Genomic DNA, 72,089 nt, shown 5'->3' on the forward strand with positions numbered 1-72,089 from the left:
CTGGGAGTGCAGACTGAGAGCCCAAGGCTCCTACCTGACCCAGGTGTTTTGAGATGGCTACACATCCCCAAAAAAGTGAACACGCCTTTCTGCAGAATGAATTTAGAGGGAACCAGACTCATTTTTCTGTCAAATATACTCATGTTTCAGTCATTCAAGAAATGCCATTCTACTCCATGATGGCGCATTGTTGATTAATTTTACTTCACAATTTTGAGTGTGCAAGAAATATCATATTTGTATACTCCAAGTAGGATTGAATCTTTATTAGGATTTCCCCTCCCTACCTTGGGCTTCCCAGGTGGCACTAGTGGTAAAGCACCCGCCTGCCAAAGCCGGTGACATCAAACCCAGGTTCGATCCCTGGGTCAGGAAGATCCCTTGGAGGAGGGCATGGAAACCCACTCCAGTATTCTTGCCTGCAGAATCTCAAGGACAGGGAAGCTTGGTGAGCTATAGTCCAAAGGGTCGTGAAGAACTGGACACGACTGAAGCCACTTAGAACGCATGCACTCCCTGCCTTAGACTCTACAGAAGTACTTTAGATGTTAGCAGAGTCAAATCTGGGGGCAAGTTACCAAGGCTTTCAAAAAGAAGCACCTCGCAACACTGCCCAGAGGTGAGGGAACCCAGAACCTCAGGAAGGCCACTGCCCATGGGTCATAGTTCCTTTCAGCTGAGGGAACTGAGGAACCAAAGCTAAATTCGCACTTTAACAGGTGGTCTTGCCATACGTACTTACAGCCCACGCTACTTCCCATTCAACCCAATAATCCCCTGTCCATAGCTTTTATTGTCCCTCACTATGGAAGATGAACTGGATGGCCTTGAGTAAAACTGTAACATTTGCCTTGGGAACCTTGACATCCTCTTTGCGGCTCTCCCTCACTCCCTCAGGGATGTCCCTTCACCATAAAGATGAGAATGAGTTTGCCTGGGGGGCAGCAGCAAAAGTGTTTAAAGTCCTTGGTGCCCCATTACAGGATGTGGAGAGGGCAGGCAGGGGACTTTCAGGAAAGTGATGGTGACGCCAGGAAGGGCAGCGCCCGTGTTTGGATTATCTTCTTTCCTTTTCTCCTTGCCTCCCCAAGTTGGAGATTATAAGAGGGTGTCCATATGAGGCCAGGGTTGAAAATGGAGTTATCCAGGATAGCCAGCTGCATCTTCTGAGCTTGGGAGATTCCATGTGGCCTTGAGGCACCTCTAATCAGCCTGCTATGTGGGGGCATTAAGTTCATTTGGGGAAGGGGAGATAGTATTGAACACCCTCAGCTATTCAGTGCTCACCCGATTTCCTCTTCAATTCATTCTTCGATCCTCCAAGTGAGGGTGCCCCCTCATCAGATTCTGATACAAACAAAGCAGGTGAAGAAGCTACAGGCCAGCTGTCAACCCACTCCTGGCCCTCACCGTTCTGGCATCTCTCTGTGAGAGGCAAATGAGGTCTGTCTACGGCCTCTTTCAGCAACTCTACAGTCAAAAGAAAGCCCCTCCACTCTTAGTGGCCAGGTACTTGATTTGTGGTTCCAACCTCAGGGGACAGGCATGTGGAAAATATTCTGGGAGAATGCAGGATAACTGGAAGGGTGAGTGAGTTTGGAATATCATACTCCTGGTGGTAATAACAATAGTAATAAGTTACCTTTACTCCCTATTGCTTCTATTCCTTATTTTTCATATCCCTCTTTTTTGGTATTGGGGTATGTCCATGCACCCTTTAGCCACAGAGAGAACCTGCTTTAAAATCAGGATCTCCTGGAAAGTGTGATACAGGGATCAAAACTTTCCCTGGTGTAGCTCAGCCTGCCTTGCTTGTTTCTTCATCCACTTTCCCGCCAGAGCTGAGAACCTAGAGTCTACTTTGACTGTATCTTCTGTCTACTGCTTACTGCCCCCTAGTTCCCTTCCTGCCTTCATGTCTCAGGACGCAGGACACAGCCACTCTGAGGGAGAGCTGGGACTATCACACCGCTCTTGGGAAGAAGAAGTGATTGGAGGCTTGGGAAAAAGAGGGCAAGGGGAAGACTGGAGACTTGGGAAGAATAGGGAGGCTCGTTGTGGGGCAAAATAACAAGAGAAACCAAAGACTGGAATATTGCAGTTAAGGAAGCTGGCTCCAGAGACTGACTGCCAAGGTTTCAACTCCTTAGCTCCGTGCTTTCAGTTGAGACCCGTAAAATCCTTGGTTCCTCAGTTTCTTCATCTGTATTGCAGGGATCATAAGAGTGCCTATTTCATAGGCTATTGTAAGAATTAAATAAATATGTAGATGAATATGTAAAACACTTAGAACAGGGCCTGGCACATGGTGAAGGTTCAATATATGTTACAGATTATAACTGGAGAGTCCAGGACATATATAGTAAATGAAATAGGGACTGTACCACCATTGGAGATATTTTTAGATATTTGTGAACTAATGAGAAAGGACAAAGACAAACTTAATTTAGTTATGAAAAATTGTAATAGTAAATGTAGTTATCTCGGGCTGTTATGACTAACTTCTATTTTCAAAATAATTATTAGGTACTTTATTATTGTGTCAGATGAAGATCTGCCTACAGTACACATTTTTAAGTGACAAATCATGTGTTCACAACTTATTGAAAATTAACATACATATAGATTAACAATATTAATATTAACCCAGCTTCACATCTTTCTCTAAAATCTAAACAAACACTGTGACCGATTACTTTCCACATTTACTGAGCAACAACAACCACATTTACAAAAGTAAAGTTTGATAAAAAGTTAAAATAATGCTAACATCTGGAAAATATAGGACAGTGGGAGGGTGGATGGTATATATTCTCTGTTAAAAGTTGAGCATATTTAGGAGTCAAATTAGCTAACTGGGTTATTCATTTACTTTTTAAGTCAGTTGTATTTGTTGGAATTTTTCTCCTCTTTTCCTGTTTGGTTTAGGTCTTTATGTACACAGAAAGAACCAGGGCGCTAACAAGTAATGAGAGAAATAAACCTGTTATGTCCCCCTCAACCCCCTCACGACTACTTCATGTCTGCTGAGAGTACATTGTTAGGTGTCCTGTTTTTAAAAGCTGTAACTGTAGAATATTAGCTTCACTTGATCTCTACAGGATATGGAAATTAAAAGGTTCCCATTTACTATCTCTACCATTTGAATTAGATGGGATGCAGAGATAGGGAATGGTGATTGTATTGTATATAATCCCCCCAAAGAAATGCCAATATAAAGAGCAGGAATCAGTGATATTATATATACATATATGATAACTATATACATAGTTATATTTGACACAGAATTCTTTAAACTGTGTTCATTTCACTATAAAAGTAATAGAGGGTCATTGCAAAAACTGCAAAATGCTGAAAATAATCATGAAGCTTATAAAAATAACCCCTAAATCCTGCCCTCTAGAAATCTATTGTTGACATTTTGATACATTAAAAATGTTTTTTTCTTTTTGCAATTCACATTTAAATTTTTCAAACCAAATTTGGTTCAATTAAATACAAATATGTATAGTTTTCATCTTTATTTTCTCACTGAACAAATCACGAACACTTTCCAGATGGAATATCTGTTTCTCATTTTTTTTATATTTAAGAAACAAGGAATTATTTCAGACATGTAAGTGGGAGATACTATTTCTAGTAATTTAGTCAAAACTAAGCATAGAATCTGAGGATTAACATTCATTTTGTGATTAACGTTACCTCTGTGAGACAGTGTACCTTAAAATGAGTTGAGTTGGAAGGTGAGAAAGAGAAAAAAAGTGAGTGAAGACCCATTATTGACTGGTATGCAGTAAGAAAATCAAGAGTAATAGCCCATAGATGACAAAACTATTCTTAGTTCACTTCAGTTGATGAAATTCTGATTACTACCACAATTTCAGGAAAGGGACTGCTAATAAGCCACGTTTTAAAACTTTCTAAAGACATGGATTTTATGTTAATGGAATTAGAGCCGTGCATTTGTGTCATATTAATTAAATTCATCTAAAATAAAAAGACACATTAAAAAGGAGACCTCCTTTTGACATCATTGTAATTTTTAGCACTGTGGAATTGCCGGGAATTCCTCTTTACTGGGTTTGGACATATCTGCATTACTCACAGGAAGCGAGCTATCCTATAAAGGATGGTTCCAGCAGGAGCAAGGCTCCACTGCTCTTGGCTGACCTCACATCAAATCTGCAGGAGTGGCACAAAACAGAAGCAGCAGCAACACGGGAGGAATCTGATACTGAACAGTAAGTGCAAGAAATCTTTACAAGAGCAGTCTTGACCATGAAGCACAGATCATGAATATGAACAGATATGCAAAAATCCTTCCATAGAAGATCTGTGCAAGCTCTTATTGTATTCAGACTAGTTAAAACCTGACTTTTATTTTTGACTGAAATGATGAAAATCTTAACTTCTGTATTTATTCCCTTGGGCAAACTTCTTTGAAATAAACCTTGTGGCAAAAGATTATAATCTTTTAATCTAAACATCTTATGATGCCACTCTACACATCATTGCAGAATAATCTGGGTATCTGGTAGCCTGGGAGTTCATTCTATAATTAATTTTGTACTTCCCTCACCAGAAAAGCATTTTCAAGTCTAATCTTTGGATCAAAAGAACTCTTGAAGTCATGGTTGCTTCACAGTATCTCTCTGCTCTCACTTTCGGTAAGTCAGTGTCAGCTGATAGACTAAAATTTCTTATCCTTAGCACTATTGGTATTTTGGACCAGATAAGTCTTCCTTGTGGGGGGCTGCCAAGTGTAATGTAGGTTGTTCAGCAGCATCCTGGGCTCCTCCTCATAATGTGTTGTGCCCTGGACTAGGAGCCATTTACTTCTTTGTGTCTCAGCTCTCTTACGTATAAAGAGTGATCATAAATAATCTATTTCCCAGAGGCCTTTTGAGGATTCAATATCATGGCTCATGTAAAGTGCCTCAGACAGTGCTTGGTGGTGTATATTTAGTATTCAAAAAAGCTTAGTTATTCTGATTATTATTCTACTATTAGGTAGGTGTATTGATAGGTTATAGTGGGTGAAGCACCAAGTGGAAGGTCAATTACAAAAGAGAAACACAGTAAATGGTAGTTTCTCCATTCATACCCATTTTACTTTGGAAAAAAATTTTCCAAGAAATTCTTACTTTGGAAAAAAAAATTGAATCATCCCAAAGGCCACTAAGGGGCTTCCCTGGTGGCTCAGCAGTAAAGAATCCACCTGCAATGCAGGAGACGTGGGTTCGATCCCTGGGTCAGGAAGATCCCCTGGAGAAGCGCATGGCAACCCACTCCAGTATTCTTGCCTGGAGAATCTCATGGACAGAGGAGACTGGCAGGCTATGGTCCATGGGGCCGCAAAGAGTCAGACATGGCTGAAGCGACTGAGCAGGGATGCACACAAAGGCCACTAGTTGCCAAAAATACGACAACAAAAGATTCAGCTAACAGAGTCAAACCACAGCAGGGCTAAACTTTCCCATTCCTTTCATGTTTTCCTCCTTAGTGCTTCTCTTGTTTAAAGAAAGTAGAACCTGGTCTTACCATGCATCCACGGAAATCATGACTTTTGAGGCGGCCAGAGATTATTGCCAGAAAACTTACACAGCTCTAGTTGCAATTCAAAACCAGGAAGAGATTGAATACCTGAACTCCACATTCAGCCATTCACCGAGTTACTACTGGATTGGAATCAGAAAGATCAACGGTACATGGACCTGGATAGGGACCAATAAGTCTTTGACCGAAGAAGCCACAAACTGGGCTCCAGGTGAACCAAACAATAAGCAAGCTGATGAGGACTGTGTAGAGATCTACATTAAGAGAGAAAAGGACTCAGGCAAGTGGAATGATGAGAAATGCACCAAAGAGAAGTTCGCCTTGTGTTACAAAGGTAGGGAGTCTGCGGCAGCAGTGGGAGGGAGATTTTGTGTGTGAGCATCTTGACAGATTGCTGACTGTATACAAAGGCTGGTCTCTATTGTGTGGATTTTATGTTCTAAAAGGATACAGGTTGTAAACATTCTATTTGAAATGTTTAAACGCCTGAAATTTGCCTCTTTTTGCTTCTTTGTGTGAATGTAGTTAAGAATGTATGTATTTATGTGTGGTGGTGATTTAGTTGCTAAGTCGTGTCTGACTCTTATGACCCCATGGACTGTAGCCCACAAGGCTTCTCTGTTCATGGGATTTCCCAGGCAAGAATACTGGAGTGGGTTGCCACTTCCTTCTCTGGGGGTCTTCCCCATCCAGGGACTGAACCTGAGTCTCTTGCATTGAAGGCAGATTCTTTACCTACTGAGCCACCAGGGAAGCCGTATATAAGTATAGACCTAAATCTATGCACATATGGTTTCCCCAGTGACTCAGTTGGTAAAGAAACCACCTGCAATGCAGGAGACTCAGGTTCAATCCCTGAGTGCGGAAGATCCCCTGGAGAAGGAAGTGGCAACCCACTCGAGTATTCTTGCCGAGAGGAATCCCATGGACAGAGGAGCCTGGCAGGCTACAGTCCATGCAGTCTCAAAGAGTCAGACATGACTTAGCAACTAAACCACCACATACTTATATACAGTGTGTATGCACATGTATAACACACTTTTTAGTTCCTTGTTATTTATTTGCAGTAGGAGAATTCTCTTTAGAATTTGTGATAAAGTGACTTTTCTATTTTGGGTGCCAGTTACAGCTCTACCTCTGATATGAACATCAGGGTTTGAAATTTTTGAGCTTAAAACTCAGCTTGGGCATTTCATCAAGCACCTCTATTAAAATCTCTGACACTCTGTATCATTGGTGACATCCCTGTTACACATCGTTGATCCTAAATTCAAAGAAACTCAGTTGACGCACAACAACAGTGGCCATCACAGATTGTCTTTTCCACAGCTGCCTGTACCCCCACATCCTGCAGCAGCCATGGCGAATGTGTAGAGACCATCAACAACTACACTTGCCAGTGCCACCCTGGCTTCAAGGGGCTCAGATGTGAGCAAGGTAAGGCTTGCTCTCACCTTTTCCTTCACTTGAGATTGTAGGAGCGCTTCGTGTCCCAGTTGGTTTTGGCGTCAGGTCTGCATGCTTTCCTTTCGCTGGAGCATATGGAGTCAGAAGGAGGCTAAGAGCTGAAGCTGTGAAATCAGATCCTCCTGTGTTTGAATCCCAGATCCACCACTCAGTAGTTATGGCACCTTGACAACAGGGAGGTAAACTCTCAAGTCCCAGGTTTCTCATTGTAAAACGAGGACAAGAGAGTACCAACTTCATAGGCTTATGGTTTGGATGATGTGAACAGATGCAGACACGACATTTTCATAGTGACTGTTCTTCGCTGAGTCCCTTTAGTCATGTACGACTCTCTGCGACTCCATGGAGTGTAGCCCACCAGGTTCCTCTGTCCATGTGATTCTCCAGGCAAGAACACTGGAATGCGTTGCTGTGCCTTCCTCCAGGGGACCTTCCCAACCCAGGGATCAAACCCAGGTCTCTTTTGTCTCCTGCATTGGCAGGCAGGTTCTTTACCACTAGTGCCACCTGGGAAGCCTGGTGCCTGACGTTTGATAAATAGTAGTTCTGGTTTCCAGGGTTCTTCCCACATGCTACAGGGTGAGAGAGGAGCAGAACTGATTTGTTTTCCTTTTTCAGTTGTGACCTGTCAGGCACAGAAACATCCTGAGCATGGACATCTGGTTTGCAACCCTTTGGGGAAATTCATCTACAACTCTTCCTGCTCCATCAGCTGTGCAGAGGGCTACCTCCCAAGCAGCACAGAGGCCGCTCGGTGCATGTCCTCCGGAGAATGGAGCACTCCTCTCCCAAAATGCAACGGTAAGTCTCTCTCAGAAAGCATAGAGCATTCTCCAATTCATCTCTCATCCCCTTGGTTCCCTGGTGGCTCAGATGTAAAGCATCTGCCTGCAATGCAGGAGACCCGGGTTTGATCCCTGGGTGGGGAAGATCCCCGGGAGAAGGAAATGGCCACCCCCTTCAGTACTCTTGCTTGGAAAATTCCATGGACAGAGGAGCTTTGTAGGCTACAGTCCATGGGGTCGCAAAGAATCAGACACGACTGAGCAACTTCATTTCACTTCACTTCACTTCACTATGCCATTTTCAGCACTTCAGGGAAAGTTCCTTCTAAACTTATTCTAATTAAGTTCCAATTCAACTTGTTCTCTCAGCCAGTGTATATAGGGCCAATATGGTACCTATAGGGCCAATATGGTACCTATAGGGCCAATATGGTATCAGCTGGCTTTGAGAAAAGTTTTGATCCTGTATTTGGCATGAGTGTTTCTGAGGCTCTCGTGATGTGTAAGGGAACACAGAACTGTGGAACTGCCCTCTCAAAATCTGAATGACTTCCTCTCTCCTTTCTCTGTTGAATTTCATCCATGCAATTGGACCATTGAAGATCATGATAACCAAGCAGCCTCAATATATCCTTTTCTCTCTGTTTTGTCTTCCTAGGAAAAGACAGAAAAACTCTTTCCTCCAGGTCTTATTGTTTAGTCACCAAGTCATGTCTGACTCTTTTGTGACTCCATGGACTGTAGCTCCTCTGTCTGTGGGATTTCCCAGGCAAGAATGCTGGAGTGGGTTGCCATTTCCTTCTCCATCCTCCAGGTCTTGCTGGGCTAAAATAAATGAATGTTCTGTGTATGCTGGGATTTGTTTTTTTAATCACAACTAGTCATAAATCCTGATCTAGAATCTGCTATTTTTCTTTGTTTTTGCCTTTTGTAACATAAGCCAGGTAAAACAATCAAGAACCACTTAGCATAGTCAAAGTCAATCAGAGAGGATGAAAATATCAAGAAAAAAACATAACAACTTTATTGTGGGTGTGCATGTCCCCAGAAGTTAACCTCAGGCTTTGAGTTCTACCCTCTGAAGGTAGTTTCCTTACTGTGTTATTATAAACTCCAGTTCAAGAAGAAGTGAATATCTCACTCTTCTTTAAAATTTCATGGTGTTCTTTCAAATCCCTAGTGGTTAAGTGTGATGCTTTGTCAAATCCAGACAACGGAGTTGTAAACTGTTCCCAAAACCATGGAAGCCTCCCATGGAACACTACCTGTACGTTTGAGTGTCAGGAAGGATTTAAACTCACTGGACCCCAGTACTTACAGTGTACCTCCTCTGGGATTTGGGACAACAAGCAGCCCACATGTAAAGGTAAGGTGGTTCCACATCAAGATTTACTGTGACGTCTCAACCTATTCTCCAAATGGGCAAGTCTGACCTGCTAATGTAACTTGGGACACGTGTTGCAGCTGTAACCTGTGCAGCCATCAGCCATCCTCAGAACGGCACTGTGAAATGTAGCCACTCCTTGGTTGGAGAGTTTGCCTTCAAGTCATCCTGCCACTTCACCTGTGCAGAGGGCTTCGCGTTGCAGGGGCCAGCCCAGGTTGAATGCACTGCCCAGGGACAATGGACACAGCAGGTCCCAGTTTGTGAAGGTAAGCCTAAGAGTCTCCTTTCTCAAAGAACAGCAGTCTGCAAATGTGGGCACTTAAAATGAAACCAGCTGCCTACATTAACTATAATAATCAGATCTGATGGGCAACAATCATCTTATGTTTTTGAGATGCATATTAAAGAACTGATGCTTGTCCAGGGAAAGGACTGTGTGGAATAAGAGTGGATGCTTTGCTGGTTTCTTAATTGTCCTGGGCTAATATAACTTTGCAACTCCATGGACTATAGCCTGCCAGGCTCTTCTGCCCATGGGATTTTCCAGGCAAGAATACTGAGGTGGGTTGCCATGCCCTCCTCCTGGGGATCTTCCCAACCCAGGGATTGAACCCACATCTCCTGGGCTCTGGCACTGGCAGGTGGATTCTTTATTGCCGAGTCACCAGGGGCTACAGTCCATAGGATTGCAAAGAGCCTGATACAACTGAGCACACAAGCAAATATATAAATATATATAACTTTATAACATTAGCATCGAGTAAGCAGAAATCTTACTCTAAAGGGAAATCGCATTAGAAAATTTACAATATAGAATTATGAGAGCTTGTTGTTGCTGTTGTTGTTCAGTTGCTAAGTCATGTCTGACTCTTTGAGACCCCGTGGACTGCAGCACTCTAGGCTTCCCTGTCCTTCACTATCTCCTGGAGTTTGCTCAAATTCATGTCCATTGAGTTGCTATCTAACCAACTCATCCTCTGCTACCTCCTTCTCCTTATGATTTGACTCTAAAACTCTTGTCATGCCCTTCTTCTGAAACTGCTCATAACTAGCAGTGAGGAAAATGTTTCAAGAATGGTCTCAGTTAAAGAGACACCCTTAAAACATACATAAGCACTAAAATTTAGTTTAATAAAGCAAGAGTGAGGATACTGAAAACAAGCAGGTTTCACTATCAAGTACTAACATTTTTGTAGCCAAATACAGCACAGAGTTATTTCTAGTGGCAAAAAACCACAAGACAAAAACCAAACTGTAAAGCAGATAAATTTGATGTGGCTGCCTTCTTATCTTCCTTTCTTTTTGGCCTCATCTGTAAGTACTCAAGACTCATAAGTTGCTCCCTGGCTACCTAAAATCTTTCTCCTGACCCTAACTTCATCACATGTCAGAACAGAGCTCAGGAGCCATTGGTCCTGTAAAAGGCTGTCTAGTACCATTATCAACAGAGGGACTGGAATTCAAAGAAAACACATCCATCTTCCCATTTGTCCAGGGACTAATGAAGAGGCACAGTTGTGTCTGACTCTGCAGTCCCATGGACTGCAGCCTGCCTTGCTCCTCTGTCCATGGAATTCTCCAGGCAAGATTACTGGAGTGAGTTGCCTTTTCCTTCTCCAGGGGATCTTCCTGACCCAGGGATCGAACCTGGATCTCCTGCATTGAGGGCAGTTTCTTTACCAACCGAGTCACTAGGGAAGCCCAATGAAGAGGCAGCCACATAAAATGTATCTGCTTTGCAAATTGCCCCAAAGGACTTGATTCTAATTTCCTACATACTGAAAACTATTTAGCACTGAAATGTATTGGTGACTTTCTGTCAGTTTCAGAAGTCTTCCAGTAGATTTTTATTAACTGTTACCCATATCCTATCATTTTCAGTGGTACGATGTTCACGTTTGGACATTTCTGGAAAGCTCAACATGAACTGCAGTGGGAAGCCCGTGCTTGGCACTGAGTGCACGTTTGCATGTCCTGAAGGATGGACGCTCAATGGCTCTGTAGCGCTGACCTGCGGTGCTACAGGACACTGGTCTGGGATGCTGCCAACCTGTGAAGGTGAAGCACTGAGTGATCGTGGTTGTCTGGGGCAGGGGATTAAGAGAGAAGAAAGCGAGCGAAGAAAGGAAGCTATCTGGCTACAATAATGAACTATCCAGTATATCCAAACCAGAAAGGTCAGAAAGGTCACCCAGGTTAACATTTAAGGGATGGCTATTTCGTTTTACGGGGAAGAGAGAAAACAGGAGTGACATGTTGATGGAATTTTGATAATTGGAGAAAGGAGAGCTAGTGGGAGAAATTGGAGGGGAAAGGAAAACGAGTGAAAAAGAGAGAAAGAGAGACAGAGGTTAACCAAGGTGTGCTGTAAAAGCTTGGCAAGTTAGAGCTCTGTCTGACCGTGCTGGGAGATAAGCTCACAAAGAGGTTTGGGCTGATCTCAAAGGCCTTTAGTACCGTGTTTCTGCCTCATGTATTGGACTAGATGACTTCTGCTTTGCACATTATAACCAGTGTACAAAGAAAAGGGCAAATGGACAGAACAGGAAGACTTTAATTTCTTCTCATGACCGTTCACCCCCTGTTTCCTTAGCTCCCACTGTGTCCCAAACTCCCTTGGCAGTTGGACTTTCTACTGCTGGAGTCTCCCTTGTGACAATACCATCATTTCTCTTCTGGCTTCTGAAACGCCTTCAGAAGAAAGGTGAGGGCATTTATGAATGTACTCCAAAAAGGTTTTTGAAAAAAATTTTTTTTTCTCATTGATGAGTCATGTTGTCTTTCACAGATTTAAAAAGTAATTAGAATCAAATCACTAGTCATTTAATGATAAACATGAATAAACAGCAGGATAAATAAGCAGAACTCTTAGGAAAAGAGTTTTAATACAAATGTTAGTATGCTAACATTGTACAGCTCCAGGGGATGCTATTCACTTTGAACCCTGTGGTCTGAGGAGTTGCTGCACTGAGGCTGCCATAATTAGTGTTCATGGGAAAATGAAGAAAATGTTTCCAAAAATTGTATTTGGAATATAGGCTTAAATTTTGGAGCATCTCAGGAAATATGCAGTATTCTTGCCAGAAAAAAATCATAGATAGAGGAGCCTGGTGGGCTACGGCCCACAGGGTCACAAAGAGTTGGACACGCTGCATCAACTAAGCACACACAGAGAATATGCAAACACATCTAGCCACACTCTTGATCTGTTTGGCCTACAGAGTCTTTAAATTTTTTTGAACTAAATTCTGACATTTACGAAATAGGAAATTTCATATCAAATCAGATTTGAGATTTCTCATGACCAACTGGAAGACAGACAAACTTGGCAAGTGGAGCCTATAGGCTATCTGCCTGCCTTAGGAAGCTGCTGTACCCTCTGCATGAATGTACACTTTGCATTCACCCTGCCCTATTGTCACCAAGATATGTTTGTGTTCTGATAATTATAGGGGACTTGAAGGCCTTGAGTTTGCAATCTGTGATAAATAGAGTCTTATTGTTTCAGGATTTAAAATGTCCTTGAAAGTCATTTAGTCCAAATTAATAGTTCTCTTTCTCTTGCAGCAAAAAAATTTTCTCCTGCCAGGTAAGCTGCATTCTTGAATTTAGTTTGATGCAAAAGTAATTGCAGTTTTACACTGTTGAAATTTGCTGTTTGATATTGGAATACATTCTTAAATAAATGTGCTTATGTTATACATTGTTTTAATGCACATTTCTCACTTTATGTGTTTTTTGCTAATGACTTTGTGTGTGTTAAGTCACTATAATTGTGTCTGACTCTTTGGAACCCTATGGACAATAGTCCACCAGGCTCCTCTGTCCATGGGATTCTCCAGGCAAAAATACTGGAGGGGATATTTCCAACCCAGGGATCGAACCTGAGTCTCTTATGTCTCCTGCATTGACATAAGACAGGTTCTTTACCATTAGTGCCCCCTAGGAAAGCCTCACTAATGGCATTACTTGCTGTTTATTTATTTATTTATAATGGAGAGTAATAGTTTCCTACTCTGTTCCTATTTGCTCTCTTTTTAAAATTAATTAATTTATTTTAATTAGAGGGTAATTTCTCTACAACACTGTGGTGGTTTTTGCCTTACATCAACATGACTCACCCACAGGTGCACATGTGTCCCCCCATCCTGAATCCCCCTACTCAGAGCACCAGCTTTGAGTGCCCTTCTTTATGCATCAAACTTGCTATTTTGGACTATAGAAATGATGTTCGGCAAAACTCAAATTAAAGCGATTTTTAAATTTGAGTTCAAAATGGGTTGTAAAGCAGCGGAGACAACTTGCAACATCAAGACATTTGGCCCAGGAACTGCTAATGGACACACAGTGCAGTGGTGGTTCAAGACGTTTTGCAAAGAAGGCAGCCTTGAAGATGAGGAGCATAGTGGCAGGCCATCGGAAGTTGACAATGACTAATTGAGAGTATCACCAAATCTGATCCTCCAACAACTAACTACTGAGAAGCTGCCAAAGAACTCAATGTCAACCATGCCATGGTCATTCGGCATTTGAAGCAAATTGCAAAGGTGAAAAGGCTCAATAAGTGAGCTGACCGCAAAAAAAAAAAAAAAAAATCATTATTTTGAACTGTTGTCTTCTCTTATTATACACAACAACAACAAACCATTTCTCAATCAGATTGTGACATGCAATGAAAAGTGGATTTTATATGACAACCAGCTCAGTGGCTGGACTGAGGAAGAAGCTCCAAAGCACTTCCAAAGGCCAAACTTGCATAAAAAATAGTCATGGTCTCTGTTTGGTGGTCTGCTGCCTGTCTGATCCGCTACAACTTTCTGAATCCCACTAAAACCGTTACATCTGAGAAGAATACTCAGCAAATTGATGAGAGGCACCAAAAACTGCAATGCCTGCAGCCAGCATTAGTCAACAGAATGGGCCCAGTTCTTCTCCACAATGCTGGACCACACATCACAGAAGTTGAACACATTGGGCTATGAAGTTCTGCCTCATTCACCATATTCAGCTGACCTCTTGCCAACCACCTAGCCCTTCATTAAGCAGCTTTACAACTTTTTGCAGGGAAAACGCTTCTACAACCAGCCTGAGGCAGAAAATCCTTGCCAAGAGTTCACTGAATACCAAAGCACAAATTTTTATGCTACAGGAACAGAGCAACTTATTTCTCATTGGCAAAAACGTGTTGATTGTAACATTCCTATTTTGATTGCTAACGATGTGTTTGAGCCTAGTTATGATTTAAAATTCAGAGTCTGAAACTACAAATACTTTTGTACCAACCTAATTGTAAAGCATGCCATTGAACATTTTACACATTTTTCTCTTCATGTTGGAAACCAGTGCTTTACGTTGGTGTTCTCATGTGTTCCACAGCAGCTGCTCAAGCCTGAAATCAAATGGATGCTACTCAACACCTTCCAAGTTAGTTTAAGTCCAAAGGAATCAGGTAAAATTTGAAAATCACATATGGTTTTGAAAAAAGACATCGTCTCCACATATTCTATTGTTCCTTGAACCCTCCAAACCTGCTAGTTTCTAGGGGGGACATCACCACCTTGGTGTTATTTTATGGAAAGTTGTTTCTTTTCTTTTCTTTTTTTTTTTTTGTAGGAGAGGAAAGGAACAAGAATCTTGCCTTCAATGAGTCATTTCATTTATGAACATTAATAATAATAATGATAGTTAACCATTCTATGGCACTTACTATATTCTAGGAAACACTGTAAGCTAGGAATTCTATGAGATAAGGGCTATTGTGTTTATTATTATATATATGAAGCAAATGAGGCACAGGGAAGTTGAGTAATACCTAAAATCTCAAAACTATTAAGTTACATAGTCAGGAATCATACTCAGGCAGTCTGGCTCTAAAATCTGTATTCTTAAAAACACTCTGCTTTGCTTTGTGAGAATTTGGAAGGTTCAAGTTGCCTCTGAATAGATTTTTTTTAAATTAATAGACATTTTTGTGTATGCAGTTTTAGGTTTACAGAAAAAATCGGTAGAAAGAACAGAGTTCTAACATACCTCCCTCATACCTTCTGATTTCCTCTATTATTGACATTTACATTAGTATGGTATTTTGTTAAAATTGATGGGCCAGTTTTGATACATCATTATTAACGAAATCCCACAGTTTACATTAGGGTTCAGTCCTGGTTCTGTACATTCTATGGGTTTTGACAAATATGACATGTATCCATCATTAGAGTATCGTACAGAATAGTTTCACTATACCAACTGAGTAGGATAATGTTCATATTTGCTGTTCATATTTTGGACTAGCCTTGTGAGAGTACACACAGTTGTCTGTGCTAGAAGGAGAATTTTGTTGTTGCTGTTAGTATGCAAAATATTAACGGTCCTGATGTCATGCACTCTCATTGCAGGAGCACAAGCAAATTAGGGAACTAGAGCAATACCCTGAAGATGGCAGAGGCAGAGAGGTCTGCTTGGGTCTCCGGCTCTTCTCTCCTACTGTATCCACTGGCTACATTTACAGGTGGGGCCATGGTACTCATGAGGACTTCAGTGGACAAAAGCCAATGAGCAAGTCCAGTCTGCCACCAAAAAAGACTCAATTCTCTCCTTTTCAGCGCTGGCTACTGGAAGGAAAGCATATTCTTATCCATGCAAAAGCAAAGAGACAAGAGACTAAGGCTCTAGAATCTCAGAATTCCTTTCCTAACTCACCCTTCACTCACTTTGAAATCTTGTGGGGGTAATACAATATTTAGTGTTTCTTTCTTTTGTCCCTCATCATGTTTCAGCTGCTGACTCTATAGTTGCTGTCATGGGGATGAATAATAATTGTCAAGAATTTAGAGGAAACTAATTGGCCATAGATATTCTATTAATAGACTTGCGGGGAAATGACAAAAGTTTAATGCCACGGGGTGATGACATGTCAAAAGTTGTTAATAGTGAAAACTCTATTTAGCATAGCAAGTACAGTCTCAATCACTTTGATCTTTGTGGGATTCAGTGTTTTTTTAAAGTATTTTTACCTTCCCAGGTGGCACAGTGTTAAAGAATCCGCCTGCTACCGCAGGAGATGTAAGAGACATAGGTTCAATACCTTTGTAGGAAAGATTCCCTGGAGAAGGAAATGGCAACCTACTCCAGTATTCTTGCCTGGGAAACCCCATGGATAGAGGAGCCTGGAGGGCTACAGTCCATGGGGTCACAGAGTTGGACACGACTGAGCGACTAAGCACTAAAGTGCTTTTAGAGGTTGTATTCTTTTTGCTTGCATTGAATGTAGTATAAATGCATAAGTCTTAATTCAGTACAAGTACTTTAAGTTATTATTTTAAATGTTTTATATATGTATTTATTAAGCTTATGTCATACCTGGGCTTACCAGGTGGCTCAGTGGTAAAGAATCCATCTCCCAAGCAGGAGATATGGGTTCGATCCCTGAGATAGGACGATACCCTGGAACAGCAAATGGCAACCCACTCCAGAATTCTTACATGGAGAATCCCATGGACAGATAAGCCTGGTGGGCTATAGTCCATGGGGTTGTAAAACAGTCGGACATAACTTAGTGACTAAATAACAAATGTCTACAGTCACAACTATTGTACGTAACATGGCACTGTAAAGTTTGATAATAAACATGTTTATATTTATCCTGTGTAATGGCTCTTAAAAATTTATTTTACTTAGGTAAAACTCACATACCATAAAATTCACTGTTTATAAATATAAAATCCAATGGATTTCAGTATATTCACAAGATCCTGTGACCATCACTGCTATCTTAACTCTGGAACATTTCTATCACCCCCCAAAAGAAACACAGGACCCAACAGTAGTCACTCTCCATCTTTCCCAGTCCCTGATAACTACTTACCTACTTTTTCCTTCTATAAATTTACCTTTCTAGACATTTCATAAAAATAGAATCATTCTACAATATGTGGCCTGTTATGTCTAGCATCTTTTGTTTAGCATAATGTTTTGGGGGCTCCAAAATTACTGCAGATGGTGATTACAGCCATGAAATTAAAAGACGCTTACTCCTTGGAAGGAAAGTTATGACCAACCTAGATAGCATATTCAAAAGCAGAGACATTACTTTGCCCACAAAGGTCCATCTAGTCAAGGCTGTGGTTTTTCCAGTGGTCATGTATGGATGTGAAAGTTAGACTGTGAAGAAAGCTGAGCACTGAAGAACTGATGCTTTTGAACTGTGGTGCTGGAGAAGACTCTTGAGAGTCCCTTGGACTGCAAGGAGATCCAACCAGTCCATCCTAAAGGAGATCAGTCCTGGATGTTCTTTGGAAGGACTGATGCTGAAGCTGAAACTCCAATACTTTGGCCACCTCATGCGAAGAGTTGACTGATTGGAAAAGACTCTGATGCTGGGAAGGATTAGGGGCAGGAGGAGAAGGGGACAACAGAGGATGAGATGGCTGGATGGCATCATGGACTCGATAGACATGAGTTTGAGTGCACTCCGGGAGTTGGTGATGGACAGGGAGGCCTGGCGTGCTGCAATTCATGGGGTTGCAAAGAGTTGGACGTGACTCAGTGACTGAACTGAACTGAACTTTCAAGGTTCAGCCTTTTTTTTTTTTTTAAATCATCTATCAGTACTCCATTCCTTTTCATTACTGAATAATACTCTACTGTTTGAATATGCCTCATGTTCTTTTTCCATTCATCAAATAATGGACATTTAGAATGTTTCTGCCTCTTGACTATTGTGACTAACACTGCTATGAACATTCATGCCCAAGTTTTGGAGTAGACTTATGTTTTCAGTTCTCTTGGTCATATACCCAGAAGAGGAATTGTTGGGTCATATGGTAACTTCATGTTTCACATTTTGTGGAATTGCCAAATTGTTTCCCAAAAGGGTAGTACCCTTTCACAGTCCCACCTACACGGTGTGAAGGTTCCTATTTCTCTACATTCATTTCAATACTTGTTATTGCCTGTCATTTTGATTATCACCACCCTAGTGTGTATGAAATAGTATACATATGGGTTTTTGCATCAGTTGTTGGAAAAATATTAATAATCTGAAAACAATCATTAAGCGTGATGAAACAAAGACTTCTGGAGTCTGTGCATCATGCTAGCTTCAATTCTAGGTTACTCAAGTCAACCAATTCACCTTGATTTATCCCCTAGACTCAGTTATTCTCCAGGGTTAGAGACAGTAGTTTTTCCTATAGAGGATGTGTGCCTGCTCTTTGCTAAAATAATGTCAACGCAAAATGCCTTGTGTGTACCCAGCTAAAAACCATCTTGTGAATCTCATTGTTATCAAAGAATTGGAATATCTGAAATTCCTAAGAAAACAGGGTTTAATGTTTGGCTTGGTTAGCCAGACTTTAAAAAAACAAAAAATGTGGCTATAACATTGTTACAGGCTAAAGTTTTTTTCACTTTGATTTTATACTTCTTCTTAGTTCAAAGTACTACTTAAGATAAAATTAAAGAAAAGGCGAAAAACAAGTATAGATCCTGCTAATTAGGGATGTTTTCATGTAGGACTGAAATGGGTACACACTTGAGACATCAGCTAGAAATGCGGAGGAAGCAGGGATATTAGCTTTCCCAGGTTCCCCCAAAGAGAAAACTGGATAAATTAAATGTATTCAGAAGATACCCAAGTCAAACGGACATAGACAAGTAGCGCACACATAGTAGTGCAAAGTGGAAAAATTCTTGGTGTCAGCAGATTAAAAGATTAGAAAAGAAGTTTTTAATGAAAGAAGACAAAAATCTACCTAAACAGGAAGAGCTCATGGTCCTCTTTCAGTTCGAAAAGATATAGTTTCTACCTTAAAACTTTAACTGCCCTCTCTCGAAAGATTCTAAGCCAAGAGAAATTAAAATATTTCTCTCTTCAGTTATGCACATATGTAGTCATGCTGCTGGTTTATAAGATTGAAGTCTAAAATCAAAGAGATGTTTTCTTTTCCTTGATGTCCCAATAGTGCAAAATCCTATCAATAGCTATTTTAATAACTTTCATCAACTGATTCCCACTGAGAGCCCTCAGAACGGGTCTTTATTACCACCCCTGGACGACATGGTAAAATCCCCACAAACTCATTAGTTTCTAGGTTCTCAGTTGGCTGTTAGGATGTAGTATGGTTTCAAGTCATTGACACAACAAGCACACAAATCTAGTCTTTGCTCACTTCCCAACCACATTTCACACCAGCACTTCAGGAATTGTACTCCATCCACAGTGGAGAACTTTTTCTGCCTGCCTTGGAGACATTAGCTTCTTCTGTCTGCAGTTACTCCCCCTCCCCATCTAGAAAGCCTCTACTCTCTGCGTCCTGATTCCTACTCATCTTTCAGGTTCTCTGCTTAAATTTCGCTTCATGACAATTGACGCCTTAGACCAGGTCCCCTCTTTAATGCTCTCATAGCCCATATTCTTCTTTTGTTTTGATTGGTATTAAATAATTATTTGTTTAATATCTGTCTTCCCCACTAGATTCTATGTTTCTTAAGAGGAGGAACTTATTGCCTTATTCATTGCTATAATCTTAGAACCTCGCCTATACCTGACACATGGTAGATACTCAACAAATATTTATTGAATGAATGAATAAATAAGTGGATGAACAAAAGCAGATTTGGGCTCATCTTAAGAAGCAGGACTGCTTTTCACAAATGGAATGAGTTGTCTCAGAAGGCAAAAAGTTTAAATCCCGTTATGGAGCAAAATATATTTGGCAATAGTACAGCATAAAATGGAAATAAAGGAGAAAGTTGATGGCTACAAATAAAGGAACTAGGTAATATCCTAGAGGTTCCATAAGGTAGAATTAAGAGGCAATGCAGTGGGCTTCCCTGGTGGCTCAGTGATAAAGAACCCACCTGTCAATGGAGGAGATGAAGGTTCAATCCCTGGGTCGGGGAAGATCCCTTGGAGAAAGAACTGGCAACCCCCTCTACTTTTCTTGCCTGGAGAATTTTCCATGGACAGAAGAGCCTGGCAGGCTACAGTCCATGGGTTTGCAAAGAGTTGGACATGATTGAATGAGTAAACAACAACAAAAGGAGACCAGAAAATGAGAAGAAAGAGTGGTCAGGTTATTTCCTACTCACTCTTTTCCCTTTCTGGTGCTATTTCTGGAAGCAGCTGCCTCCTTCCTCTACTACATCTTCTGATGGGGGACTTCTCTCCAGGGTCCTAGTCCTCACTGTTACACTATGTCCTCTCCTTGACTTTTCAGTCCCAAGGATGCAATAGCTTCCTGTATTGCCAGTCTCTGGATACTCATTTTCTCTTGTTTGTTTTCTTAACCTTGTTGTTCACCTGTTGCAAGTGGCCCCTCCATTAAAGGCTTTTCAGGGGGGGAAGAATTCACTCATCTGGGGCCAGCTTTGTTTCTGGATGGGCCCCTGAATGAAACTCATTTTAACTGAATCACTTAAACTATTTTGTTGAAAACAGGCCATAAGAGGAAAAAAGTAGAAACATGGAGTCCAGATAGGAGGCTTTTGCAACAATAATATAGGTGAGAGATGATGATGGTTTGGATTCATAGTAAAACAGAAATGATTGAATGCTGAAAATATTTTCATGAGAAAGACAAAAGATGGTGACATATTGGATATGACTTGTGAGAAAAAGAGAGGTGTCCCAGTTAACTGCAAAGCTTTGGCTTAAATAATTGGAAGGATGGGGTTATAATTTACTGAAATGGGAAAGGCTGTGGGAAGAACCCACCAGATATGGAGGAAGTTCAGTTCAGTACATGCACAATTTGAGAGGCTTGAGGTGAGGTGAAGTCGCTCAGTCGTGTCCGACTCTTTGCGACCCCATGGACTGTAGCCTACCAGGCTCCTCTGTCCGAGGGATTTTCCGGGCAAGAGTGCTGGAGTGGGGGGCCATTGCCTTCTCCGGAAAGTCATCAGCATCTAGATGGTCATCAAAGTGTAGAGACTGGATTGTGTTGTCAAGTCCATGAAGGTAAATAAGAAGAGAGAAGGCAGTGAGCAGTGGAGCACTCCAAAGGTCTGGTGGTTGGAGAGGTGAGGGAGAATCAACAAATGAAATAGAGAAGGACTAGTCAGGGAAGTAGGAGGAAGTTCAGGAGTGCGTGTGTGCACCGTTGCTCAGTCATGTCCGACTCTTGGCGACCCCATGAACTGTAACACGCCAGGTTCCTCTGTCCATGGGATTTCCCAGGTAAGAATATTGGAGTAGGTTGCCATTTCCTCCTCCAGCGGATCTTCCCAAATCTGGGATCAAATCTGAGTTTCCTCCATTGGCAGCTGGATTCTTTACTGCTGAGTCACTAGGGAAATGAAATCCAGGAGCTGATTGGTCAAATAAGATGAAGACAGATAACTGGCTTTTGGCTTCAGCGAAGTGAAGGACCCCGGCAAGAGCAGTGTCTGGGGATGTGTGGTTGGAAGCCTGGTTGGATGGACAAGGGTTGAGAGAATTAAAAGGAAGGACTTAGAAACACAGGTCTAGACATGTCTTTGGGGTATACGTAGCAGGAGCACTGGCACTTCTTCGTCTTCTTAGCTCCCAGGTTGTTTCCCACTTCAGCATCTCTTCTGGGTTCCTTCCAGAATTGCAGCTTAACTATCAACAGCATGGTTTCCAGGACTGACTGACCCTGGTTCAAAACCCCAGCCCTGTCTCTTACTACCTTTATGACTAAAGCAACTTTTTTAACCTCTCTGAGACTTTTGAAAACAGAGATAATAATTATATTCACTGGAGAGCAGTAATACTTAATATAATTACTGGATTATTGTTTTAATATTACTGCTTAAATATAATAATTTTAAGCAGTACTATTTCATATAATTACTGGAGAGCCATGATATTAAGCTTTATAAAGGTTAAATAAGGTGATAAATATGGAGTGTTGAGCTCTACACAATTGTTGCTGTTACTGTCTTTTTAAAAATGTTAATCTGATCATGTCACTAACTCTTCCTTTACATTTCCCTCCACCATACGGATCCTAATTTTGTATGCAGTCTATCGCCTTTACATCTTAGGTCTAGAAATACAAAGGTACTTGTAGGCCCTGACAGCTGCTAGGACAAAAAGCTAGAGTCGCCGATCTTCAGGAGGTGCTATTAATAAGAATGTCCACTAGGGGGTGAGCAAGGAAAGAGGGAGGAGAAAGAGCTACCGTTAATCCAGTCTGTTGGGTTAGCTCTACTGGAGTTGAACAGGGCCTCCCCATGTTAGCTCAGGGGTAAAGAATCCATCTGCCAATGCAAGGAGATGCTTGCTGGTTGAAATTCCATGGACAGAGGAGCCTGGTGGGCTACAGTCCACGGGGTCGAAAAGAGTCGGATACAGTTGAGCACACAAACACTGAGGTTTAAGACTTTATAAATGTGGCCAAAATGATAATGTTTTGAATGTGCGGTGCTTGAAACTATCAGGGGCTCTCTACCATGGATCGCCAGGAGCTAGTCTAATGCTTATAAAAAGAAAGGAGAGAGAGAGACAGAGAAAGGAGGAGGAGACGAAGAAGAAAGGGGAGAAGAAGGTAGGGAGGAGGTTGGAAGGAAGGGAGAAGAGAAAGAGGGAAGGAGCAAAGGAGGGAAGAAGGGAAAATCCAGCACTAATGTCTTGGATCAGCAGTTCTTTTTTTCTTAGGGTTGGTGTTAGAGCGCAGACTAGGAAAGGGGTGGAGAAAGAGGTGCAGAGAGGTGGAGGAAGGGGAGGAAGAAGGGGAAGGGGAGGGTGTGAGCCTTGGTTAGAGATATGAAAGAAAGTAAGCCTTTCTGGGGACAGTGAGTGCAGTCTTCCTGCACACCCAGCCTTGGGCAAGGACCCAGAGACCTGTGGTGCTGAGCTGAGGCTGAAGGGCTACAAAAGGACGGAGCAAAGCCATGGTAAGCTTTTCAGCCTAAAATATGTCCAGATGCTCAGATAGAACCTCGTCTTGGGATGCAGAGGCAGGTGGCAAAGGACAAGAAGCAGCACATTTATTTTTTGGTTTAAAAAAGCCAAAACTAAAATTGCTGAGTCTAAATTAAAAAGTGTTCCTAGAATCTCTCTTCCCACGTGTGCTGATTTCTTCTCCCTGACTTGTCTCTACTGAGGGTTCCTGAAGAAGTACTACTATCTTGCAGAAATTAGCACTCTTGTGACTGAACACTGACACTATCTTGAGAATTGATACATTTCAGAAAATATGATGTAAAGATGTGAAGAAAATTTATGGTCTTGTCATTTGAGTTGCTCAAAATGTATTTCTGTTTAGTTGAGAAAAAATGAACTCCTTTCTTTCAGTAGTGTCTGTTTGGTTACCTAATTCTTTTAGGAATTTGGAGTACTGACCCATCATAGTTAAGTGTGAGTTTTTAATATTAAATCTAGACACTAATAGTTCATTAAGGACTAAGTAAGTAAGTGTTAGCTGCTCAATCGTGTGCAACTCTTGGCAACCCCATGGACTGCAGCCCACCAGGCTCCTCTGTCCATGGGATTCTCCAGGCAAGAATACTGGAGTGGGTTGCCATTTTCTTCTCCAATTAAGGACCAGAGAACACTTAAAAAATGTAGGTACTAACTATCACATAGCTTTATCTGACAGCTCAGCAGATAAGTAGATGCAAAAAGTTACTGAAATATAGAAAAAAATATCAGAACAGGAGCAATAGCAACTTGAGGCTAAAATAGGAGGAAAAAAAAAAAAAAAAAACAACTATACACCAGTTTTGAGGCAAATTTAACTCTACTTTTTCACCCATGTCTGAGAAATCTCTTACCTCAGACAAGGTTAGTAGACATATGCATTATACTTTGAACTTTGAGAAAGTTGTAAGTACCTCTTCAAGGTACCTGTAAAATGGTGATTTAGAGTATAAAGCTGAGTAAAATTTTGTATTGTATTTGCAGCTATGTCCAAGGAAATGTCAAAATGTTCAGAGGGGCTTATGGAATGTCTTTAAACTGTGGGTCTGGATTATGCTCTGTTGCGGTATGTTATGATTTTTTTTATATTGCTAAGCTTTTTAAAAAACATATGTTCAGTTTTTGGTAAATATCTACTGAGTGTACATAGGTAAAAGTGGCAGGTAAAAGTATTAGGTAGGTAGCTGCTAATTCTACCCTTTCTACAAACATCCCTTTTCTTCCTTTCACCTTTAATATTTCCTTCTCCAGAGAACTCCTAGCCTTGACCCACCCAACCTTTGCGGCAGGGTTTATTCTATGACATGATTTATCCCTTAATCATAACTGTTTCCCAGTTCTCTGTACATTTTATATTTGTTTAATTTGATCAAGATTAATTATGTATTCTTTGCATCTGTTATTCCTTGCTCAGAGTCCTTAGGAAACTATAAAAATTGAATCTGTGTTTTCTTTGGTATTTCTCCATAGTATTTGCCCTACACAGTGAAAACTCAGCAAATGGGGATGGCTGTGAAAACTTTCACCTTATGCTATAATAGCGTTTCACTTAGATCATACCATGCTTAGAATGGCATGTATTATTATAGTGTCATTGTGTAATTATGTGTTTGTTTTGATTTCTTCAAAGCCCTCATATTTGAAGCACCCATGTAATTATTAAACACCATCAGTTGAGTATCTTTGTGTGTGTAACAAAATCTAAAATCAGTTTCATCATCCTACCTCATCTGGTTTTGTAAATTGTTCTTTTTCTATTTTGTATATAAGGCTTGGACTGTCTGTTTTCCCAGAAGCAGCTCTTTCATGGTAAAACATTATCTTTTTGATATAAAAGAGATTCCTTCAAAGTGTGCCATTATTTCTGTTCTTGTTTTACTTCTCCTTTAGAAACATAAATATTGGTCTTTAGGAAATTATCCCAGAATAAAAGAGTGGGCAGTAAATTTTAGAGTTATATGATATTGTAATTAAATTAACTTTAAATCATTGAGAGCCACTAAGAAATATGAATATCTAAAATATGTTGGTTAAATTTTACTGAAAATAATTTTTGAGAAAAAACTAGTTTATGAAAATAAATCTAGAAAGCCACCAAATTCATCTAAAATAGAGCTATGAGCAAAAGTATTCCATATTATGGTGAAAGTGATTGGGATAGAAGTTCTGGGTTCTACTTCAGATCTGCAGATGACTAATTCCACAGCCTCAAGCAGGTAACTTACCCTCTTGAGGTGTCAGCTTCCTCGTCTCTAAATGTCAGGATCAGCTTGGATTAGTTCTAGGTTCTTTTCAGCTATAACCATGCGGCTACACAATTCACACTGATGTCTTTCAGATTTCTTTGCGCATCGTGGCACCCATTGCTGGACTTACCATTATTCTAAAAGACCCATGCCCTGGGAAGAGGCTAGAGCGTTCTGCAGGAGAAATTACACAGATTTAGTTGCTATACAAAACAAGGGAGAGATCGAATACCTGAATAAGACCCTTCCCTTCAGTCGTACTTACTACTGGATTGGAATCCGGAAAGTAGAAGGGGTGTGGACTTGGGTGGGGACCAACAAATCTCTCACTGAAGAAGCAAAGAACTGGGGCGAAGGGGAGCCCAACAACAGGAAGAGTAAGGAGGACTGTGTGGAAATCTATATCAAGAGGAGCAAAGACTCGGGGAAATGGAACGATGATGCCTGCCACAAAGCAAAGAGAGCCCTCTGCTACACAGGTAGGGACTCACCTGCCCTCAGGGAGGGCAGGATGCAGAGGACGAGCGCGCTAACCCCATGGGAACCTGGGGCCACAGAACAGCTGCGAGGGCATTCCGAAACAGGGCCAGTCCTCTAACTAAGCTTGAATCATGTCACTTCTGAGCATTTTCGCTGGGTGAGACTAGGCCCTATGCCCAAAATCTATATGCCTGAATCAGTTTACATTAAGATGACAAATCCATGTGGAAAGTAAGGAGGAAGAGCTAGACAGTGAGTGTCCCTGATAACAAGGCAGGGAAGTGGAAGCAGAGGGGCAAGAGCTGATGCTCACGTCACTGTTTCCTCCTCATGACATAGGCGACTTGATGCTACGTGTTTCGTTTTTGGCCTGATCTTAACAGTGCTCAGTCATGTCCCGCTCTTTGTGACCCTATGGACTACATAGCCCATTAGATTCCTCTGTCCATGGGCTAATCCAGGCAAGAGTATTGGAGTGGTTACCATTTCCTCCTCCAGGGGATCTTCCTGACCCAAGGATCGAACCCTCATCTCTGGCATCTCTTGCATTGGCAGGCAGATTCTTTACCACTGAGTCATCTGGGGAACACTATTCTTATAGAATTCTATGTAATGAAACTTTGCAGTGTTTCATTATCTGTGGTATGTGAAAATTTCTGTAGAAACAATGTTGATAGTTCAAAAGTAATCAGTATTTTTCCAAGTCATTTTTAACAGTGAAACATTCATTCAATCTCTTGTTCACTTGGACTCTCTACCAGTTTAGCAGGGCTTCTTCCCAGGAGGTTCAGTGGTAAAGAATCTGCCTGCCAATGCAGAATACACAGGACTGGAATTCAATCCTTGGGTGAGAAGATCCCCTGGAGTAGGTAATGGCAACCCACTCCAGTATTCTTGCCTGGAAAATTCCATGGACAGAGGAGCCTCATGGGCTACAGTCTGTAGGGTCACAGAGCTGAACACGACTGAGCATGCGTGTACATACTAATTCAGTAAGTTCAGACTCTAATTTTTGTTCAGTACTTTCTGTAATGCAAGGGATTGCCAAGCATACTATAGAAGTGATTGGGGTTAGGTTATCATTTAATCCACTTACTGCATCAAAAACAAAACAAAAAGAAATTTTAAGAGTTTCAATGTATATCACTGTTTCCCCTAAACATTATAGAGTATTAGCTTCAGTAAATTCATTCTAAAAACAAATGTCTATGGCTGTATGACAACTATATTGTATAAATAAAAATTTTATGATATGGTTTTTATGCAAAAATGGTATGAATGTACAAATATACTTTACCCTGTTTGTTAAAATATTCACAGCCAAAAAGTTGTTTATATCTAAAGAAATGACTAGGAGTACTAAAAAAGTATCCATCTAAAAATAACTTCTGACCCCTTTAAAGCTTCTTGTAAACCCTGGTCATGCAGCGGCCATGGACAATGTGTGGAAGTCATCAATAATTACACCTGCAACTGTGATTTGGGGTACTACGGGCCCGAGTGTCAGTTTGGTAAGCTGCTTTTGTTTCTTTGTTTCTTCCTATGTAAAGTATTATAGTTTATGGAAGTTGGTTGGGGGAAAATGATACTAGCCATTCTGAGAAATGAGAAGTTTTGATCAGTAGGCCATGCTTGCACAATATTGTTACTTTTCCGTAAAGATTTCATAAGTCAGCATGAAGTTTCAATTCACTTCTCAACAAGTCCTTTTGAGTGCCACAAGAGCATTGGCATTGGAATAAAAGCTGTAAGGATTACAATAATGAATCAAGCCTGATAGATTCTGGCTGTTAAGGAATGCATAAGCTAGTGAGCTTGTTGGATTCATTAGAACTCTGAATCTGAAAGAAACAATACCATTTATCATTAGGAGGCTGAATCACCCACCTTGCTTTTTACATTATCTTCAAGATCACGACAAAGGCAAGACCAAAAAGAAATATTCACATAATGATATATAGTATCTGTCAGAAAATAGAATAATAAATTCAACACATTGGCTGGCATTTTAGGGGATGAGGATAAATCTATTACAGATTCTTGCCTTAAAGGATTTACAGTTAACTAGTGGCAGCAGCAGTGAAAATTATGGGTTTCCATGATGGCTCAGCAGTAGAGAATCTGCCTGCCAGTGCAGGAAATGAGACAGGGGTTTGATACCCTGGAAGAGGAAATGGCAACTCACTCCTGTATTCTTCTCTGGGAAATCCCATGGACAGGGGAGCCTGGCAGGCTAGAGTCCATGGGGTCGTAGAGAGTCAAATATGACTTAGCAACTGAGCATGCACACAGTGGAAATTACACATGCTTATAATTTAATCTGATGGAAAACCAGATATGCTGGAGGAAGCCTGTAAAGACTAAAAATTGCCTAATAAAAATCTCTAGCCTTTGTTTGATAGTGAGAAACCACTTAGTATCTGAACACCAGCATTTAGAGCAATTATCTTAGAAGCAGTGCATAAGACGGACCAGAGAACAAAAAAGAGAAGATGGGATGCCATCTTGGGAGTCCATTGAAATTATTCTGAGTCCTGGTGGTAGAAACAGAAAGGAAAGAATACATAGACTGAAAGACACGGAGTCTTTGACCTAGTCAACTCACTACTGAAAGAAACTTCAAGTCCTTTGATTGATATTGGTGAAGTTTCAAAACTATATTTGAAGTATCTGGTGAATAAAATAGAAAAATATAATAAGAAAAGAGCAGTGTTTGCAATGAATAAGGAATTAAAGCCAAACAAATTTAAATGATCAACCAACTGGAACAGATCTGGCTCATTTCACTCAATTCCTAAGCCCTGACTTCTATCCAGTACTTTACACTCACTCCATTTCTAAATTTTTAAAAATTATTATATCATCAGCATGCCCATTTCACTCCTTTTTGAACATTTTATTCTTTTTTTTTTTTTTCCTGTCTTGGTTTCATCATACAACTCTTCCCTGGTTTTCTTTCTACCTATGATTGTTTCTCCTTGGGTTTCCTCATGGGCACTTACTCAAGCCCATATATTTATTGTTATTTCTTATCTTCCATCTTTCATCCATTGCTCTTCTCACTTTACATGTCCCCTTTGGTCAAACCTAGAAACTTCTGTGGACACACACATCTATGTGAGCTTTGGACAGGCAAATCTGTTTCCAGCCCTGAACTCCAAATATGCTAAGCATAATCTTTGGGATGCCCCAAATATTGAAAAATCAATTTTCTCTAGCCAGCTTTCCTTTTTGTATTCCTTATCTCAGTGTGTGGTACCACCATTTATCTGGGTACCCTGGTATAAAACTCTCTCACCTCCTCCTACATTTATGCAAAGTAACACACCACTCATTTTTATAAGTTAATGTTTCTCCAACTTGTCTTCTACTGTTTAACTCTACACTATTGCCTTCATTATCTTCCTCCTAGATTATTGCTATAATTTCTGAGCTGAGTTCCACATCTTTAAATTAGCTTACCCCAAATATATTATTCATACTATAGGCAGTCTGATCAATTTAAAAAATCAAGTAAACATCACACATATGTGGCCATCCACCACTTAACTTCTACCTATCATTTGTCCTATAGGATGAAATCTGAACTCTGAACTCCTCAAGGCATAGAATAATGCTTGATTTATAGTAGATACTCATTAAATTGATGAAAAGATAGGGGCATTTTGCCTTAGCTCCTGTCTTTCTATCTAATCTCATCTCACATCATCCCCTGCCTCCTCTTTCCTTCTAGTATTAACATCAAAATGCTTGTAGTCTTCCACACTTACCATATTGCTTTGTAGCTCATTGATTTGCTCATGGCTTCCTCATTTTGCACATGGATAAAATACATATTCAACTGGAAGATAACAGTTCAGGGACCATTTCTATCTGGAAGTTTTCTTTGGATGCCAAGACAGGTTAAGCATCCCTATTCTGTGTCCCAGTAGCCCCACATATTTGTTTCTTATTTATCTGACATTTGTTGAAATCATCCATTTAGTTGTCTGTATGCTTCAGCAGACTGACAGCAACTTGGGATCAGTCAGTATTTTATTTATCACTGTATCTGTAAGATTGAGACTTAGGCACCTGCTTGTAGGCATGAACTGAATTGGACAACATAAGTGACTTTCATTTGGACTTGTACTGTAGATGGAAAATATTAAAATTATTCTAATTTCTTGAATTAAATCTTTAATTCTTCATTTATTTCTTAAGAACAAGGTTAAAATGATGGCTCACATTTGATAAGGAATAAGACACAAGAGTTGCAATATTTGCCTAAATGATGTGGCAGGACCTAAAACATGAAGACTGAATTCCAAGTCTTAATTTAATCTATTATGCCATTGATCAGAGAAAGGAAGCAGACATACGTTCTGCAGAGGACTGTCAAAATCAGAAGAACCAAAGTTCTGGAACTGATCTAGAGATAGTGAAGACAGAATGCAGGCTTAGATGCTTCCTAAAGCCTATGCCCCAACCAGTAACGCTGAAGAAGCTGAAGTTGAATGGTTCTATGAAGACCCACAAGACCTTTTAGAACTAACACCCAAAAAAGATGTTCTTTTCATTATAGGGGACTGGAATGCAAAAGTAGGAAGTCAAGAAACACCTGGAGTAACAGGCAAATTTGGCCTTGGAATATGGAATGAAGCAGGCCAAAGGCTAATAGAGTTTTGCCAAGAGAACACACTGGTCATAGGAGATACCCTCTTCCAACAACACAAGAGAAGACTCTACACATGGACATCACCAAATGGTCAACACTGAAATCAGATTGATTATATTCTTTACAGCCAAAGATGGAGAAGCTCTATACAGTCAGCAAAAACAAGACCGGGAGCTGACTGTGGCTCAGATCATGAATTCCTTATTGCCAAATTCAGACTGAAATTGAAGAAAGTGGGGAAAACCACTAGACCATTCAGGTATGACCTAAATCAAATCCCTTATGATTATACAGTGGAAGTGAGAAATAGATTTAAGGGACTAGATCTGATAGATAGAGTGCCTGATGAACTATGGACGGAGGTTCATAACATTGTACAGGAGACAGGGGTCAAGACCATCCCCATAGAAAAGAAATGCAAAAAAGCAACATGGCTGTCTGGGTAGGCCTTACAAATAGCTGTGAAAAGAAGAGAAGTGAAAAGCAAAGGAGAAAAGGAAAGATATAAGCATCTGAATGCAGAGTTCCAAAGAATAGCAAGAAGAGATAAGAAAGCCTTCCTCAGTAATCAATGCAAAGAAATAGAGGAAAACAACAGAATGGGAAAGACTAGTGCTCTCTTCAAGAAAATTAGAGATACCAAGGGAACATTTCATCCAAAGATTGGCTCAATAAAGGACAGAAATGGTATGGACCTAACAGAAGCAGAAGATATTAAGAAGAGATGGCAAGAATACTCAGAAGAACTGTACAAAAAAGATCTTCACAACCAAGATAATCATGATCGTGTGATCACTCATCTAGAGCCAAACATCCTGGAATGTGAAGTCAAGTGGGCCTTAGAAAGCATCACTATGAACAAAGCTAGTGGAGGTGATGGAATTCCAGTTGAGCTACTTCAAATCCTGAAAGAAGATGCTGTGAAAGTGCTGTACTCAATATGCCAGCAAATTTGGAAAACTCAGCAGTGGCCACAGGACTGGAAAAGGTCAGTTTTCATTCCAATCCCAAAGAAAGGCAATGCCAAAGAATGCTCAAATTACTGCACGATTGCACTCATCTCACACGCTAGTAAAGTGATGCTCAAAATTCTCCAAGTCGGGCTTTGGCAATACATGAACCGTGAACTTCCAGATGTTCAAGCTGGTTTTAGAAAAGGCAGAGGAACCAGAGATCAAATTGTCAACATCTGCTGGATCATCAAAAAAGCAAGAGAGTTCCAGAAAAACATCTATTTCTGCTTTATTGACTATGCCAAAGCCTTTGACTATGTGGATCACAAGAAACTGTGGAAAATTCTGAGAGATGGGAATACCTGACCACCTGACCTGCCTCTTGAGAAACCTATATGCAGGTGAGGAAGCAACAGTTAGAACTGGACATGGAACAACAGACTGGTTCCAAATAGGAAAAGGAGTACGTCAAGGCTGTATATTGTCACCCTGCTTATTTAACTTCTACGCAGAATACATCATGAGAAATGCTGGACTGGAAGAAGCATAAGCTGGAATCAAGATTGCTGGGAGAAATATCAACAACCTCAGCTATGCAGATGACACCGCCCTTATGGCAGAAAGTGAAGAGGCACTAAAAAGCCTCTTGATGAAAGTGAAAGAGGAGAGCGAAAAAGTTGGCTTAAAGCTCAACATTCAGAAAACGAAGATCATGGCATCTGGTCCAATCACTTCATGGGAAATAGATGGGGAAACAGTGTCAGACTTTATTTTTTGGGGTTCCAAAATCACTGCAGATGGTGACTGCAGCCATGAAATTAAAAGACGCTTGCTTACTCCTTGGAAGAAAAGTTATGACCAACCTAGACAGCATATTAAAAAGCAGACACATTACTTTGCCAACAAAGGTCCATCTAGTTAAGGCTATGGTTTTTCCAGTTGTCATGTATGGATGTGAGAGTTGGACTCTGAAGAAAGCTGAGTGCCAAAGAATTGATGCTTTTGAACTGTGGTGCTGGAGAAGACTCTTGAGAGTCCCTTGGACTGCAAGGAGATCCAACCAGTCCATTCTGAAGGAGATCAGCCCTGGGTGTTCTTTGGAAAGAATGATGCTGAAGCTGAAGCTCCAGTACTTTGGCTACCTCATGCAAAGTGTTGACTCATCGGAAAAGACTCTGATGCTGGGAGGGATTGGGGGCAGGAGGAGAGGGGAACGACAGAGGATGAGATAGCTGGATGGCTTCACCAACTTGATGGACGTGAGTTCAGGCAAACTCCAGGAGTTGGTGATGGACAGGAAGGCCTGGCGTGCTGCGATTCATGGGGTCGCAAAGAGTCAGACACAACTGAGTGACTGACTGAATTGAACTGAACTGAAAGCTTTTATCTTCTCCCCTTGTAAAGAAGACAGTTATGGATACCCAGTCTTTCTGTGAACCTCCTACTTCCAACACTCTGGCATACTTAGGGTCTCTGATATGGCAGCTGTTTCCAAGCTGAGCTGGTCATTCCCACTTAAACCTGTCTGCATTTGAAAGCTCTCTGTCCAGGTAACGCCAAAGGTAATAAGATTGTGTGCATGCAGATTAGCTAATATTTCATTAAAATCTTCCTATGAACCAGACTTTAAATCCTTGACTTGCGTTAAATTATTTAATTCCAAAACTCTGAGAAGTCAATACATTTATCATTATCCCTCTTTTATAGATAAAGAACCTAAAGCTGGAAGGATTAAATCACCTTGCTTAAAGATACTTGGTTATTAAGTATCAGAGCTAAGATTCAAACCTGCTCAAGTCCTCTTAACTCTGTTGAGTGTTGTTTCTTTTCTCATTGAAGTGACTCAGTGTGTGCCTTTGGAGGCCCCAAAGCTGAGTACCATGGCCTGTACTCACCCTTTGGGAAACTTCAGCTTCATGTCGCAGTGTGCCTTCAACTGCTCTAAGGGAACAGACATAATTGGGATTGAAGAAACCACTTGCGGACCATTTGGAAATTGGTCATCTCCAGAACCAACCTGTCGAGGTGAGCCTATGTTCATACCAGAGGCTTTATCATGGCAATCCTGGATTTATAAACTAAGAAAATGTGGTGGAGATTTACTAAGAATTCTGTATCCTCTTTTGAAACATAATTTAACCTAACTTAGATTTTACCGTGATACTTTTCAAAGGGGTTATTTTTTCTAATTTAAAAGAAAAACCACAAACAAAAAATAACAATCAATTATCTCTGAGACTACGTCACTATATATGTGCGTGTATATATATATATATATATATATATACACTGTTCAGCAGAACAGTGTTGTTATACTGTATTTTTTATTTTATTTTTATTTTTCTCATTGCTATGGAATAATCAGTCTTGCTGAACTGCTGTTGAATTTTGGTTGTTCTCCCTTTCAATAACCCCTTATTGTGGGGTGGTGGGGTTAGAGGTCTTTATTGATTGTTTTCTTTGGTTTATTCTTAGAATCATGTTTTACCTTTCCTCCTCCATGTATTCTCAGGAGAATAGCAAAATTCTGTGAAAAACAAACATACAATCTCTTGATTTTTTTTTCATTTGAAACATGGTGGGTTTTTTTTTTTTTTTTTCTTATTTACTGTCAAGATCATCTCTTTAGGGGAAAAAAACTGGTGGTATCTAAACTTGCGAAGTTTTGGTTACATATTCAACCTTTATGCTTTTGACTCACTAGTTTAAGTGGTTTAATTCTCAAAAGAACCATTCAATCATTTTTGAAATCATAGAACTAATTGACCAACCTGCTAAATTTTACAAAATTTGAGGGACTTGCTTCAGAGAATGGGGGTGTTTTTCAAAACTTCTTGGATTGATGTTAGAACAGGTAAAGTGAAAGTGAAAGTGAAGTTGCTCAGTCGTGTCCGACTCTTTGCGACCCCGTGGACTGTAACCTACCAGACTCCTCCATCCATGGGATTCTCCAGGCAAGAATACTGGAGTGGGTTGCTATTTCTTTCTCCAGGGGAACTTCCCAACCCAGGGATTGAACCCGGGTCTCCCACCTTGCAGGCAGACGCTTTAACCTCTGAGCCACCAGGGAAGCCCAAAGGCAGGAAATTCTCTGTCTTTGTTGACAACGCACCATAAGAGCTCTTGAGGTCAAGGCCACATAGCATGGTGCTTCCAGAAGAGCTAGAGAGTTACCAGGGCTGGGGAAGCAACATGGAACAGCCAGCTCTCTCCACCTCTCCCCAACCCCACTGCTCCCCTCCCACCATGGGCTTTCTGGGTTCTCCTCATTCTACCTCTGACTCACCACTCTCCATCATTCTCAAGACAAGAAAGCCTGGAAGCACCATCAGAAGTAATTTCTAGAAATTAGAAATGTCTAGATTCATGTCAGTGGTTCCCCAGTTAAGTTAGGCAGTTTGAGCTCACCACTCTCCATCATTCTCAAGACAAGAAAGCCTGGAAGCATCATCAGAAGTAATTTCTAGAAATTAGAAATGTCTAGATTCATGTCAATGGTTCCCCAGTTAAGTTAGGCAGTTTGGCTAAAAGCTGTTCCTCACAGAAGGTCTCTGCTCAGAAATACTGATTTTTTTTTTCTTCTTCATTGAAGTGATTCAATGTGAGCCTCTAACAGAACCCGATTTGGGAACCATGGACTGTAATCACCCCCTTGTCGACTTCGGCTTTTCCTCCACATGCACCTTCAGTTGTTCAGAAGAAGCTGAGTTAACTGGGGAGAAAAAAACTATCTGTGGATTGTCCGGAAATTGGTCCAGCCCTAGTCCAAAATGTCAAAGTGAGTAAGTTTGGCCCAATATGTTCAAGACTTAAAGAGGTATTTGATGAATAAGCACATGGTGGGAAAAAGTATTAAACTTTTAAGTTTTGTTGCTAAGACATATGTAGCTTAAAAAAAGATCCATACACATTGATTTACCATAAAATCTTTATCTGCTCTTTCCTCTTCCTTCAATGACAGTGATTGCTTTTTTGTTTTTCAGTCAGTTCTCAACTCCTCCTCCCTTAACATCTACACTCACTGTTTCTACTGACTTATTTCTTATCCATTTTTCTATTCCAGTACAATCTCACTTCTCTGTTCAGTTCAGTTCAGTCGCTCAGTCGTGTCCGACTCTGCGACCCCATGAATCGCAGCACGCCAGGCCTTCCTGTCGATCACCAACTCCCGAAGTTCACTCAGATTCACGTCCATGAGTCGGTGATGCCATCCAGCCATCTCATCCTCGGTCGTCCCCTTCTCCTCCTGCCCCCAATCCCTCCCAGCCTCAGAGTCATTTCCAATGAGTCAACTCTTCACATGAGGTGGCTAGTCTACTAAAATGTCTCCACAAAAGTCACCAGTGACCACCTAATTCCCAAAGTAATGGATACTTCTCAATTATCACAAAGTTGATTCCTCCCAAATCGGTCTGTGCATAAGAACTGTGTCTTCCTCATCTCTGTATACCTTCTACCTGACACAGCGCCTGGCAATAGGTGCTATACTAATCCACGTTCAATTAGCATTTGACAGAAGTTACCCATGTCTGCCCCGAGACTACACCAATGAAAGAACGCTTTATTTTTGTCTCTTTTAAAGGCTCTATTTTTGTTAGAGTATAAATGTTTTACAATGTTGTGTTAGTTTCTGCTATACAACAATGTGAATCAGCTCTAAGTATACACATATCCCCTCCCTCTCAGCCTCCCTTGAACCACCCCCATCCCACCCATCTGGGTCATCATGGGGCACTGAGCTGAGCTCCCTGTGCTATACAGCAGCTTCCCACTAGCTATCTATTTACACATGGTAGTGTAAATATGTCAGTGCTACTCTCCCAATTCATCCTATGGCAGCAGTCCTTAAGTGGTAGGATCTGTAGAAGCTCACAGAGAAGCTGATCTCTCTGTGGTCTGGGGCCAGGAAGTGGGGTAGGGAGTTGGGGAGGTGGCATGAGGTCTTTGGAGGAGGACTGTACATCAGACTTATGGGGCATTTCCTTTAAAGGCTGGGCTAGTGTCTGCCTCCTTAACCTCCTACAGTCCATAGGTGCAACCCTCTGGGAATTGCACCTCTTTTCCATTATACATTTGGGTGCGGGGATGAAAACACCTTGAAAGGGTTCATCAAAGTGATGTGAAGAATAAGGGACAGTCAGACCCTGTGCCAATATGCAAAAGTAAGTTTCTTCAAACTGGTGGTATCAGAAGATAAATTTTTTCGTATTAGCATTTTTTCAATAAAGGTCCCCACACAAACTTAGTTCACCCTTATGAGAGGATATATAGATGTATCCTTTTATTTATTTGTGAAGGAAATAGAGGGAAATGGTAGGACTACAGCATTTGAAAGACAAATTAGTGCAAGTCCTTGGCATGTAATTGTATGTGCCTGCATTTGCACAGCTGCTTCAAAGCCTTAATACTTTGCTTTGGTTGAAAAGTTACCTGGTTCAGATCACTGGCTTTTATTTTTTCTGTAGTTGTACTAGACTTTTTATTTCTTCTCTGTGTTTGAGTCCTAGGCAGTGAACAAGATCATGGAGCTAAATACAATGATGACCACTTTTTACCAAAATATTTAGGTACATCTCCCAGGAATTCTATGACTCACAAATCTGAGGATTGAGATTCTGTAAGCATTGAGCCAGAAAAGCTAGTTAGTCTTTTGCTTCTGCTGTACACTCATCATGGGTTTTCCCAGGCCAGTTTCCTCATCTGTCTAATAGTGTACAATGGACAATTATTAGAAGATGTAAGGAGGAAGAAAGTTTAATGTTTTGAAAAGACACTAAGGAAATAATGCTTGTGGCCTCATCTAAATGCTTTACTGATTTCTCTTTCAGGAGTAAACAGGACTATCGCAATAAACGAAGAGAGTGATTATAACCCCCTCTTCATCCCGGTGGCAGTCATGGTTACTGCATTCTTTGGGTTGGCATTTATCATTTGGCTGGCAAGGAGATTAAAAAAAAGTACGTGAGTTTACCTTCATGTAAAAATAATACAACTTTCAAGTGGAAGAAAATGTGCAAACCCACAGAAAATTAAGTATGAGAGCTTTGACTAAAGCAGAATACCAAGTTCTGGGTTCCATAAACATCAGTCCCTAGAGATGCATAAAGCAGCCCAGTACACACTTTGATTACAATAAGTTGGCTAATTTTTTCTTTTCATCTGACAAGTCTTTTTAAAATGCCTACTCTCTTCAAGTACCTGTTACTACCTGAGCATCTTGCTAGCGTATTAACAGACAAATGAGAAATTGTAATGGTTCTTTGCTATTATTTAATTCTTAAAAAAAGAATGTGTGATCTGGTCCTATAAGAGCCCACATGCTTTTGATTTCAGTGCGATTCTACTAGGAAGTGAATTTAACGTCCCACAGGGTTTCCCAGGTGGCGCAGTGGTAAAGAATCCACCTGCCAATGTAAAAAAAGGAGCAGATGCAGGTTTGATCCCTAGACAGGGAAGATACCCTGAAGTAGGCAGTGGCACCCCACTCCAGTATTCTTGCCTGGAGAATCTCATGGACAGAGGAGCCCAGTGGACTACAGTGCATGTGGTTGCAAAGAGTTGGACACGACTGAGCATGCATGCAATGTTTTCAAAGCACTGCTCTCAAATACCTAACTTTGTCAAGAGTCAGACACTTGTCTGACTCCTAATGTGTGGGAGTTGTTGCATTGTCCCGTAGGGAAATCCCCACATTTTCTTCCCTGTGTCTATTCACCAAGGTCACAGGTTTAACCAAATGCACCCCATACTTATGCTTCCCCTCCACTCTGGACTGGAAAAGAAAAGATAATAAGGAGGACTGCCTCAAGAAGTTATCTGCTGCTTAGCATAGTAGGCAAAACACCATCAGTGAAGAACAGAAGCATCATTCTCCTCACTGCCCTTCTGAATGTGTCCAAACCCTCAAGTGGAACCAACCTGCTGGTTATAGGCCCATAGTCAGGCAAGCCTTGGGTATGTGCTCCCACATTTGGCCAAAGTCATCAGGCAGAAACATTCAAGATTATGACGAGTATAGACATTAGGCAGATTTAAAGATAACCCTGCTTCAACTTTGGGGGCCATCAATGACCTCAAAACAATGGCTAAACAACTTCTCTGTGTTACCTCTATGGGGTCAATTGAGTACCATTTTAATTTCACTTCCATCAAATTAATTAGTATATATTATATTCCATGAATATAGTATGTAAAGACTGCTATCCCACCCATTCTCACTGGCAATTGCGGGAATATTATCTGCCAATCCCTAATGGTCCTCTGGTATGATCTGATCTTTCATTCCAAATTGAAGACTAAGGATGCTTGCGTGCTAAGTTGCTTCAGTAGTGTCTGACTCCTTGTGACCCCATGGACTGTAGCCCGCCAGGCTCGTCTGTCCATTGGATTCTCCAGGCAAGAATACTGGAGTGGGTTGCCATGCCCTTATCCAACTCAGGGATCAAACCTGCATTGCATGCATCTCCTGCATTGACAGGTGGGTTCTTTACCACTAGCACCACCTGGGAAGCCCAGACCAAGGGTACTAGATCAGTTTTGTAACCAATCCAGAAACACAATGGAAGGGGGTGCTCCTGATGTACAAGAACTTCATTAACTGTAAAGTGAAGAGTCTTGAGCAGTTAAAGGGTCTCTGCTCCTGCTTTTGCAACTTCAGTTGAGACTGGATCCCACCATCTCATAGTACTATGCTATTTACCTAAATATTCCACTAAGGCAAGAGAAGAATGAGATTTTTCTCCTACTGTTGATTAAGACTGAAAGCCTGTCTCACAATCATCCTTTCTTTCCTCCTTCTTTGGGTGACATTGGCAGAAGTGAGGTGGTAGAGAATAGATGGGGTAGTTAAGCTCTGCCCTCTGGGATAAGAGGGGTATTATTTAAATAACCACTAAGGACAGTGGGGCTGGAAGTTTCCTTAGTAAGGAGATATTCTCAAATGGCTAAATATTTCAATAAGTGCTAGTGGAATAAAAAAAAAGAACAGAATTGAAGTGCGTATTTAGTAGTGGGGTGCAGGAGGCAGGTTCTACCTAAGGCTGTGTTCTAACCAGATGAAAAAAGCAATGGGGTTGTTTTTAATTTTTTTTTTTTTTTACCTTGGAGTCATTTCTGTACAAGATCTCAAACTGATACCTTGAAAACTTCATGCCCCCACTGTGGGAATCAGTGTGGGGCAAACAGGAAATAGATAACGGGCAGTTAGGGTAGTTACAGTTATGCCAACAAAAAGCACTAGCGAACAGAAGCCCTGAGAGATCACTGACTTTGTAGGGAAGTCAGGGCATCTTTAGTCTCACACTCAGTCGTCCTCATTGGTGAAACGCCTTCTGATATTGCTAACTCTCAAGTGACTTTATTTTCTAAAAAAGTTTAGCTGTTAGTTCTTGGAAAAAGAAATGTTTTTCCTGTAGAGACAATGATTATAAATGATGGATAGATTCCCAGGTTAAGCCCCTAGAGCTTTTCTAATACAATAGAGCTGATGCCTGTATAAGAAGAAAGATCAAAGCCAATAAGTCTGCCTGCATCCAGTATTCATCAATCTGAGAACTGTATATAGACTTTCGGGGTTCTGAAAGCTGGAAAAAAGGGACAAGTGAATATTTTGAGCAGAGTAGCTAATAAAATGACCAGAGTCTTGACCCCCATCCTATCCTCAGATAGATCTTCTGAACCTGTACTTTGGCCCCTGCCTGAGTTTTCTTAATATCCAGACTTCAGCTCCTTTATTTTTTTCCTAAGAAAGGAGTAAGGGTGGGCTCCAGAAACATGCTTCCGTGTGTATGGGCTTGTCTAGAAATATATATGTTTTTCTCCTAGCATCATCATTTTCTGATTAGTCAGCATCACTGGCCCTATTCAGTAAATGAGGAAACCGAGGCAATGCTGTTTTCGACCATATCTCTAAAATTTCATATCACCAGGGGCCACGGTCAGAGATCAGACTTCCATCAAAATATGCCCCTTAAAACCACTGGTCTTCAGATTAATGAGGCTCTATTTTTCTCCTCCTCCCCTCCACCTCCCCCCCGAGAAGAATTTTCCACCTGAACCAACACACAGGTTGAGAACTGGGCACAAAACTGAACAGATGCCCCTTAGTTCCCTTTTTCTTGAAAAAGAAACTCTCTCAATAGGAACAGCTTGTTGCTCATGTGTTGCTATGTGTTTCATTGTTCCTGAGAGAAAAATATATTTGTATGAAAATGAACAGAATCTGAAATTCACTCAGATTTATTTCTCCCTGCTCAAATGCTTTTGGCTCATGTCACTGGCAGGCTAAATTTTGGAAGAAGTACTTAAAACAGCAATTTCTAACATTTTAAAAGTTTGAAACAAGAATTGAGCACTGTCTATGCTCTAGGCCCTGGCTTAAATATTTTGAGTATATTTTACCAACTCAGTGAGGAAAACAATTATCAGCCTCTTTCACAGATGAAGAAATGGTAGCTTAGAGAGAGAAAGTAGTTATTCAAAGACACACTTAAGTTGGCAAAAAGGGACCTGGACCCAAATTTCATCATCTAGCGCTCCAGCTTAACAGTCACAGAAATACATTGGCTCCTAGTGATATTTTTCCTCCTCAAAAAGCATTTTTTGCTTTTGTTTCCTCTGAAGCCTAACCCTGCAGTTTCATTCACTTATTTATACTCTGCTTTTTTCAAAAAGAACGTAAGATAGTTTCTCAAACGCATTCAACACAGCAAATTAAAATTAGTTTAAAAATAAGAAAAAGGTCAAGGTTTAGAATACCACAAATAAGTCAAAGCCAGGGACAAAGAGGCTTCAGATACACCTGTTTTCCTGCACCCAGCCAAAGAAGGACACATAAGCGGTAATGCTATTCCGTATGTTTGTAAGATAAGAACACAATGGTTACACAGATGAGGCATGTAGTTCCAACTACTGAGACCTGAGTGAAATTTCTCTTGCATATTCTCACAGAGAAGATGACATGAGGTGTAACGATACATATTCTTACAGTATTTGCAGCTGAGTCTTCCCTAAAAGACTCTGTAGGTAGGATGAGATGGCAGATCAGAATGGGTAAACACAAGAATGGGTACATGGGGCCTGGATCATCAGACAGTTCAGACTAGCCTTCTGTCTTTATGAGCAGCATCAAGGATGAAATGGTGCTCTAAGAAGCACCTGCATTCATGGGTCTGTTCCGAATGAGTATCTACCAAAGCTCAAATGAGAACATTAAGCCAGGGCCTCAAATCCCCTTAGACACCGATGAGGTCCACCTAACATAACACTCTTCAAAAAATTGTTTTGAGATAGGGAATCTCCCTTCTCTTCTAAGTATAAAATAGAGAAATTGCCTATTTCTGCTGATACCATTTTTCTCTTCTATTTTTAGGTAAAAAGTCTCGGAGAAGGTAAGTTTGATCAGAAAGAAGTTTCTACATCTGTTGATCTGTTCTCTACCTCTGTAAGATACTTCCTGTTATAGCCAGAGACATTAACTCCTTAGTAGTTATTTACATGGGTTTCACAGGTGGCTCAGTGATAATGAATCCTCTTGCCAAGGTGAGAGACGTGGACGTAGGAGACGTGGGTTTGGTCCCTGGGTTGGGAAGAGCCCCTGGAGGAGGAAATGGCAACCTACTCTAGTGTTCTTGTCTGAAGACTAACATAGAGGAGCCTGATGGACTGCAGTCTATGGCTTTGCAAAGAGTCGGACATGACTGAGCAACTGAGCATGCAAGCCCACAGTTATTTACATGGGATCTCATCCAAATAAAGTTTCCAGACAAAGTAATAAATCTAATAACCTTCCTTAATAGCTGTCAGGTTTTTCAGTGCTAGTGGAGCCGAATGAATGAACAAGTACTACCCTATTAAGAAGGGACAGTTTATGTAAAGACAGCTTTTTCTGATTGCTTCAGAATTTTCTTTGCGGATTGGAAGCATTATGGTTTTTTTCTTCTTATCCTGACTGAACATGAGGGCAATGGTAAATATAGTATTCAGTGAACAATCAAGTCAACAAGGATTTATTTATTGAAAAACTAATGAATCCCAGGTTCGAAGAAAATGGTATAATTCCAGATCTGAGCCTGCAGCACCTAGTACAAGAGGGTAAAAGACCTCTGATAAGCACTGACCTTCAGAAATGTGGGAAAGGTGGGGAGCATTAATTCTACCTACAGCTTCCCCCAAAGAAGGGGAAGTTGTTTGATTTGGTCTTGAATCTCAGATTTCTTCAATTGCAAAAACACATACGTATGAAAATACAAGGCCCCACCTGGCAGAAATGAAGACAACAAGACATTTCTCAGTTTCAGGGTTTGGTGACTTGCTTTGAAATTTTAGGAAGGAAAGTATAAGTCAAACGAACAACAGCGATGAGATTTTGGTGACAGACTAGGTGCCCAGCCAGACAACTGGGCTCCTTTTTAAATGCTGAAGGAAATGAAGCAAGATGGTCCCTGAGGAGGCTGGTTTCTTGTTCAGGCAACCATCCTACCAATCACAGATTGTTATTGAGAAGTTCTTAATAGTTTACTGAGCTGTAGCTTAGGGTACAAAAGAAAACCTGGGGAGACAGAAGGCAACAGAGGCTATTATAAAGTAATTTATAAGCCATACAAAGGAGTATGGACTTGAGGTCATTGAGTTATTACTAACAGGGGTTGAAGCATGTAAATGTCATGCTGAAATTTACATCTTGGGAGGATCACTATCCATAAAAGTTTGTAAACATGAGTTGAGTGAGTCTGAGGGCAAAGAACTGTTTTGGAGGCATTTGAAGTTATTAGGTTAAAGCCAATGATGCCTGTCTAGGGCAATAGCAATGAGGATGAGTTTGTGAGATAACTGGTGGTGAAATCAACTGACTGATTATTAATTGACTAAGAGAGAGAGAGAAGACTCAAATAAGTTGCCATGGTTCTGATCTGGGATCTGGTGGATGGTTACCATCTCTGTTTTACTATTTACTGAGATGGGAACACAAAAGAATGAGAAGTTTTGGAGGTGATGATCACAAGTTCAGTTTTGTACCTGTTAAGGTTTAGGTGTCTGTGGTTCAACCACAGTTTGTTGGTTCTATCTGCCCATTTCTTCTGCCTCAAAGGGGCTACCTTGGGGCAGAAGAAATGGATCTGGAGGTCCTCACATTACAGGAGGTAACCATATCTTAGGAACATGTACAGTCACCAAGGGAGTATATACAGTGTGAGAATGGAAGAGGATGTGGGAGAGAGGATAGGAGCCAGAGGAAGGTCAATATCAACACGTCAGCTAAGGTAAAGGAGAACAGGGAGAGGTTGCCAGAAAGGTAGAAGGAAATGAGGAGAGTATGGGGTCATGATCCTAAGGAAAGCAGGAAATGAAAATGATTTCAAATACTGCAAGGAGAACCAGTAAGTTTCTACTAGATATAATAAGGGTATCAGTGGGGAAATTGTTTTCAATGTTGAGCTCATGATGCAAGTCCTATAGCCAGGGGCTGAGGAATCAGTGGGGATGAAAATGTAGAGGCAGAATATATACATCATCTCTTTTATAAAACTTGGCTGGAAGGAGATGAGATGAGAGAGTCAGGAGGGGTAACTGGATGGGGACATAGGGTCCGTGAAGTTTCTCTTATTGCCCTCCCTGTCTCCCGTTAGATAATGTAGATGGGAGTCCTTGACCCTTCTCTAGGCTGACCTCCCTGTCTCTGTGGGCAGGAAATCCACAAGATAGAAAGATTTTTTTCATGCTCAAACCCACTGAGTGAAAGTCTTTTCTGGCCACAGGAACCACCTGTGTTTTAATTGCCACTAGATGGAAGCAGATCAATTTTTCAGATGTGTGTGAGGGGCAGAAAGAGATGTTGGCAGGAAGAGTATTAGCATTAAGTGAAGTTCCATATTAAGCTAATTGCCTTATTAAGTGCTTCACAGGTTTTTACAAGGAACCAATCAATAGCTGTTTATTAAAACACCTTTGTGTTGGGGAAATACTAGGCTTGACTGAGATACCAAGAAGAGTAAATCCTTGTGCATGACCTCAGGGAGTTTATTATCTAGTTGAAACGCTAAGGAGTGACAGCTCAGTCATGTCTGACTTTGCGACCCCATGAACTGTAGCCTGCCAGGTACCTCTGTCCATCGAACTCTCCAGGCAAAAATACTGGAGGGGGTTGAGAAAGTTAACAAATATAGGAAAACAAATTCAGAAGAATGAAGGCAGAATATGGTAATGGTCAATTAATTCTGTATTGAAGACAAGACTTCTTCAATACGGAAGTATAGTGATCGCAGAAAACCTTATAGAGAAGCTGGAACCTGGGTTAGTTTTTTTTTTTTTTTTTTTAATTTTACTTTACAATTCTGTATTGGTTTTGCCATACATTGACATGAATCCACCACGGGTGTACATGCGTTCCCAAACATGAACCCCTCTCCCACCTCCCTCCCCACAACATCTCTCTGGGTCATCCCCGCGTACCAGCCCCAAGCGTGCCATATCCTGCATCGGACATAGATTGGCAATTCAATTCTTACATGATATCATAATGTTTCAATGCCATTCTCCCAAATCATCTCACCCTCTCCCTCTCCCACTGAGTCCAAAAGTCCGCTATACACATCTGTGTCTTTTTTGCTGTCCTGCATACAGGGTCATCATTGCCATCTTTCTAAATTCCATATATATGTGTTAGTATACTGTATTGGTGTTTTTCTTTCTGGCTTACTTCACTCTGTATAATCAGCTCCAGTTTCATCCATCTCATCAGAACTGATTCAAATGTATTCTTTTTAACAGCTGAGTAATACTCCATTGTGTATATGTACCACAGCTTTCTTATCCATTCATCTGCTGATGGACATCTAGGTTGTTTCCATGTCCTGGCTATTATAAACAGTGCTGCGATGAACATTGGGGTACATGGGTCTCTTTCAGTTCTGGTTTCCTCAGTGTGTATGCCCAGGATTGGGATTGCTGGGTCATAAGGCAGTTCTATTTCCAGTTTTTAAAGGAATCTCCACATTGTTCTCCATAGTGGCTGTACTAGTTTGCATTCCCACCAACAGTGTAGGAGGGTTCCCTTCTCTCCACACCCTCTCCAGCATTTATTGCTTGCAGATTTTTGGATCGCAGACATTCTGACTGGTGTGAAGTGGTACCTCATTGTGGTTTTGATTTGCATTTCTCTAATAATGAGTGATGTTGAGCATCTTTTCATGTGTTTGTTAGCTATCCGTATGTCTTCTCTGGAGAAATGTCTATTTAGTTCTTTGGCCCATTTTTTGATTGGGTCGTTTATTTTTCTGGAATTGAGCTGCAGGAGTTGCTTGTATATTTTTGAGATTAGTTGTTTGTCAGTTGTTTCATTTGCTATTATTTTCTCCCATTCGGAAGGCTGTCTTTTCACTTTGCTTATATTTTCCTTTGTTGTGCAGAAGCTTTTAATTTTAATTAGGTCCCATTTGTTTATTTTTGCTTTTATTTCCAGAATTCTGGGAGGTGGATCATAGAGGATCCTGCTGTGGTTTATGTCGGAGAGTGTTTTGCCTATGTTCTCCTCTAGGAGTTTTATAGTATCTGGTCTTATCTGGGTTAGTTTTTGAAGGATAGATAGGATTTAGGGGTATGGACAGAAAGCAGGGAATGCAGTCTGGAGAGAAAATGATGTAGATGGCATGGTCCTGGGACTCTGAAAGCACATTCAGGGGCCAGTGAGTAGAGCTACCTGGAGCCCACAGTGCGGGCTGTGAACAGGAGCTGTGAACAGAAGTTGGAAGGAAAGGTTTGCTCCATCAGCACAGGTCTTGAATGCTTTACCAGACATTCTAGAAGGACCTAGCAGAGAAGAATTATTTGCCCAGATGCCTTGGGAAGTTACAAATTTATTGGCCAAAATGACCATACAATCATAGAATTTTAGTTATGGAAAGGATTTTGATGTTCATACTCTCTTGATAATTGAGCTAATTAACTTTCTTTTTCATTTATTTCTGCTCTGATCTTTATGATTTCTGTCCTTCTACTAACTTTGGGGTTTCTTCTTCTTTATCCAGTTGTTTTAGGTGTTAAGTTAGGTTGTCTATTTGATGGGTTTTTTTGTTTGTTTGTTTGTTTCTTGAGGGAGGGTTGTATTGCTATAAACTTCCCCCTTAGAACTGCTTTTGCTGCATTCCATAGGCTTTGGGTCATCATGTTTTCATTGTCATTTGTTTCTAGGAATTTTTTAATTTCCCTTTTTATTAAGTATCTTTCTTACAGTGCCTGAATTAGTGACAGAGTTAGTCACAATAATAACAGACATTTATCAACCATTAATTCCATGCTGTGCATTGTTCTGAGTGTCTTACATGTCTTACATCATTAAAGATTGCCTACCAGCTTGTGAATGTAGGTACTATTAATATTTCCATTTTAAAGTGGTGGGCCAGTGAACTTAACTACCTGTCACTGAATAAATGGCAGAGCTGAGATCTGCACCCATCTAGATCTAAAGACCATGATCTAGGTCACCCATCATGATCCGAAGATCTTAACATCTGTGCTTCTAGAACTCAGGTCTCTTGACACCCAGGTTGGAGTTGTATTGGGTTGGCCAGAAAAGTCCATTTGAGTTTTTCCATAAGGTCTTACGGAAAAACCTAAGCGAACTTTTTGACCAACGCAGTAAGCCCCAGATACCCTCCTCCCCGCAGTGTTGTAAGTTTTTTGCACTGAAACCATTTTGTGATGACACTGAGGAAGGGTGGGGTGGCAGAGGTAGGATGTGTTTCTAAAACAAGCCAAAGGTAAAATGAACACTATCACACACAACACCGCCTATCAGTTTTTAAGTCCTTGAGCTAACCTGCATAGTCCTTTGTGCCGATTCCTATTAGCATTCGGTTGGTGAATGACTGACTCTTAGGGCATTTGTGGTTTCAATTCTTGCTGGGTTATTTTGACTCTTCTGCAAACTGGCTCTGTTTATCACCTCATTTGGTTTCTAGTGTCTAAATTCTGCCTGGTAAAAGCTACACCCAAGATACACAGGAAGATACGATGCCAACCTCAGAGGTGGGGGGGTTGTGGTGGTGGGGGTAATACGTGAAATTTTGTTTTCAGAAACATTTTTATCTCTGTAATTGGCAAGCGTGCTTGCAGCTGCTGAACTGTGGTTTACCCTGGCAGTTCATCATGAGAGCAGAGTCTCGGAATCTGGTTCTTCTTTTGAAGGGTGTTATTAAGACATACCCTATTTGGTTCTCCCTTGTTCTTTCCAAGAATAAGACAATTGTTTCACACGTACACAAGTGTCATTTTTTTTTTTTCTCACAAAACTAATCACCTCCTCAAATCATATCCCACCAGCATCAGGCCTTCAGAACCACGATTGTACTGCCTTTCATGAGTTTCAATTCTCTCTGATTTTTCTTTCCCTTGAAATATGTCTTATTCTACGTTTCTGACTTTCCACTGTTCAAATTCTGTCAAAGTGCCCTTCATATTCATTAGATCTGAAGACAAAGTCTGTACCATCAACATTTCTCTCCGTGTGGGTTCTGAGGTCTGGCTGCTTTGAGCATTACCCAAGAGCTTATTAGAAATGCAGAGCCTCAGGTCCCCCCAGACCTGAACAGGGTCTGTGTTTTAGCACCATGTCTGAGTGGTAAGCACCTGACATGGTGAGAAGCCTGGCTTTGGGGTTGACTTCTCATTCCTGTGCCTCACTGAATGTCTTGCATCTTGTAACTCATCTGAAATATGGAGTTCCTTTACTTCTGACCTTCAGTGACAATTTTTCTTTACCACCAACACTTTAAGTTTTGCAGTTTTTCAGTTTCTGAGTTTATTTTCTCTGGTTTTTCATTCAGCTCGGTTGATGCATATTAAACGACCTGCTCTGAAAGAAAATTCTTTGGATATGAAAGTGTCAGTGGATCCTTCAAATCCCCTCATGAAGTTTTGCTGGTGGCATCTTCTACACTGAAGAGGAAATGTGTCTCTCCCAGAACAGCTGAAGTTTTCAACATGACCAGCTGCTCCTTCTGTTCCCACTTTGCTCCATCTCCCACCCCTCAACTTCAGCCTGCAGTGGGGAGTTTAATAGCTCAGCCTTTCAAGACCACGGGGAAAAGGATTACTATGGAATGCAAATGCACTGATTTCATCTTCTCTCTTGATTCTGGCTTCCAGCTTCAATTCCATGCTGTACCTGATGACATATACTTTAAATATAGTGAAAATTTGATACATATGCAAGTATAGGCTCACTTTTGTTACAGAACACACTTTATCTCGCTAGTCCTTCCAGTGTACCCTGGGAGCAGTTCATAACATGATGTTATCCTTGCTTTCCAGCTCGAGTGGTACTGGGAATCTGCTCCAGCTAGGAAAAGTCCTATTTGCAGTGTAGCCCCAGCCTCTATAATTAGAGGCTGTCCCATTTAACTGCCTCCAGTTGCCTGCCTCCTTCAGCCATCTCTCCTCAGTTGGCTCATTTCCACATATAGCAGCTCATGAGCACCAAACAAAAGAAGAGAAGAGAAAGCCTGCACTGTTGGTTTTACTTTTTAAATTATTTTTGGATTGGGGTTTTAATGTTTCTTTTTTATTAGCCCCATCCAGATGTTTCTCTTATGACCACTCATCACTAGAATGGCAGCTGCAGGCATCTCTTTGATGTCATACAGAAGAGCTAAAGCAAGTGGAAAGAGATGTCTTGACTCATGGTTGAAATGCCCCTCCTTCCTCACCCTCAATCCTCTTACGTATCCACCTTGATTCTATCTACTCTTTCTGATTCATCTCAGGCATCCCCCACCCTTACCACTGTTTTCATAACTAATCCTTAACTAGTCCAAACTGGAAATCTCCCCTTCCTGCCCTCCTACTGCAAGATTAGTAACATGCATTTTTTGTACTTAAATACAATTTTTTTAAATAAAATACTACCTAGTTTGTTATTTTTAAAATTAAATCCTAAGTGTGTTTTCTCCCCAGGGAATTTCTAACCCCCTTTTAGGCAGACACTGTGCCATGTCCCTGGAATGTCTCATTCATAACTTGATGCTTAGTAAATGTGCATCAAATAAATCAGAAAGAGAATACAGTGTACTGTCAATATCAGTTACAGCAAACTCTTTCTCCATGGCATGTTATGACCCATAGAGATACTCATCTAATGTCAAGGGCTTAATTCTTATAAGAGAATAGGCCCCTGTGTAAAAACTAGTTGGAAATACTCCTTGCACCATGGCCTATACAACTTTCATACAAACTTGTACATGTTATGAGAATCATTTTTTCATAATGATTACATTTTCCTTTCTCAAAGCCACCTCAGATTCTGCATTATGTCAGGGCTGTTGCAAACAATTCTCCGTGATGTGCACCATAAATTGAGGATGTGCCATTCACATTCATGTAGCTTAGAATAAATCCTTCAAAGTTGTGCAGGGCACAGCCTGCACAGACTCACAGGGCAGTTCTGATTGCAAGAGCTTATTCAACTAAGATATCGAGATCAAAGAACACAAGTAGAGGTGGCTACTTAGGGGTAAGATATATAGACTTAAAAACACAGTCCTATGTTTAAGCCCTGAGGCTCCTATATGATCTTAGGAATTATGTCATATGACATTTCATGAAGATTCATAAATAAATAAAGATTCACAAAATAAATTCCTCAAAGACCTTGGGTTTAACCTCCTTAAGACTTAGTGATAAGAATGAAGTATGCCTTGCTTACCTCACAGGGTTATTGCACTGATTGGGTATGAAATTGCTTTGTGAACTGAACCTTAAATATAGACTTTTTTTCCCACCCAAATCTTGTCTTACGTGCATTGAGTGGTGTAGGATTCTGGCCTTAGGCAAGGGCTTGAACACAAGCAGATCTGAGGTCTTCTCCTGAGATTAGAAACTGGAGGGGATCTTCACTTGTGTCCCACTCGCAACCCAGTGCTCAGATTTTCCCCACAAGTCAGCTCTACTATCTGTGCCCTTGCTGGGGTGAGATGGGAGGGGATGGCTTGGAGAATCAGACCCTCTTGGTTGGGATCCAGTCTCTACCTCTGTTGGGTGACCCTGTAAGTGATTAACCTCTCTGAATTTCAGATTTAGTTTGAAATAGGGATATCATCATCTTCCTCACACAGTTATGCTCCAGATTAAATGAAATAACCCCTTTCTTCCATAACCCAGAATACCAGCCTTCATGAAACTGATAGAATCCAAGGGATATAGAATGATCCATTCCTCTGGATTTGTTTGCCAGAGCTTGGAGGACCTGTGCTATATTATTTTAGTTGCCTCAAGAAATATTTTATTAAATTAAGGTTTAATCTTATGACTTGAGCTCTGATAAATCTGTCCCCTGAATGTTACCCGCCACCCCTTGGCCTCCCTCAGACCATGCTGTGTTCTTTGTCACACGTCTGAAACAGACCTAACTCCATAATAAGTTAATGAGAAAGAGATAAGGCAAGAAAGAGGTTTTATATTGAAGTCATACTGTGGAAAATTAATAAAGTTATCCTCTAGACATCTATGTTCTTCCCCATCAAGGTTCCTATTCTCTGCCAGCTGACTCAACTCTTAATTTCCTCTTTTGCACAAAGTTCTGCAATTACTCTTCTCTTGATTCTAGCAATTTGGTTCTTCCTTCTGTTCACATGTTGCATTCAGGAAAGAATCACCACCAAAACAACCCCTAACTCATGACAAGGGATAGGAACATTTTTAGGATAAGTAATGAGATTTTCACTTTCCTTTGGCCTTAGTCTTGTCTATCTAGTGACATTTGGTATTTCATGAGAAAGAGCCTTCCCTGTGTGACTCTGAAAGGTTTCAGTGGAACTAAGGTTTACTCCTAGACTGCATATTAAAAAGCGAAAACATTACTTTGCCAACAAAGGTTTGTATGGTCAAAGCTGTGGTTTCTCCAGTTCCAGTTCCAGTTCCAGTTCAGTCTCTCAGTCATGTCCGACTCTTTGTGACCCCAGAAATCGCAGTACGCCAGGCCTCCCTGTCCATCACCAACTCCTAGAGTTCACCCAAACTTATGTGCATTGAGTCGGTGTTGCCATCCAGCCATCTCATCCTCTGTCATCCCCTTCTCCTCCTGCCCTCAATCTTTCCCAGCATCAGGGTCTTTTCCAGTGAGTCAGCTCTTCGCATGAGGTGGCCAAAGTATTGGAGTTTCAGCTCCAACATCAGTCCTTCCAATGAACACCCAGGACTGATCTCCTTTAGGATGGACTGGTTGGATCTCCTTGCAGTCCAAGGGACTCTCAAGAGTCTCCTCCAACACCACAGTTCAAAAGCATCAATTCTGCACTCAGCTTTCTTTATAGTCCAACTCTCACATCCATACATGACCACTGGAAAAACCATAGCCTTGACTAGATGGACCTTAATGTCTCTGCTTTTTAATATGCTGTCTAGGTTGGTCATAACTTTCCTTCCAAAGAGTAAGCATCTTTTAATTTCATGGCTGCAATCACCATCTGTGGTGATTTTGGAGCCCAAAAAATAAAGTCATCCACTGTTTCCCCATCTATTTCCCATGAAGTGATGGGACTGGATGCAATGATCTTAGTTGTCTGAATGTTGGGCTTTAACCCAACTTTTTCACTCTCCTTTTTCACTTTCATCAAGAGGCTCTTTAGTTCTTCTTATGTATAGATGTGAGAGTTGGATCATAAAGAAGGCTGAGGGCTGAAGAATTGATGCTTTTTGAACTGTGGTGTTGGAGAAGACTCTTGAGAGTCCCTTGGACTGCACGGAGATCCAACCAGTCAATCCCAAAGGAAATCAGTCCTGAATGTTCACTGGAAGGACTGATGCTGAAGCTGAAGCTCCAATACTTTGGCCATCTGATATGAAGAACTGACTCATTGGAAAAGACCCTGATGCTGGGAAAGACTGATGGCAGAAGGAGAAGGGGACGACAGAGGACGAGATGGTTGGATGGCATCACTGACTCAAAAGACATGAGTTTGAGTGAGCTCTGGGAGTTGGTGAGGGACAGGGAAGGCTGGTGTGCTGCAGTCCATGGGGTCACAAAGACTTGGACATGACTGAGCAGCTGAATTGAACTGATTCTCTATTGTTCTTTTTTCTATATTGTAATTTTTGCTCAAATTTATTATTTTCCTTTTTTACTTTCTTATGGCTTATTCTATTGAATATAATTTTTTCCCTCTAACTCTTAAGTGTTTAATTCTTGTCATTTTACTATTCTAAAATAAACAATAGACTTTTGGATAGCAGCCATTCTGACTGGCGTGAAATTGTACCTCATTGTGGTATTGATTTGCATTTCTCTGTTAATGAGTGATGTTGAGTATCTTTTCATGTGTTTGTTAGCCATCGGTATGTCTTCTTTGGAGAAATGTCTGTTTAGTTCTTTGGTCCATTTTTTGATTTGGTCATTTATTTTTCTGGAATTGAGCTGCAGGAGTTGCTTGTATATTTTTGAGATTAGTTCATGCCAGTCAGAATGGCTGCGATCCAAAAGTCTACAAGCAATAAATGCTGGAGAGGGTGTGGAGAAAAGGGAACACTGTTACGCTGTTGGTGGGAATGCAAACTAATACAGCCACTATGGAGAACAGTGTGGAGATTCCTTAAAAAAACTGGAAATAGAACTGCCTTATGACCCAGCAATTCCACTGCTGGGCATACACACTGAGGAAACCAGAATTGAAAGAGACACGTGTACCCCAATGTTCATCGCAGCATTGTTTATAATAGCCAGGACATGGAAGCAACCTAGATGTCCATCAGCAGATGAATGGATAAGAAAGCTGTGGTACATATACACAATGGAGTATTACTCAGCCATTAAAAAGAATACATTTGAATCAGTTCTAATGAGGTGGATGAAACTGGAGCCTATTATTCAGAGTGAAGTAATCCAGAAAGAAAAACACCAATACAGTATACTAACGCATATATATGGAATTTAGAAAGATGATAATGATAACCCTGTATGTGAGACAGCAAAAGAGACACAGATGTATAGAACAGTCTTTTGGACTCTGTGGGAGAGGGAGAGGGTGGGATGATTTGGGGGAATGGCATGGAAACATGTATAATATCATATAAGTAATGAATCGCCAGTCCAGGTTTGATACAGGATGCTTGGGGCTGGTGCACTGGGATGACCTGGAGGGATGGTACGGGGAGGGAGGTGGGAGTGGGGTTCAGGATGAGGAACACGTGTATGCCCGTGGAGGATTCATGTTGATGTGTGGCAGAACCAATACAATATTGTAAATTTAAAAAAAAAATGCATTCAAGATTTAAAAATAAATAAATAAATAAACAATAAAATGATAAAAATTCCTTGACATTTCTTTGGCTGTACTCAGAAATATCAACATGTAGTACCTTAAATATTATTCAATTAATAATAATTCAAAATTCTCTTTGAGATTTTTTGACTTAAGGGTTGTTTAAATACTTTCATATTATTAAGCATACTGGGATTTTAAAAGTTTTTCTTCTTAACTTTGAAAAGGCTTTTTTCTGTATAATTCTGATTTTTCAAAACTTATTAACACTTGCTTTATATTCATTATATGATCTATTTCTATACATGTTCCATGTGTAGTAGAATTGATTAATTGTTGTATTCTATACAGGCCCATGAAATCATACATAGGTGTTTTTTGCATGAGGACTGTGGGTGAATATACTCTTTGATGAAGATGAGAGGCCTGATACCTATAAAGCTGGGCTCTTTAAACACATTGCAGTGTAGGAACAAGCAGTAGTTTCTAACTTTTGGGCCTTAAATTCCTTCTGAGTAAGGAACCTTTATTTTTTATCATCCATATAAACATCTGTATTTTTTTCAATTAGTGGATAGTGAAAATAACTACCATCCTGCAGTTTTAAAACATTAATGAAAGTTCCTTATAACAAAAAGTTTGGAAACTACTCCTCGGGTATATGCTTTCTAAAGATATACTGATTTCTCGAGAACATTCACACAGTGCTTCAGAAGTAATTAGCACAATTGTGCATGTCTTATGTTTATCATCAAACTTGCCTCCTGCCTGTTAACTCTAAATCGGTGGATCCAGGGAATTTGAAGGTGGGGACGGCGTTGGAAAAATACATATTTAATTACAGATATATAGAGAGATTAGAAAAGGATAGTGTAGTAGGAGAATTAGTGGAGAAAAGAGGCTGAATTCAGCCAGAGAAACGGGAGCAAGAAAGAAGCGACATGGTGGAATCAGTCTTTCCGGAAACTGATCCGATTTCTTTATTTTGGGGTTTGCTTATATACCTTTTGTTACACATAGGGATGAATACAGAGTCACGCGGGGGTCTTAGGGATATTACATCATCTTCTGGCCATGAGTGAGACCTGTTGACATTCTATGATCCTTTCTTTCTGATAACCAAAAACCTTATTTCCTCCAAGGGTGTTTTTTCTTAAACCAGGCACCACTCTCCAGATAAAGTTGCATTCCTATAGGGTGAGGGTGTAGTGAGTTACAATCAAGAAAAGAATTTATTTAACCCAAGGTTAACAGGATTAATCTTAAAGGTTAATACCTATCTCTCCTATATGCTTAAAGGTTAATACTTATTTCTCCTATAAGTTATATTCATTATAAGGGCAGGGAATATGGAGATTTAGCAGCTAACATCAGCCCAACAAATGAAAAACACTTCACCAATATAATTCCTAACCAACTCACTATACTGATAATTTCTAACTCCCCCAAAGAATTTGCCTTTTGTAAGTCTAAAACATCTCGTGCCTCTCAGATTGGGAGGCTGTAAACAATTACATGTGGCCGGACGAACCTATACAGGTGGGCTAGATAACCTTCAGAGGAGTTCGTAAGCTGAAACACTCTTGTCACGCCCAGGAATTTTTATTGTCTTGGAGCTGCACGTTTACTCCTTCTCCGAGAGAAATGGTTATGGGGGAGAGCCCCCATAAAGTCAGAGGTGTAGGTGAGAGCATAAAACAGACTCTGGTTTTGGGGTTAGATGCTCGGGAACAGGGGGTTTCCTGAGGCTTGATCACGCCTTTGCGTATGCCAAGCCTCCTTCCTCATGACCTTTGCCATGGGCGGAGTTCCCCACTGCTGGCCCCCAACACTTTTTTCTGTATAATTCTGATTTTTCAAAACTTATTAACACTTGCTTTATATTCATTATATGATCTATTTCTATACATGTTCCATGTGTAGTAGAATTGATTAATTGTATTCTATACAGGTCCATGAAATCATACATAGGTGTTTTTTGCATGAGGACTGTGGGTGAATATACTCTTTGATGAAGATGAGAGGCCTGATACCTATAAAGCTGGGCTCTTTAAACACATTGCAGTGTAGGAACAAGCAGTAGTTTCTAACTTTTGGGCCTTAAATTCCTTCTGAGTAAGGAACCTTTATTTTTTATCATCCATATAAACATCTGTATTTTTTTCAATTAGTGGATAGTGAAAATAACTACCATCCTGCAGTTTTTAAACATTAATGAAAGTTCCTTATAACAAAAGGTTTGGAAACTACTCCTCGGGTATATGCTTTCTAAAGATATACTGATTTCTCGAGAACATTCACACAGTGCTTCAGAAATAATTAGCACAATTGTGCATGTCTCATGTTTATCATCAAACTTGCCTCCTGCCTGTTAACTCTAAATCCATATGAAACTGACCATGTAATCAAAGGTGAACCCAATGGACAGGTCCCAGCACACCAAGACAGGGGAGGCCAGTCTGCATGAGTGTTTCTGTTAAAACTGCTTTGTGGAAACTAAACACAGATTGCTTTCAGTTAAGGATTCCCTGGTGGCTTAGAGGGTAAAGAGTCTGCCTGAAATGAAGGAGACCTGGTTTCGATCCCTGGGTTAGGAAGATCCCCTGGAGAAGGAAATGGCAACCCACTCTAGTATTCTTGCCTGGAAAAATCCCATGGATGGAGGAGCCTGGCAGGCTACAGTACATGGAGTCGCAGAGTTGGACACGATGGACTGACTTCACTTCCCTTAAGGGTTCAGAATTGATTCAAACCCATGTCTCTCTCTCTCTAAGAGCTCGTTAGTCTGGGGACTTTTTCCATTCTCAGACTCCACCACTTGTCTTCGTGAATCCAAAGTCATTTTGTCATATCCTTGACTCAGTCCTAAATTAAGAATAAAGGAGAAATGTTCATGTAGAGGAAATATAACAAAGGAGGGACTTTCCTACAAGATCTTTGAAAAAAAAAAAAGAATATTTGCATAAACCATTTTTAACCAGTGTCTTTGTTTTGTGTCTTTCCTTTCTGAATGCTTTGTTATACTCCCTTGCAATTCCCTTTCTGTCCCCAGCTAGTGGGAGACCAAAAACTAATTCTGTTTCACTTTGGAATCTTCCTGGCTCCACCCTCATTATCATGCTTGAGTGATTACAACTACTGACCTGTCTCCCTGCTTCCCTTTCTTTCCACTCCTAAACCCCTAGGAGCGCTAATCTTCCCAGAATATCACTGTAATCCTATCCTCTTGCTCAAGCTTTCCCAGAAACTACCAGATAAACTTCACATGTGTTAGTCTGGAGTTTAAAGATATTCTGTGCCTATTCATTGCTGATTCTCTGCTAAGCCCATAGGCCTGTCTGATATCTGTGACTTCCACACCTATGTCTTAGATAGTTAACTCACCTTCTGGTTCCTAACTAGACCTCACTGAAGATTTACTTTATCTGTAAATTCTGCTGCCCTTTGTCAAGTCGCCCCTCTCTCCTCTGGACTGTGGTAAGTCTGAGCCTGCACACTCAGCATGCCAGAGTTCACATTGCCTCCACATGCAGTTAGAGGTATTCTCCTCCCTCCCTTCCAGATGCTGGGTCCCTCAGGGCAGGACTTGGCCCCTGGTAACATTTTTTACAATAGTGACTTTTCAGTAGACATTTATCAGTTAATTAAAGACCACAATCTTATGCTGCCGGCTGCTCTTTACTCTAAACATGCCCATGTAACTAAAATTAAAAAAGCAACCCATTTGAGCATCTGTCATCCACCATATATATGGGTGTGTTCTAAGGATGCTGAGATCAAGAAACACAACCTGGCTTCTCAAGGTCACTTTCTTGGGTGATTTTGGTGTGAACTGGGGAATGGCCACATTCTTTCAGCCTACCCAAGCAGCTCAGCATTAGTACTTAAAATTAAATCTATTTTGGGTAATTTTTATTATCTTTTTTCTTCAACATTGGAAACATAGCTCCTGTGGTGGATTCATGTCAATCTAAGCCAAAACCAATACAGAATTGTAAAGTAAAAATTATAAATAAATAAATAAATTAAAAAAAAAATAAAGTTTATTTTATTTATTTTAAATGTTACTTTAATGTGTTATTTTTTATATTATTTATTTTAAATGTGTTAGTTTCTGCTGTACAGCAGAGTGATTCAGTTATACATATGTATGTATATATATATTCTTTTTCATTATAAGATATTGAATATAGCTCCCTGTGCTATATAGTAGGACTTTGTTGTCTATTTTTTATATAGTAGTTTGTATCTGCTAATCCCCAAAACCTAATTTATCCCTCCCCCTTTGTCTTCTGTGTCTGTGAGTCTGTTTCTGTTTTGTAAATAAATCCATTTGTACCATAACTTAAATTTCACATGCAAGTGATATATGATATTTGTCTTTCTCTGCCTGATTTACTTTACTTAATATAATCTCTAGGTCTATCCATGTTGCTGCAAATGGCATTATTTCATTCTTTTTGTGGCTGAGTAATATTCTATTGAGTATCAGTTCAGTTCAGTCGCTCAGTTGTGTCCGACTCTTTGCGACCCCATGAATCGCAGCACGCCAGGCCTCCCTGTCCATCACCAACTCCCGGAGTTCACTCAGATTCACGTTCATTGAGTCAGTGATGCCATCCAGCCATCTCATCCTCTGTCGTCCCCTTCTTCTCTTGCCCCCAATCCCTCCCAGCATCAGAGTCTTTTCCAATGAGTCAACTCTTTGCATGAGGTGGCCAAAGTATTGGAGTTTCAGCTTTAGCATCATTCCTTCCAAAGAAATCCCAGGGTTGATCTCCTTCAGAATGGACTGGTTGCATCTCCTTGCAGTCCAAGGGTCTCTCAAGAGTCTTCTCCAACACCACAGTTCAAAAGCATCAATTCTTCGGCGGTCAACCTTCTTCACAGTCCAACTCTCACATCCATACATGACCACTGGAAAAACCATAGCCTTGACTAGACGGACCTTTGTTGGCAAAGTAATGTCTCTGCTTTTGAATATGCTATCTAGGTTGCTCATAACTTTTCATCCAAAGAGTAAGTGTCTTTTAATTTCATGGCTGCAATCACCATCTGCAGTGATTTTGGAGCCCCCAAAAATAGTCTGACACTGTTTCCACTGTTTCCCCATCTATTTCCCATGAAGGGATGGGACCCAATGCCATGATCTTCGTTTTCTGAATGTTGAGCTTTAAGCCGACTTTCTCACTCTCCTCTTTTACTTTCATCAAGAGGCTTTTTAGTTCCTCTTCACTTTCTGCCATAAGGGTGGTGTCATCTGCATATCTGAGGTTATTGATATTTCTCCTGGCAATCTTGATTCCAGCTTGTGCTTCTTCCAGCCCAGTGTTTCTCATGATGTACTCTGCATGTAAGTTAAATAAACAGGGTGACAATATACAGCCTTGATGTACTCCTTTTCATATTTGGAACTAGTCTGTTGTTCCATGTCCAGTTCTAACTGTTACTTCCTGGCCTGCATACAGATTTCTCAAGAGGCAGGTCAGGTGGTTTGGTATTCTCATCTCTTTCAGAATTTTCCACAGTTTATTGTGATCCACACAGTCAAAGGCTTTGGCATAGTCAATAAAGCAGAAATAGATGTTTTTCTGGAACTCTCTTGCTTTTTCCATGATCCAGCGGATGTTGGCAATTTGATCTCTGGTTCCTCTGCCTTTTCTAAAACCAGCTTGAACATCATGGTTCACGTATTGCTGAAGCTTGGCTTGGAGAATTTTGAGCATTACTTTACTAGCATGTGAGATGAGTGCAATTGTGCAGTAGTTTGAGCATTCTTTGGCATTGCCTTTCTTTGAGATTGGAATGAAAATTGACCTTTTCCAGTCCTGTGGCCACTGCTGAGTTTTCCAAATTTGCTGGCATATTGAGTGTGGTACTTTCACAGCATCATCTTTCAGGATTTGAAATAGCTCAACTGGAATTCTATCATTTCCACTAGCTTTGTTCGTAGTGATGCTTTCTAAGGCCCACTTGACTTCACATTCCAAGATGTCTGGCTCTAGATGAGTGATCACACCATCATGATTATCTGGGTTGTGAAGATCTTTTTTGTACAGTTCTTCTGTGTATTCTTGCCACTACTTCTTAATATCTTCTGCTTCTGTTAGGTCCATACCATTTCTGTCCTTTATCGAGCCCATCTTTGCATGAAATGTTCCCTTGGTATCTCTAATTTTCTTGAAGAGATCTCTAGTCTTTCCCATTCTGTTGTTTTCCTCTATTTCTTTGCATTGATCGCTGAAGAAGGCTTTCTTATCTCTTCTTGCTATTCTCTGGAACTCTGCATTCAGATGCTTATATCTTTTCTTTTCTCCTTTGCTTTTCACCTCTCTTCTTTTCACAGCTATTTGTAAGGCCTCCTCAGACAGCCATGTTGCTTTTTTGCATTTCTTTTCCATGGGGATGGTTTTGATCCCTGTCTCCTGTACAATGTTATGAACCTCCGTCCATAGTTCATCAGGCACTCTATCTATCAGATCTAGTCCCTTAAATCTATTTCTCACTTCCACTGTATAATCATAAGGGATTTGATTTAGGTCATACCTGAATGGTCTAGCCGTTTTCCCCACTTTTTTCAATTTAAGTCTGAATTTGGCAATAAGGAGTTCATGATCTGAGCCACAGTCAGCTCCTGGTCTTGTTTTTGTTGACTGTATAGAGCTTCTCCATCTTTTGCTGCAGAGAATATAATCAATCTGATTTCAGTGTTGACCATCTGGTGATGTCCATGTGTAGAGTCTTCTCTTGTGTTGTTGGAAGAGGATGTTTGCTATGACCAGTGCATTTTCTTGGCAAAACTCTATTAGTCTTTGCCCTGCTTCATTCCGCATTCCAAGGCCAAATTTGCCTGTTACTCCAGGTGTTTCTTGACTTCCTACTTTTGCATTCCAGTCCCCTTTCATGAAAAGGACATAATTTTTGGGGTGTTGGTTCTAAAAGGTCTTGTAGGTCTTCATAGAACTGTTCAACTTCAGCTTCTTCAGCGTTACTGGTTGGGCACAGACTGCGTGTGTGTGTGTGTGTGTGTGTGTGTGTGTGTGTGTGTGTGTATTACATCTTCTTTGTCCATTCTGTCAATGTACATTCAGGTTGATGCCTTGGCTACTGTAAATAGTACTTCTATGAATTCTGGGGTGCACGTATCTTTTCAAATTAGAGTTTTCTCTGGATGTATGCTCAGGATCATATGGTGATTCTATTTTTAGTTTTTTTAAGGAACCTCCATTCTGTTTTCCATAGTGCCTGCACCAATTTACATTCCCTCCAACAATGGAGGAGGGTTCTGTTTCTTCACACCATCTCTAGCATTTATTGTTCGTGGACTTTTTAATGATGGCCATTCTGACTGGTGTGGGGTGATACCTCATTGCAGTTTTGATTTGTATTTTTCTGATTATTGGTAGTGTTGAGCATCTTTTCAGGTGGCTATTAGACATCAGTATGTCTTCTTTGGAGAAATGTCTATTTAGGTCTTCTGTCCATTTTTTAAATTGTGTTGTTTGTTTTTGGTGTTGAGTTGTTTGAGCTATTTGTATATTTTGGAAATTAAGTCCTTGTCACACACAGCTATCTTTTAAAATATATGTATGTATTTATTTTTGGTTGTGCTGGGTCTTCGCTGCTGAGGATGGGCTTTCTTTAGTTGGGGTGAGTGGGGGCTACACTCTTGTTGCGATGTGCAGGCTTCTCATTGAAGTGGCCTCTCTTATTGTGGAGCACAGGCTCTAGGGCTTGTGGGCTTCAGTTGTTGTGGTGCATGGTCTTAGTTGCACCATGGCATGTGGGATCTTCCAGGACCAGGGATTGAACTCATGTTCCCTGCATTGGCAGGTGGATTCTTAACCACTGGACCAGCAGCAAAGTCCCACACAGCTCTTTTTGATATCACCTTTCCTTACCTGTTAAACAGACACTAGCCATGTGGACTAAAGTTATTTAACATCTTTGAGTCTCAGTTTCCTAAAATTTGAAATAAGGATAATAACCCCTGTGGCCAAGGATTAAATTCTATGAGGAGTGCGACCCAGATGTCAAGTAGGGTCTCTCTGCCCCTGAAAATCCCAATTATTAATGGATTTTATGGATTATCATTAATAGATTATACAATGCATCAAAATTCTTATTGTGGAAGCCCAAAACCCTCTCTGAAACCTCTCAAAATTCCCTTAATTTTCATGCTTACCATGGTACTAATTTTCTTCTAAATATTTTGCTTCTGCCAAAGTAATTTTTTTTAAAGATTTTTTTAATATGGGCCATCAAATTAAAAAGTCTCTACTTAATTTGTTACAAATTGCTCCCATTTTATGTTTTGTTTTTTTGGCCACGAGGCATGTGAGATCTTAGCTCACCAACCAGGAGTGAAACACGAATCCCCTGCATTGGAAGGTGAAGTCTCAACAACTAGACTGCCAGTGAAGTCCCTGCCAAAATAGTTTGATCCAGCTTTGCTTTTTGTGGCTATTTTTTCATAACTGCTGTTTTCCCAAACTAAGGAAGCAGCCCCTTCACCTTAAACCCCTCCTTCAAAGCAACCTAAATATGGGTCTATGTTTGCAGTAGAATGTTGCAGTGACAGTGATAGTCACTCAATTGTGTCTGATTCTGCTACTCCATTGACTATAGCCCACCAGCCTCCTTTGTCCACGGGATTCTCCAGGCAAGAATACTGGAATGAGTTGCCATTCCCTTCTCCAGGGGATCTTCCCAACCCAGAGATCAAAACTGGGTCTCCCACATTGCAAGTGGATTCTTTACCATATGAGCCACGAGGGAAGCCCCAGCATGATTACAGGTTTGTGTAATGCGGGGGGAATCATACCATTTAATATTCATATTGATCCTAACAGGCTGGGATTCTCCTACAGAGTTCTTGCTCTTCACAACTTTTCTATTTTCATTCCTCTCTATCTTCATTACCTTCCTCCTTTTCCTTGTCACACCCTCACAGGAGCAAAAAAAACTAACTTCCCTGTATTATTTTTATGCACAGCAGCCTCATTACATATTACTACTGCTCAAGTTTCTGCCAACACTGAGTCTGAATCTGAAGGGTCTCACCTTCAGCCTTAGAGGATTCCTAAGGAAAGAAAGTTTTTTCCCAATTTTGATTTGGATGCCACATCAGATAATTGGATGCAAGTAAAATAAGTTTAAAATAATAAACTTAAAAAAAAATCTGTTATTCTGCTAATATCACCATCATGACTACTGTTGCTGTTAGATCTGTTTGTATTGGACACAAAACAACTTGATCTGATACTTGGAACAAGCTTTATACCAAGATGTTGAGTAAACCTTTGTTGTTGCTGTTCAGCCACTCAGTTGTGTCCAACTCTTTTCGACCCTGTGGATTGCAGCACACCAGGCTTCCCTGTCCCTTACCATCTCCCAGAGCTGGCTCAAACTCATGTCCATCAAGTCAGTGATGCCATCCAACCATCTCGTCCTCTGTCGTCCTCTTCTCCCAGAAGTCAATATTTCCCAGGATGAGGGTCTTTTCTAATCAGTCAGCTCTTCACATCAGGTGGCCAAAGTATCAGAGCTTCAGCTTCAGCATCAGTCCTTCCAGTGAACATTCAGGACTGATTTCCTTTGGGATTGACTGGTTGGACCTCCTCACAGTCCAAGGGACTCTCAAGAGTCTTCTCCAACACCACAGTTCAAAAAGCATCAATTCTTTAGCCCTCAGCCTTCTTTATGGTCCAACTCTCACATCTATACATGACTACTGGGAAAACCACACCTTTGACTATGTGGACCTTTGTTGGCAAAGTAATGTCTTGGCGTTTTAATACACTGTGTAGGAATAAACCTTAGTTCCATTGAAACCTTTCAGAGTCACCCAGGGAAGGCTCTTTCTCATGAAATGCCAAATGTCACTAGACAAGACTAAGGCCAAAGGAAAGTGAAAATCTCATTACTTATCTTAAAAATTTTCCTATCCCTTGTCATGGGTTAGGGGTTGTTTTGGTAGTGGCAGCTTTTCTTTCCTGAATGCAACATGGGAACAATGTTGTTCCATGTCTGGTTCTAACTGTTGCTTCTTGACCTGCATTCAGATTTCTCAGGAGGCAGGTAAGGTGCTCTGGTATTCCCATCTCTTTAAGAGTTTTCCAGTTTGTTCTGATCCACACAGTCAAAGGCTTTAGCATAGTCAATAAAGCAGAAGTAGATGTTTTTCTGGAACTCTCTTGCTTTTTCTATGATCCAATGGATGTTGGCAATTTGATCTCTGGTTCCTCTGGCTTTTCTAAATCCAGCTTGAACATCTGAAGCTCTTGATTCAAGTACCTTTGAAGCCTAGCTTGAAGAATTTTGAGCACTACTTTGCTAGTGTGGGAGATGAGTGAAACTGTGCCATAGTTTGAACATTCTTTGGCAGTGCTTTTCTTTGGGACTGGAATGAAAACTGACCTTTTCCAGTCCCGTGGCTACTGCTGAGTTTCCTAAATTTGTTGGCATATTGACTGCACCACTTTCACAGTGTTGAAGTAGAGAAACAAAGAAGATCCAAAAGTAGACAAACTGATCAAGCAAAAAAAAAAAAAGAAAAAGAAAAAGAAAAATGGTACAAATCCATAAAATTTTCATGAGTAGAAAAAAGATATATATATATAGTGGTACCAAGGATGATTTTCTTTTTGATACTAAGAACCACTTAATAAAAATATATTTTGTAAGAGTCTAACAAATTTGCTGGAAAAAATATACTTGCCAGATTTTCTATTTATTCCTAAAGAATTGAAAAACCTGAATGGTCTCCTATAATCAATAAAGAATTTGAATCTGGTGTTAAAACTTTTCCCACAAAGTAAATATCAGGCTCAGATCGTTTTAAAGGTGTGCTCTATCAATTAAAAAAAAAAATCAGACTTTTCCCAAATATATTCAACATTTTCTAGGGAGATGACAAGAAGAGCTATCCCCCACTTATTCTATAGAGGCCAAAATATCCTTGATTTAAAAACCAGATGAACAGAACTGGATATGGAAAAACAGACTGGTTCAAAATTGGGAAAGGAGTACGTCAAGGCTGTATATTGTCACCCTGCTTATTTAGCCTATATATAGAGTACATCATGTGAAACGCTGGACTAGATGAAGCACAGGCTAGAATCAAAACTGCCCGGAAAAGTATTGATAACCTCAGATATGCAGATGACACCACCCTTATGGCAGAACGTGAAGAGGAACTAAAGAGCCTCTTGATGAAAGTGAAAGAGGAGAGTGAAAAAGTTGGCTTAAAGCTCAACATTCAGAAAACGAAGATCATGGCATCTGGCCCCATCACTTCATGGCAAATAGATGGGGGGAAGTGGAAACAGTGTCAGATTTCATTTTCATGGGTTCCAAAATCATTGCAGATGGTGACTGCAGCCATGAAATTAAAAGATGCTTGCTCCTCAGAAGAAAAGCCAAGACAAACCTACACAGTGTATTAAAAAGCAAAGACATCACTTTGCTGACAAAGGTCCAGCTAGTCAAAGCTATGGTTTTTCCAGTAGTCATGTATGGATGTGAGAGTTGGACTATAAAGAAGGCTGAGTGCTGAAGAATTTATGCTTTTGAACTGTGATGCTGGAGAAGACTCTTGAGAATCCCTTGGACAGCAAGGAGATCAAAGCCATCAATCCTAAAGAAAATCAGCCCTGTATATTCATTGAAAGTCCCTGTGTGGGGAAGATCCCCTGGAGAAGGAACCCACAGCTCCTGAACTGCAGGTGGTCTCTTGCATCACACTCAAATTTTTTACCACTGAGCCATCAGAGAAGTCCCAATTACAGAAATAACAGAGTACATATCAGCATGGATCTGTCAGGTGAGTATATGTCCCTCGGTTCTGTCTTGTCACAACAAAGATTTGGAACGATGGACATTAAAGCCCTCGGCGCATCACAGCTCTCGGGTCTTGGATAAACCGTGTTATATCTCTTAGACAAATCAGTGTTACAGCTCTATTTTATTTAGAAAATGGCAGGAGAATCCATCCTCCAGGCGTGAGGGCATGTCGACCCAAAGATGCAAAGAGTGCCCCAGTTTGCAGGAGAGAGAAAAGAGAAAGAGAAAGAGAAAGAGTGCACACACGTGGAGGGGTGGGAGAGAAAGAGAGAGAAAGAGCACACCCACGCGGGGAAAAGAGAGGGAGAGCGAGAGAGCACTTTGGCTCCTCCTTTTATATGTTTTTTCCTCCCCCTGGGCCTGCCCTATGCAAATTGGGCCAGCCAGGAGTGCTGTTTGTTCTACCTGAAGTCCTCACTCTGGTCCTCGGACCTTCCTTTATTTTATTTTTGTGGGCTTTTCCTTTCCTTGTCTTTTAGCCACCGCCATTTTGGACTCCTGTTTCCTGTTCTAACTACCTAAGAGATCCAAACCTTGCAGAGGTCTGGTTAACTACAAGATCATTCTAACATTCCTTCTTCAGGAAGGACTCTGAACAGTTCTTCTCCGGGAAAAAAAAGTCCCAAATGTAATTAAACTGGTATTCAGGAAGCTCTCCTTTATATCTTGCTTAAATTCCTCTTGTTGTAACCTCAGTATATTTCTGTTCTTTGGGGGAACTGAAACTTCCACACAGAGGAAGCCAATATTGTAGTTACAGTTAACCCAAGATCATTTATTCTTGCCAACACTTGAGTGCTTTTAAAAATTGTAACAGCATCTGGTGAAGACCCTGAATTATTCCCTCCCCAGTAAGGGTCTGCTTCTTCTAGTTAGGATTTGCATTTCTCTCATGGGTGGTGCTGTTCTGGGCTAAGCCACTTCCTCGAAGCAGGAGAAAGATTGGGTGGGTCATCTGGAAATATTCCCTGAGGTTATAGGCCACCACTTCCCCTTCCTGCTCTATTGAAATGCAATTCCTGGGGCTCTGCTGAGGACTCCCTGAGCAAGTGCTCTCCAGCCCCCAGGCTGGCCCTTTTGTATGTCAGCCTGTGACTACTCATCAAACAGTTTCAGATTTTGCCTGTAAGAAAGTCCTGGGAAAACCTGGGGGCTGAAGTCCTGATTAATGCCCCCCCAGCAAAAATAGCAGAGGCAAACAACTAAGGTGTTGGGGCAACAGGGTGTGCTGCTACAAGTGAAGAGAAATTTAACTTTCAGCTTTGTAATACTGACAAGGAACATGCCAAGAAACTCACTTTTCCTCAGAAGCAGCTTGTTATTGCCAAATATCCTGTTCATCTGATTGAAGAGGAGATTCTCTTTGTATTCTGGGACTCTGTCCTGACTGTGGATATCAGCTGAACAGAATCTACCCCAGGATGCAGGACAGAGATGGGGGTGTAGAACTGAGTTGATGTTCCTTTGCTTCTAACTCAATGAAACTAAGCCATGCTCTGTGGGCCCACCCAAGACGGGTGGGTCATGGTGGAGAGGTCTGACAAAATGTGGTCCACTGGAGAAGGGAATGGCAACCCACTGCAGTATTCTTGCCTTGAGAACCCCATGAACAGTATGAAAAGGCAAAAAGATAGGACACTGAAAGAGGAACTCCCCAGGTCGGTAGGTGCCCAATATGCTATGGGAGATCAGTGGAGAAATAATTCCAGAAAGGATGAAGGGATGGAGCCAAAGCAAAAACAATACTCAGTTGTGGATGTGACTGGTGATAGAAGCAAGGTCCAATGCTGTAAAGAGCAATATTGCATAGGAACCTGGAATGTTAGGTCCATGAATCAAGGCGAATTGGAAGTGGTCAAACAGGAGATTGCAAGAGTGAACGTTGACATTCTAGGAATCAGTGAACTAAAATGGACTGGAATGAGTGAATTCAACTCAGATTACCATTATATCTACTACTGTGGGCAGAAATCCCTTAGAAGAAATGGAGTAGCCATCGTGGTCAACAAAAGAGTCCAAAATGCAGTACTTGGATGCCATCTCAAAAACGACAGAATGATCTCTGTTCATTTCCAAGGCAAACCATTCAATATCACAGTAATCCAAGTCTATGCCCCAACCAGTAACGCTGAAGAAGCTGAAGTTGAATGGTTCTATGAAGACCCACAAGACCTTTTAGAACTAACACCCAAAAAAGTTGTCCTTTTCATTATAGGGAACTGGAATGCAAAAGTAGGAAGTCAAGAAACACCTGGGGTAACAGGCAAATTTGGCCTTGGAATACGGAATGAAGCAGGCCAAAGGCTAATAGAGTTTTGCCAAGAGAACTCACTGGTCATAGCAGACACCCTCTTCCAACAACACAAGAGAAGACTCTACACATGGACATCACCAGATGGTCAACACTGAAATCAGATTGATTATATTCTTTACAGCCAAAGATGGAGAAGCTCTATACAGTCAGCAAAAACAAGACTGGGAGCTGACTGTGGCTCAGATCATGAACTCCTTGTTGCCAAATTCAGATTTAAATTGAAGAAAGTGGGGAAAACGGCTAGACCATTCAGGTATGACCTAAATCAAATCCCTTACGATTATACAATGGAAGTGAGAGATCTAAGGGCCTAGATCTGATAGATAGAGTGCCTGATGAACTATGGACGGAGGTTCATAACATTGTACAGGAGAGAGGGATCAAGACCATCCCCATGGAAAAGAAATGCAAAAAAGCAACATGGCTGTCTGCGGAGGCCTTACAAGTGGCTGTGAAAAGAATAGAAGTGAAAAGCCAAGGAGAAAAGGAAAGATATAAGCATCTGAATGCAGAGTTCCAAAGAATAGCGAGGAGAGAAAAGAAAACCTTCCTTGGCGATCAATGCAAAGAAATAGAGGAAAACAACAGAATGGGAAAGACTAGAGATCTCTTCAAGAAAATCAGAGATACCAAGGGAAAATTTCATGCAATATTGAGCAAAGATGGACTCAATAAAGGACAGAAATGGTATGGACCTAACAGAAACAGAAGATATTAAATAGAGGTGGCAAGAATACACAGAAAAACTGTACAAAAAAGATCTTCATGACAAAGATAATCATGATGGTGTGATCACTAATCTAGAGCCAGACATCCTGGAATGTGAAGTCAAGTGGGCCTTAGAAAGCATCACTACGAACAAAGCTAGTGGAGGTGATGGAATTTCAGTGGAGCTATTTCAAATCCTGAAAGATGATGCTGTGAAAGTGCCACACTCAATATGCCAGCAAATTTGGAAAACTCAGCAGTGGCCACAGGACTGGAAAAGGGTAGTTTTCATTCCAATCCCAAAGAAGGCAGTGTCAAAGAATGCTCAAACTACTGCACAATTGCACTCATCTCACATGCTAGTGAAGTAATGCTCAAAATTCTCCAAGCCAGGCTTCAGCAATACGTGAACCGTGAACTTCCAGGTGTTCAAGCTGGTTTTAGAAAAGGCAGAGGAACCAGAGACCAAATTGCCAACATCTGCTGGATCATCAAAAAAACAAGAGAGTTCCAGAAAAACATCTATTTCTGCTTTATTGCCTATGCCAAAGCCTTTGACTGTGTGGATCACAATAAACTGTGGAAAATTCTGAAAGAGATGGAATACCAGACCACCTGACCTGCCTCTTGAGAAATCTGTATGCAGGTCCGGAAGCAACAGTTAGAACTGGACATGGAACAACAGACTGGTTCCAAATAGGAAAAGGAGTACGTCAAGGCTGTATATTGTCCCCCTGCTTATTTAACTTCTATGCAGAGTACATCATGAGAAACGCTGGGCTAGAAGAAGCACAGGCTGGAATCAAGATTGCCAGGAGAAATATCAATAACCTCAGATATGCAGATGACACCACCCTTATGGCAGAAAGTGAAGAGGAACTAAAAAGCCTCTTGATGAAAGTGAAAGAGGAGAGCGAAAACGTTGGCTTAAAGCTCAACATTCAGGAAATGAAGATCATGGCATCAGGTCCCATCACTTCATGGGAAATAGATGGGGAAACAGTGGAAACAGTGTCAGACTTTACTTTTTGGGCTCCAAAATCATTGCAGATGGTGACTGTAGCCATGAAATTAAAAGACGATTACTCATTGGAAGGAAAGTTATGACCAACATAGACAGCATATTAAAAATCAGAGACATTACTTTGCCAGCAAAGGTCCATCTAGTCAAGGCTTTGGTTTTTCCATTGGTCATGTATGGATGTGAGAGTTGGACCGTGAAGAAAGCTGAGTGCCAAAGAATTGATGCTTTTGAACTGTGGTGTTGGAGAAGACTCTTGAGAGTCCCTTGGACTGCAAGGAGATCCAACCAGTCCATTCTAAAGGAGATCAGTCCTGGGTGTTCTTTGGAAGGACTGATGTTAAAACTGAAACTCCAATACTTTGGCCACCTCCTGCGAAGAGTTGACTCATCGGAAAAGACTCTGATGCTGGGAGGGATTGGCAGGCAGGAGGAGAAGGGGACGACAATGAATAAGATGGCTGGATGGCATCACCGACTGGATGGACATGAGTCTGAGTGAACTCCGGGAGTTGGTGATGGACAGAGAGGCTTGGTGTGCTGCGATTCATGGGGTCGCAAAGAGTCGGACACGACTGAGCCACTGAAGTGAACTGAACTCCAGTTGCTTTTCATTGTGGTGGCTTCTCTTGTTGCAGAGCATGGGCTTAGGCATGCAGGCTTAGGTAGTTGCTGCTCACCGGCTTAGTTGCTCTACTGCATGGGGGATCTTTCCAGAACAGGGATCGAACTCCTGAATCCTGCATTGTTAAGTGGATTCTTTACCACTGAGCCACCAGGGAAACCCCTATTCAGTTGTTTTATTTTTGCCCTTTGTTCTCTGTTACAGAGTGTTAAATATTTCTGTATGTATTGGGTTTTAAAAAGTAGTGAACTTGGAATTTAAAAGGCTTGAATTTAACCCCAGATCCTGGGCTTCCCTTGTGGCTCAGTGGTAAAGAATCCACCTGCCAGTCCAGGAGAGGCAGGTTCTATACCTGGGTCAGGAAGATCCCCTTGAGGAGGAGGAAATGGCAACCTGCTCCAGTATTCTTGCTGGGAAAATTCCAAGGACAGAGGAGTCTGGTGGGCTTTGGTTCATGGGGTTGCAAAGAGTTGGATATGACTGAGCATGCATGTATGCCTGAATTTTAGCTATGTCTTTATTTTCCATGGAAATGAAAATATCACCTTCAGAAGGTCTCTGCAGCTAATGTTAACCCTAAATTGCTCTTTTTTTTATTTTTTAATTTAATTGGAGGATAATTATTTTACAATACTGTGATAGCTTTTGCCTTACATCAACATGAATCGGCCATAGGTATACATGTGTCTCCCCTAGTCTGAACCCCTACCCCCAACACGTCACTTTCCACCCCATCCCTTGGGTTGTCCCAGAGCACCAGCTCTGAGTGCCCTGCTTCATGTATCAAACTTTCACTAGTCGTCTATTTTGCAAATGGTAATGTACAGGTTTCAATGCTATTCTCTCACCCTTGCCTTCTCCCCCTGAGTCCAAAAGTCTGTTCTTTATATCTATGTCTCCTTTGCTGCCCTACATGTAGGGTCGTTGGTAGCATCTTTCTAAATTCCATGTATATGCATTAATATGCAGTATTTGTCTTTCTCTTTCTGACTTACTTCACTCTGTATAATACGCTCCAGTTTCATCCACCTCATTAGAACTGACTTAAATGGGTTCCTTTTTGTAACTGAGTAATATTTCATGTGTATATGTGCCACAACTTCCTTATCCATTTATCTGCTGATGGACATCGAGGTTGTTTACATGTCCTAGTTAATATAAATAGGGCTACAATGAACATTGGGCTACATAGGTCTCTTTCAGTTCTGGTTTCCTGGGGGTATATGCCCAGCAGTGGGATTGCTGTTGGACACCCAAAATATCCTACCCTGAGAAACTCTAATACAGGGCCACTTTGTTATTCTTATCAACTGTAAAGTATACTATGATACCTCCTGCAGTGCGTATTCCAGAGAATACCATTTCCCTTGTATTCCACATGAATTGTGCCCCTTTGGGTTATACACAGTGTAATACTTTGGACACTAAAATGTGATATTTGTACAAGAAATAGTTACTCTTTGTTGATAAGTTAACACAATTGTCTTAAATCCACGTAGCAATGTTGCAAGAAGAAATTACCATATCCATTTTACAAATGGGAAATCAGGATTCAGTTCAGTTCAGTTCAGTCACTCAGTTGTGTCTGACTCTGCAACCCCATGAACTGCAGCATACCAGGCCTCCTGTCCATCACCAACTCCCGGAGTCCACCCAAACCCATGTCCATCAAGTCGGTGATGCCATCCAACCATCTCATACTCTGTCGTCCCCTTCTCCTCCTGCCCTCAATCTTTCCCCGCATCAGGGTCTTTTCAAATGAGTCAGCTCTTTGCATCAGGCGCCCAAAGTGTTGGAGTTTCAGCTTCAACATCAGTCCTTCCAATGAACACCCAGGACTGATCTCATTTCGGATGGGCTTGTTGGATCTCCTTGCAGTCCAAGGGACTTTCAAAGGTCGTCTCCAACACCACAGTT

At 40.9% G+C, this 72,089-nt stretch overlaps 2 protein-coding genes across 3 annotated transcripts; both read left to right on the forward strand.

Moving 5' to 3' along the window:
* The first annotated feature begins 4,106 nt into the window (after positions 1–4,106).
* SELE (selectin E) lies at positions 4,107–16,832 on the forward strand. Its single transcript, XM_040263549.1, has 12 exons — positions 4,107–4,241; positions 4,583–4,667; positions 5,504–5,890; positions 6,886–6,993; positions 7,642–7,824; positions 8,989–9,174; positions 9,273–9,461; positions 11,077–11,253; positions 11,789–11,899; positions 12,763–12,784; positions 14,572–14,644; positions 15,588–16,832. The coding sequence occupies exons 2-11, from the start codon at positions 4,631–4,633 to the stop codon at positions 14,627–14,629; spliced, it is 1,458 nt and encodes a 485-aa protein (XP_040119483.1). The 5' UTR covers positions 4,107–4,241; positions 4,583–4,630; the 3' UTR covers positions 14,630–14,644; positions 15,588–16,832.
* A 6,002-nt stretch (positions 16,833–22,834) lies between these two features.
* Positions 22,835–49,310, forward strand: SELL (selectin L). Of its 2 annotated transcripts, XM_040263550.1 has the most exons (10): positions 22,835–23,052; positions 24,062–24,143; positions 25,416–25,802; positions 27,207–27,314; positions 33,253–33,438; positions 35,006–35,191; positions 37,242–37,370; positions 40,878–40,880; positions 41,783–41,801; positions 48,234–49,310. In XM_040263550.1, the coding sequence occupies exons 1-10, from the start codon at positions 23,050–23,052 to the stop codon at positions 48,250–48,252; spliced, it is 1,122 nt and encodes a 373-aa protein (XP_040119484.1). In that variant the 5' UTR covers positions 22,835–23,049; the 3' UTR covers positions 48,253–49,310. The 2 variants fall into 2 exon arrangements, with proteins under 2 accessions (XP_040119484.1, XP_040119485.1); XM_040263551.1 differs by lacking the exon at positions 40,878–40,880.
* The last annotated feature ends 22,779 nt before the right edge of the window (positions 49,311–72,089 follow it).

This window comes from Oryx dammah, unplaced genomic scaffold, assembly GCF_014754425.2.
Source record: "Oryx dammah isolate SB20612 unplaced genomic scaffold, SCBI_Odam_1.1 HiC_scaffold_21, whole genome shotgun sequence".
NCBI lineage: Eukaryota > Metazoa > Chordata > Mammalia > Artiodactyla > Bovidae > Oryx > Oryx dammah.

Coding starts and splice junctions, on each gene's coding strand:
- SELL (XM_040263550.1), top strand. Junction 33,439..35,005: donor TCCAGAACCAACCTGTCGAG/GTGAGCCTATGT, acceptor TCTTCATTGAAG/TGATTCAATGTGAGCCTCTA. Junction 35,192..37,241: donor CCCTAGTCCAAAATGTCAAA/GTGAGTAAGTTT, acceptor TTTCTCTTTCAG/GAGTAAACAGGACTATCGCA.
- SELE (XM_040263549.1), top strand. CDS start 4,631: ATGGTTGCTTCACAGTATCTCTCTGCTCTCACTTTCG. Junction 4,668..5,503: donor TCTCTCTGCTCTCACTTTCG/GTAAGTCAGTGT, acceptor TTTCCTCCTTAG/TGCTTCTCTTGTTTAAAGAA. Junction 11,254..11,788: donor GATGCTGCCAACCTGTGAAG/GTGAAGCACTGA, acceptor CTGTTTCCTTAG/CTCCCACTGTGTCCCAAACT.